Genomic DNA, 72089 nt, shown 5'->3' with positions numbered 1-72089 from the left:
TGTGTGTGTGTTTCTTTTAATTCTCTCTTGATTTTGTAACACCTTACTGGGTCCCACATTAAGTAATGAGTTAAGTAAAATCACTGGCATGTGCTCATTTCATATTTGTATGATTTGTGTATCACAATTTTACTTTTTTTTAAAAAAATTATCTTTTAACATCCTAAAAAAGGGGAGTCTTCTTGAATGACAGATTAAGGACCTTCAAAAATCAGCTCCTTCATAGAAGCAATAAAAGCAGTGGCAAAAATTGTCCAAATCAACTTTTTCCGGAAGTCTGGAAATTAACTAAAGGATTGCAAGATTCCAAGGAGTGTTTATCAAGAAAAATCGTTGAATTTTGGTAAGAACAGCTAGCTGCTTTGTGGCATTTTAACTTGACCTAATCCCATCTTCCTCTCCCCATCTCCATGGTAACCTTGAAAACAAAAGGCATCACAACTATGGTAGTTGTGCAAACTAGCAGTCTAGCAACCACTGGAGAGGGTAGAACAGATTTAGAACTTCCCAAAAGCCCTGTAGTTGTTAAGATTTGACCAGTGCAGCAGCTCATTGAAAATCCCCATTCTCAGGGCTTATATTTATTTGACCTGACTCAGGACATGCTCTGTGCCAACAGCCCCATCTCTAGGGAATTTGCTGGAAAAAAACAATCAGTGACAATTGTTTAATATTGCATCTGCCTGGGATGATGCTACTGGGCAGAGTTAACCAAAACATTTAAAAAGAACAACTGGGGAATGAGAGGTCCATGCAGGACTTTTAAAAGCTCACGCATATTCTTAGGAATCTAGAAGACCATCATAGGGCTGTGTGTTTGCACAGGAAAGACCAAAGAAAGTTCTAAACTCTCATTGTTAGCTTGCATTGATGCTCTGCACAAGCAGAAAGTAAAGGCTAAGGTAGAGTTGTAAACTGCCTGCAGGATCACTGAACATATACCCCAACACACACATATAGCCAATCAACAAAAGCTGGGAGAGTTACTGGTTCAAAGCATTTATGAGAATCTCTTCTAATCATTAGCTGAGACTTCAATGGCCACACATGACAAAGGATAAAGACTTTATAGAATTAGTCCAGGAAAGTCACAAAAAATGAATTAAAAAACAGCAACAATAATAACAAAAACAAAAATAGAAACAGCAACAAATCCTGGGGACGAGACAGTGTCTGATTGTCAGAGTCACAGCAATACATTATTTTAAATGTCCAGTTTTCAACAACAACAAAAAAAATGAGATACACAAAGAAATACAAATGCATAGCCCATCCAAAAAAATAAATAAATAATCAGTCAATTCTCCCTGACAAAGTCCAGATTTGGACTTACTAACCAAAGACTTTAAGATGAATTTTTTAGTTCATCTAGTGAACTAAAGGAAACCATGTCTAAAGAATTAAATGAAAGTATAATAATTCAAAAATACAATTAAGAAGACAATTCCATTTAAAAGAATATAAAAAATAAAGTATTTAGGAATAAGTTTTCTTAAAGCATAAAACTTGTACTGAAAAGCTGTAAAACATCATTGAAATAAATTAATATCTAAATAAATGCAAAAATATCCCATATTCATGGATCAGAAAACTCTATCCTTAGGATGGCAATATTCCACTAATTGATATATAAATTCAACTCAATCCCTATCAAAATCCCATCTTCTCTTTTTTGCAGAAATTGACAAGCTGATTCTAAAATTTACATGGAAATTCATGGAAACTGAAATACACAAAGCAATCTTGAAAAAGATGAAGAAATCTGTAAGATTTAGACTTCCCAGTTTCAAAACTTACTACAACATTACAGTAATTTAGACAATGTGGTGCTGGTGTAAGGATAGACATATAGATTAATGGAACAAAACTGAGTTCAGAAATAAACCCTTACATTGATGGTCAATTGGTTTTCAGCAAGACAATTCAATTGATAAACAATAATCCTTTCAACAAATGATGCTGAAACAATTGGATGCAAAAGAATAAAACTGAACCCCTACCTAAACACCATATATAAAAATTAACATAAATTTGACCATGACATTGGGTTAGGCAATGTTTCTTTAGATATGACACTAAAAGCACAAGCAACAAAAGAAAAAATAGATTAATTCAATTTCATAAAAAGTAAAACCTTTTTGTGGTTTTATTTTACAGTAAAGAAAGTGAAAAGACAGCCCACAGAATTATAGAAAATATCTGTTAATCATATTATATATCTGATAAAGGGCTTATATCTGGAATAAAAACAAAACAAAACTCTCACAACTCAACAATAAAAAGAACCCAATGAAAAAAGGAGGAAGAATTTCCTCCTTGTAAATGATACTCATGAAAAGATACTCACTATTAGTCATTAGGAAAATGCAAATCAAAATCACAAGTCGATACCACTTCATACCCACTAGATGGCTGTAATCAAAAAGACCAGTAAGAACTATTGAAAAGGATGTGGAAAAGTTGAAACTGTCAGACATTGCTGGAGGGAATGTAAAATGATGCAGCCACGTTGGAAAGCAGTTTGGTAGTTCCTCAAAAAGTTAAACATAAAGTTGTCCTAGGTATATACCAATTCCTACTCCTACCCAAGAGAACTGAAAACATAGGCTCCCCCCAAAATTTATAAATTAATATCCATAACAGCATTTTCATAATAGCTAAAGAGTAGAAACAACTCAAATGTCCATCAACTGTTGAATAGATAAAATGTGGTATATCCATGTAATGGAATATTATTCAGCATGAAGTACTGATACATGCAACAACATGGAGGAAACAATATTTTTCTAAGTGAAAAAATCAGACTCAAAAGACCACATATTATATGATTCATTTTATATGAAATGCCCAGAATGAGCAAATCCATGGAAACAGGAAGTAGATTAGTGGTTGCCAAGGGTTGAAAAAGGGGGAGTAACAGCTAATGAGTACCAGGTTTCTTTTGGGGGGTAGTAAAAACATTTTGAAATTGAATAGTGGTGATAGTTGCACGACTCTGTGAATATACTGAAAATCACTGAATCGTACACCTTATTTTTTCCAGGTTTATTGAGATATAATTAACATATAGGATTGTTTAAATTCAGGGTGTACAGTGTCATGATTTGATACAACTGTGTACTGTGAAATGATCACCACAGTAGGCTTAGTTAACACCTCCATCACCTCATATAATTATCATTTCTTTTTGGTGATGAGAACACTTAGATATACTCTCTTAGCAACTTACAAGCATAAAATATGATCTGTTAACTATAATCACCATATGGTACATTAGATTCCCCAAAACTTATTCATTTTATAACTGAAAGTTTGTGCCCTTTGACCAAAATCTCCCCATTCCCCCACCCCCTGCCCCTGACAACCATTCTACTCTCTGTTTCTATGAGTTTGATTTTTTTTTTAGATTCCACATATAAGTGAGATCATACATATTTCAAGGTCCATCCATGTGGTCACAAATGGCAAGATTTCCTTCCTTCTCTGGATAAATAATACTATATATTACAGCTTCTTTATACATTTATCTGTTGACAAACACTTGTTTCCATATCTTGGCTATTATGAAAAATGCTGCAATGAACGTGGAAGTGCATATATCTCTTCAAGATCCTGATTTCATTTCCTTTGGCTATATGCCCACAAGTGGGATAGATGGATCATATGATAGTTCTATTTTTAATTTTTGGGCGAACCTCCATACTATTTCCCATAGTAACTGCACCAATTTACATTCCCCCTAACAGTGCAGAGGGATTCCCTTTTCTCCACATCCTTGCTAATATCTTGTGTCTTTTGATAATAGCCACTCTAACTTGTGTGAAGTGATACCTCATGGTGGTTTTGAGTTGTATTTCCCTGATGATTAGTGATGTTGAGCGTCTTTTCATGACACTCTTTGGAAAAATGTCTATTCTGTTCCTCTGCCCATTTTTTTTTTTTTTTGCTATTGAGTTGTATGAATTCCTTATATATTTTTAAATGAACCCCTTATCAGATATATGGTTTGCAAATATTTTCTCCTATTCTATAGGTTGCCTTTTTATTTTGCAGAACATGTCCCTGTTAACCAAACTGGAACACTGAATGTATCTTCCCCACAAAAATAATACTACATGTACTTCAGCCACTTGGCAGTAGGATATGCTTGGTGGGCAAACCCAGGAGTCCTCCTAACAATCTTAGAGGATATGTAAGAAACAGAAACTGCATTCCCACTTCCAAACAACCAGTTTATAAATAAACATTTAGATCAAACTCATTCTTCTGTTCTTCAGCCAAAGATTTTTTATGTCTGTCCTTCTTTCTGTTTGTAAGCAAACTGATGCTGCAGTTCTACAGGAAACTCCTGAATATATGTTCTGAAAACTTACCTCCTGTGACCCAGGACCTTGGCCAGAGAGAGCACAAGAGGAAGATGGAGCAGGGGTTTTCCTGAGGGTGTGGCAATAGTAATGACTCATGCTACTTCCTTATTCTAACATTTTCCTTCAGTGGGGTGGAGAAAGCCCAGTCAGGCCTGGGGGAAGCCATCCTTATTTAGAGGGTGCCCTTTGTATCACGACTGCTTTTTGTTTTCCTTTTGTGGCAAGGCAAAGCAGGGAAATTAAAATGCAGAACAAGATAGAGTTTAAGATGACAAGAAGAGTCATCTGTTAAATAAATGCAACATACCCTAAAATTAATTCCCTAGTGTATGCAAAAAAGAAAGACAAACTCAGCATATTTGTTTTTTGTGTGTAGTCAGGTACTAAATGACTCTTGAATCATACAAAGCCAATAAAGAGAAAAGAGACCAAGGGGAAAAAAGATGAGAGAGGAGCGCAAAGAAGAGGGTAAGTGTGAACATAAATTAGCTTTCCAATGTGGGTAGTCTAGATAGTATCTCAGTTCCCCAAACGATGTTTGTTTTGTAATTTCACTGCATTACTCTTTGAGATGTTTTCTCTCTGGATGGCTAGAGGTCCACAGTTCCAGCCTCTAAATCTGTCTGTTAAAGTAAAGCACTCATGTCCTTTCTAGGCCTCTCCACTCATAAAAAGAGGAATAATTGAAGTTTTTATACCTTGAGAGATTTCTCAAAGTATTGCACAGAGATTAAACATCAGCAATTATATAATGCTATCCATAGCCTAAAACTGAGGGGAAAGAAGCCAAGTTGTTGAAGAAACCAGAGCCAAGAAAGGATTGCTATTTGGTTCATTGAACCATACTTGTTTTGAAATACTATAACTCAGATCATTCAGTGAAAGAAATATGTTTGCTTAAAATTTTTTCTTCTTTATTAAAAAGAGAGACAGAGTAAGGAAGGCATGAATTGCTGTTCCACAAAATGGGTATAATTATACCCACTGTATGTGATGTTATAAAAATTAAATTTTAAAAATTATAGGCAAAAAACTACAGATAAAACACAGTGTCTGGCACATGTATCGGTAAGACTTGTCTGTCATAGTTTTTCCTTTTATTGTTCTTACTCATTGTTATTATTATAGAAGTGGATCTGAGAGTGACAGAGTGCCTGCAGTAAATGGATGACTGATCCAAATCATTCAGAATGCTTGTGTTGTATCTCATGGACCATGTACAGAAAATAGAATGATATTTTAGTTTGTATTTGAAAGTATAATTAGTTGATACCAGACACTCAAAAGAATCCTTAATTTTCATGTTATTATCCAAAATGAATTTCAGTGCCAAATTCCTGTATGTGAATCTTTGACCGCCCCAATAATGAATTGTATTCACTAGCTAATTTCTGAATCTTGAATTATTTATAAATACAAATATGTAACATGCACCAAAAAGCACCTTTTAAAGAAAAAATATGAGAAAAAAATGTGAAAGATTTTGAACTTTACTAAGTGTCCTGTCCAACTCATACATCCGTGTTATCTAGGCCTTTGTTTGTCTCTAACTAGGCTATTTCACAAACTTTTAGATACAGAAGTTAACTTAGAGAAAATTAATTGTCGTGCAAGTAATGCCTGTCCATAGAAATGCAAATTGTGTTCCTGTGGATATTGACCAGTTTTACCAATTTTGCATCTATTTATAAATTCACATTCTTTATCTGACTATAAATGGGTGCTTCTCTTTTGCACTGGTTGCAGAAGCTGTTGGTCTCTCATTAATTCCTGAATTAAATATTTGATACATGTACATTTTTTATTGTATGAAAGTCATGATCTTACCCTCATTGAAAATTTATCCTTTAATAAGTATAAGCTTCAAATTTATATGACTCTGAGGAACACATCTGAAATTCAAACAAGTTATCTCCCTTGCAAACTGTCTAGCCAAGGCCAGAATTATCTTCTTGTGGTTCCTGAACAGTCATTGTTAGAAAATCAGTAAGTCAAACATGGTTCTCTGAGCTTACTAAGTAAAGAGCAGTGCTCTGGGCATTTTGGGATAGCCTCTTCTACACACACACACACACACACACACACACACACACCTGCAGAGTTTCTAAGGCAACATACAAATAGTTTAACAAAATGAGTTAAGATCTGTCTAAAGGACTTCCTGAAGAGATGTGGAAGCCACATGTAAGTTAAAACAGGACAGCAATATTTGCCCATCTCACAAGAGTTTATTTAAGGTTACTACTCTTTGACGTTTTAAATTAAATTTTACTTAATGTCTTTTGAGATAGAAAAGCATTGAAAACATTTTGTTCTCATATTTTATTATTATAGTTGTATTTTTTTAAATATAAGAATAGAATTCTTCAGCCTTTCTCTAGGAAATAGGCTGCTAAAACTTCAGACCTTTCTTTTTACTTATTTTAATCTTACATAATTACAGAATTGAATATTTTACAACTATAATACCATTCCAGTTAAGTAACATTTTATATAATTGAAATAATTATATGGGAGGAAGTTGGTCAACCCAACTATATAACTATTCCTGTAGGTTATAGAATTGTAAAGACATTTAAAACATATTTCTATGGGAAGGTGTAGTGTTTCTAACAAAAGTGGTATCAAACTATAATCATATGAGTAGCTGAAGATTATAAATAATGACCTTTTAATGATTATGACTAATGATATTAGTGGGTGTTTAATAGAAAAAGGGAGAAAGTATGAGAATTTAATTGTGTGTCATCGATGTGGAGCACTTAATAAAAGATGACAGAAACCTAGAGAGAGCTTTTTAGAATGAACTGCAATATCTGTTTTCAAAATTATTAATACTTCTTTCCCTTGTGAGTATTCTTCATGCATTGCCTGTTATTAAACTTATTAGAAGGTGAAATAATTTTGTCAGTCACTACTCAGGCATCACTTCCCCTGCAAAATAATCCTTGATGTCTACAAGACAGAAATGTTCTTTCCTTTCTGCTCACACAGTGTATATGCCATAAGTGCTCAGTAATTGCTATTTATACATGGATCTATATCTATAAGCGTGGTATAACGGAAACAACATAGAAGTTGAAGTCAAATCAGAATGAATTCCAAAATAATTGCTCGTTGAGTGATCATAGATGAGCAAATAAACATTATGAACCTGAGCAAGATGTGCATAACAATTGTTATAGTATTATTATTATTATTATTATTATTATTATTATTATTATTATTATTTTGCGGTATGCGGGCCTCTCACTGCTGTGGCCTCTCCTGTTGTGGAGCACAGGCTCTGGACGCACAGGCTCAGCGGCCATGGCTCATGGTCCCAGCCACTCCGTGGCATGTGGGATCCTCCCGGACCGGGGCACGAACCCATGTCCCCTGCATCGGCAGGCAGACTCTCAACCACTGCGCCATCAGGGAAGCCCTGTTATAGTATTATATATATATAATATAATATATATAATAATATATATAATATAGTATTATTATAGTATTATATATATATACACACACTAGTATATGTGTATATATATATATATATATATATATATATATATATTTACACACACACAATAGTGTTATAGTATTATCATCAAGATTAAGGGAAATTACATATGTTGTTACCTGGAGCATAGTGAATGCTCAATAAGATTATGTAAGTATTTCCACCTCTTTCCTATATCATAAATAAGCTATTTTTGTCTGTTTCATTATATATTTGCCATAGAGTGTATTACCATATTTACTATAAAATGCTAAATAGATATTATAATAAAAAATTGGAAAAACCTAACATTACAAGTTCCTTTAACGTTGTTAGTATCGTTAGTATTTCTCACACCATCCCTCTTGTTTTGATAAGTCATCATTAGTATTCATTTTTTTCCTCGCCTTCACTAGAAATGGTGTTTTGACACCAGTGTTTGAAACAAATGAAAATGGTTGAGAAATTCATGATCCTTGCAAAATGCTCCTGGTGTTTCTTCTTCATTATTTACAGAGAGAGATTAATGCCCAAACTTGCTGAGCTGTGTAAGGATGAAACTTTCACCCAGGCTCCATCCTGCCTGTTCACAAACTTTGGCCTAGGTGAAGGGGGCAGGGGTGGTCAGAGGAGTGAGACTCTGACATGTGAGGAGTCATCCAGCCTGACTCAGCCATCTAGCTGCGTGTCTCACCACCCAGCTCACACATTTTCACACTGGCCAAACCAGATTCCAGCCAGTCCTGAACCTGCCACTGTCTTTTCCCCTGAGATGTCGTCTACCTGAACTCCATTTCCTAACATTTTGGCCTGTGTCCTTTGCAGCTCAACTTACTTCCCATCTTTTCTGAATTATCTCCCTTTCTCTAATAACCCCCTTGCACTCCCCACCCCACCACAAGAAACAAAAATAATCTCTTGTAGGCCATATTCCTTTCTCGTAGGTTTGACAGAGTACAGGAAGTCCAGGCAAATCTTAATTTTAATAAACAATTAAAATCTTTTAGTATTAGTATGTCCCAAATATTCCATGAGATGTATATATACTATCTGTTATTTATCTTGAATTCAATTTTAATCGGGCACCCTGTATATTTGTTTAGTAAATTGTGCACCCCTACTCTCCTGTCTTGCACTGTAGTATGGTACTATGTCACTTGCCTTGTATCACACCATGAGTCATAGGTGTTATCCAGGCTGCAGGCTCTTGAAGGCCAGGAACAGTGTCCAATTCCTTTGTGTCACCACCACTTCTACCTCACCCTTCCTGATGCTCCACACCAGTGTCTTAAATGCCACTGAGAGAGCTGGACTACAGTCCTTATTCATTCTTTCATTCCTTCCTTCAGTTAACAAATATCCATTAAATACCTACCAGCTGCCAAGCACTGAAGTATATTCTGCAGATACAACTTTAAACAAGATACAACTACTGTCCTCAAGGAGCTCCCAGCTCATGCAGGAAGACAGGCATGTCAGGAAGCCATTTCAATCAGTACGATAAATTCTAAAATAGGGTAAGATGTCATGAAGAACCTAGGGGTAAAACAAGAATAAAGACACAGACCTACTTGAGAATGGACTTGAGGATATGGGGAGGGGGAAGGGTAAGCTGTGACAAAGTGAGAGAGAGGCATGGACATATATACAGTACCAAACGTAAGGTAGATAGATAGTGGGAAGCAGCCGCATAGCACAGGGAGATCAGCTCGGTGCTTTGTGACCGCCTGGAGGGGTGGGATAGGGAGGGTGGGAGGGAGACACAAGAGGGAGGGGTTATGGGAACATATGTATATGTATAACTGATTCACTTTGTTATGAAGCAGATACTAATAAAAAAATAAAATAAAATAAAATAGGGTAAGATGTGAACACAGGGGAAAGGCACCAAACCCAGTCTTCAGGGGTCCAAGGAGACGCCTGAGAGGAAACAGCAGTGGGGCGGAGACCTAATCATTAATAAGAGTTAACCAGGGGATGGCAAAGAAGGCATTCCAGACAGAGAGCGTGGCATGAACAAAAGCTGAAAGTAAGAAAGAACATGGCATCAATGTTTAATCACTTAATTAAATCTTCCTTTTAGTTCAAGATTTTTCTGACCCATGGATGCCACTGTCTTTTGAGGACTCAAGCCTCTTAACAGGTTTTCTCAAGAAATTCAATGATGACAGCTCTTCTCTCTCTCTTACCTCATCACCTCTAGGCTGGTTTCTTTTCTCCTTGTAATCTAAGCATTTTGTTCAATAACGTAGAGCTAAAAGTGACCAACTGTCTTGGCTTCCTCACCTTCCTTTCATCAGTCTCACTCTCCCTGCTCCATCCAAGGTTCTTCCTTATTTTTCCCTCTGTTTACTCCTTCCAACTCTTGTTCTCCCATGGAGACTGACGCCTCTAACCATAGCTACTTTCTAATCCTCTTCAGGTGATTCCACTCACCCATCATTCTCTCTTTCCTACGTAACCCAACCATACTCCATATAGTAGTGATGAGACATTTGTAGGGTTCCAACACTAAAAGTGCAATCACAAGAGAAAAGAAAATCACATCCCTGGTGAGAGGGATAAAAAAAATGAAGAAAGGAAGTTCGCAGGTGAAACCCATTGAAGTAAAGCTGCTTCTTTACAATGCCTTTTGGATTAATCAGCTGTTCTTAGTCATTTCCACAACCCTAGCTTGTAGCACAAAGCAAGCACTCAGTAAACTGTTGACGTAAGAATTTACCTTTTTCTGGGCTTCCCTGGTGGTGCAGTGGTTGAGAGTCCGCCTGCCGATGCAGGGGACACCCGTTCGTGCCTCGGTCCGGGAAGATCCCACGTGCCACAGAGCACCTGGGCCCGTGAGCCATGGCCGCTAAGCCTGTGCATGCAGAGCCTGTGCTCCTCAATGGGAGAGGCCACAACAGTGAGAGGACCGCATACCGCAAAAAAAATAAAAATAAAAAATTTACCTTTTTCTAATTTTCTAATTTACCTTGTTCTAATTAAATCTTCAGTTATGGCAAGTGGTAGAATTGAAAAAATATGATGAACAGTAGCTAGCTGTCTGTATAAGTGTGAAGCTAGGAATTTGAATATAGAATTTGTGATGACACGGTATTTGTGATGGTTAATTTTATGTGTCCAGTTGACTGGGTCGCAGGATGCCCTGATATTTGGTGAAACATTATTGTGGGTGCTTCTATGGGGGTGTTTGGGGATGAGAGTAACATTTAAATTGATAGACTGAGTAAAAGAGATTGCTCTCCCTAATTGGGTGGGCCTCGCTCAATCATTTGAAGGCCTGAATAAAGCAAAAAGGCTTACCCTCCCCCAAGTACGAGATTCTTCCTGCCTGAAAGTTGTAAAATTGGGACATCAGCCCCTCCTAGGTCTCAAATGTGCTGGCCTTGGACAAGAACTACACCACTGGCTCTCCTGGTTCTCAGGCCTTCAGATTCAGACTGGGATGTACACTATCAACTCTCCTGAGTCTCCAGCTTAGAGATTCACCCTGAAGATCTCAGAAGTTACCTGTCTTCATAATTGCATGAGTATATATATATATATATATATATATATATATATATATATATATATATATATATACACACACACACCCCATATATATATATATATACACATACACATATATGTATATATATATATTTATATATATGCTATTGGCCCTGTTTCTCTGGAGGGTCCTAATACAGTATCACAGGAAAAAATTTGATTATAATACCTGCCTCTAATTTGTCTTATAAATTTTTCATGATCCAGGTACATCCTTTCTCCCTGGGTAATTAGATCACTCTTTACTACATGTGGGTGATTTGATTCTTATAGGCCATTTTTCCATATTAAATGTCAAGGTCCTTTGAAGAATATTCCTAGTTTATTTGGTAGGAACCGATCCCCTACAAACAGCTCCACAATGTTTGCCACTTGCGTATCCATGACAATAAAGCTGCCTCAGGCACCACATCATATTAAGGGTGGTCAGAAGACAGGAAAATGTCTGTGAGCTCTGATATTCAGGAATAAAAGGTAAAAAACTAGGTTAAAACCAAGTAATGCTTTCTTATCAGACACTCTTCTGTCCCATACTGTTATGCAAAAGTAAAGATTGCAGAAGTAATAGAAGATGCAAGGACATGGGATGAGGGGATGAGGTGAGAGTTTAGTGAGGACTTCAAGGACATCAAAGTGCTAAACGTGTAACACTAAGCAGGGCCAACATCACAGATGTGCCGTCTGCACAGCTGCTCAGAAGGGCCCTGCACTGACTTTAGCAGTCTACTGTCACCATCTTGAGACTCTTAATAAGTTTTGAAACAAGGGGTCCCAAATTTTCATTTTGCACTTGGCCTTGCAAATTACAAAATTGGTCCTGATGCTAAGTAAATCTTCTTTTAAGTTTGGTAACCAGTTATAGGTTAAAAATAAATGTTTATTCAACTTTCCACCTACCGATTATTCTAATGGTCTTATGTTAGGATCCAAGAATAATAGCAAACCAAACTGAAATCCCATCATCCCATGCTCTTCCCACAGATGGAAAGAACAGTAAGCAAGAAAAGACCTTGAGCAACAACCTTCAGGAACTACGTAACAACCGGTCCTCGTGCAGAGCTTGAGAAGAGATGCAAGCTAATTAGTAGTATTTACAAGAGCTTGGATAACTGCTTCTAAAATCAAGGACTGAACCTCTAATAATGGGATGACATTGACCCCCCACCAGTGAAATGGCTTCAAAATGCCCAGTCGAGGAAATGAGTAAAATAATTTGGCACCATTGTCAAAACCTTCTTTCTCCATCCTTCACTCTTGACAAACTTCCCTTGGTGTAAGAAAAAAAACTGCCTACAATCTGCAAGTGTATTACTTTCTATATAAAAATAATCACTCTGACTTCCATTCAGGCATTAAAAGAGACCAAATATCGTATTTCCAGGTTTTAGACAACACATTCATATAAACACAAATGTGCATCAGAGCTTTCCATTTGTCGAAGCATTTGTATTTAACATACTCTGGATAGGCATTAAAAGTGAAGGAATTTGAATATGATTAATATCTTCCAAGAACTCTCATCTGGTGGGACAGAGGAAGGCACTGCCACCCAATTTGATAAATGGAGAACTTGGCCTGCTGATTTGGCAATACTTCTGACCAGCTACCAAAATAAAAGACTGCACCAACATCACTGCTGACTCACAGCTGTCCTGAAGGTTTGGGTTTCCCTCCTGTGGCAGAATAGCCTACTTGTACCCTACATGTTTCACCCCTATACTTCTCTCCTTCAATGCTAAGTTCCAGGCAATAAGATTGTATTAGTCAGAGTTTGCAGAGAAACAAAACCAATAGACATACATATATAGAAAGATTTATTATAAGAAAATGATTCAAGTGATTATGAAGACTGATAAATCACAAATCTGCCATCTGCAAGCTGAAGACCTAGGAAAGCCAATGGTGTAGCTCCCATATGAAGGCCAGCAGGCTTAAGACTCAGAAGGAGCCAATGTTTCTGTTCTATTCTAAAGGCAAGAAAGAACCGATATCCCAGCTCAATGCAGGCAGGCAAGAAGAGTTCTCATAGAAAAGTCAGCCTTTTTGCTCCATTCAGCCCTTCAACTGATTGAGTGAGGCCCACCAACATTAGGGAGGGCAATCTGCTTTATTCAGTCTTCCAATTTAAATATAAATCTCATGCAAAAGCACCCTCACAGACACACACAGAATAATGTTTGCCCAAACATCTGAGCACGCTGTGGCCCAGTCAAGTTGACACATAAAATTAACCATCTCAGGAAGGTCATTGGAAGCATATTGTGGCAGCTCCCAGGATAATCAGTCCACACCTAAGCTGCTCCCCTTCTTTGTCTCTTCCTCCTCCAGCTGCCACCATCTTGGACCATGACAACAGGGACATACCTAAATAATGGCAGAAAAATTTGGGGCCCTGAAGATTTTATGGAGCAGAAACACCATATCAGCCCAGGACTCTATATCCCCAGTCTTCTACATCAGAGAAGAAAGAAACTTGCACCTCGTTTAATCTGCTGTTATTTGGTGATGATGGTTTGTGGAAAAGGAGGGGATCTGTGAAAGCTGATGCTAATCCTAACTGATATGTCTCCCTTTTTCTCCCATTTCACACTACAGGAGAGAATGATGGATTGGGCAACAAATTAGCTAAAGTACCTATGTCTAGGAAGAGAGAAAACCCTAAGGCCTGTGTAGCCCTCAACTCTACAGGGAAGGTAACAATCGAACTTTATACAGCACAGTAAAGCTTTTGTGCAGCCTTTCATGACATTACTTTATATCTTTCCAAAAATAATCTTGTGAGGCAGAGAAGACTTATGTTATTTTTCTGTTGTTGTTTTTTGGATTTTTGTGGGGTTTTTTGTGGTACACGGGCCTCTCACTCTTGTGGCCTTTCCCATTGTGGAGCACAGGCTCCGGACGCGCAGGCTCAGCGGCCATGGCTCACGGGCCCAGCCGCTCCGCGGCATGTGGGATCTTCCCGGACCGGGGCAGGAACCCGTGTCCCCTGCATCGGCAGGTGGACTCTCAACCACTGCGCCACCAGGGAAGCCCAAGCCTTATGTTTTAATCCTCATTTTTCTCTCTGAAAAACCTAGGATTGTCATTGCTTAGATGATAATTTGGTTTTGATTCTTCATATTAAGCTAAGCAAAACCATGTAGTATCAAGTGGGCAACAATATCTTATTCAATAGAATTCTATCCCTTTACAAACACTTATGGGGAGCTTTAAAACTTCTTTATAAATGCAAATTAAGTCTTAAAGCAAGATTATAACAGTGAAATTCTGTTTTAACCTGATGGACACCAAAATGACCTTGCTAAATTTAAACTGCATTTCAGTGGAAACCCATGGTCACTGTGGAACCAAAGGATATGGAGCCTGTTGTTTGTTTGCTGTGATCGTTTGCAGATAAAGCAAGAAAACACTATTATTTGTGTCACAGTGCATGTTAGCATTAAATGCTAGGAGAAATCCTAAAGCTGCAAGAACTCTTTAATTTAGCCCAGAGTTTCTCAAACTTGTGTGACCATAAATCAAGAAAGTCTTGCTTTGGGGGTTTTCACACCAACAATAAAGAGGTTCCCTTTTTCTTATTTCTGGACCAGCTAGCTATAGGTCAATGCATGCCACTCAGTAGGCTTAATATAAGCTATTGCAATCTCTACAACTATTATTCTTATTAGCACCCTAAATATCTGTATTGACAATATTGCAATGGTTGTGTAATGGTTTGGGGGTGGGGGGTCAGTGTACTCCAATGCCATCAACACTCATCTCTCTCTACTTTAGAGAAAAGGAGAACAGATCACCAAATAGAGATTTGCACACAGACCACAATGACCCCGTGGTAAGTCTTGGATCTTCTTTATTGCCTGGGATCTGGGAACTGACTGCTGTGTTCACCATGTTCATTTCCAGATATCATAAAACCCCAAAATTTGATTGACTGACCAGATGTTCTAAGAATACTTAGGGCTGGACACAGTAACAAGTTAAATTTAATTTTTTTTTAATCTTAAAAAAAGAAAGCACCCCAACTTACCCATAATCGATTTCTTGCTTTTTTTCCCAGCTATTTTTAAATAATCAAATCACCATAGTCTCTATAGCATTCTGGAGATTACAGGGCTTGTGAGTCATATCCTTATTTACAGGAATGATGGGGGAAAGTCAGCACTTCAGCATTTACTCCATCTTTGAGAAATGAACAGGCAATTAAAAAGCTCAGGGTGGCGGGAGGAAAGCTGTTTAATACATAATTTTACCTTGTCCTACTATTTCTTTATCTTTCCCTTTTCAAGACTCAGACCTGAGAGAACCATCACTGCCCAGACACGTCCAGTGACAGATACAATACGTTAGTGTAGCAGATGGCAGATGCATATTCTTCCTTGTTTGGCTGTTAAAAAACTTGATTCCTCCTTTTTTTTCACACTGGCTCAGTCCTTCTGCTCAGAATTTCTTGTCTTAAACTTCTTAGTCCAAAAGAATGAAAAGTTTTTAAAAGAGAAACTCCTTGGGGAAAACTTTGTTTTCCAGCTTATGTGACTCAGACCATCACCTCATGGCCGTTACAGTAGCCTCAATAATCTACTCTCATAAAAGCCTCTTCTTTTATCTCCCTGCCCCAGACTTGTCTGAGAAATGTGCCAATAGGAGGACTGATTAGGAACATTTTCAAAGTTTCAGGGAGCAAATTGAAATCGATATGATTTTAATACTAGAACTTAAAACACCCCTGAGTATGTAAGACACTTTTCTTTCAGGGAACATTTGTTTCTAGCCATGGGAAATAATATATTCCCCATTAATTAAAACATAGAAGGTTAGAACTGGAAGGGTGTTCAAAGAAGCTAAAGGTTAAGGCTATCAGCTTTGTGGGTGATTTCATCTCTGCCTTGACATTTCACATGTGTGACGTGATCTGCACATCCATCTTTGATTATTACCATTCTTTAAAAATAACATGGACAGGTGGAAAATATTGTCTCAAAAGTTCTAACTGCTTAAGAATATTCTCTTACGAGCTGTGAGTTTGGCAACTTTGAAACATGAAATAAACATTAAAAAACAGATCATAGAAATCTTCATTAAAAAGCAGGATTATTAGTGTCACTCAATTAAATATATTAATGGTGACAGCGGAGGTAAATTCTGTCTTCTATTCTAAGCCAGGCCACATGATACGATTAGGGTTTACCTTCTCTCTCTAAGGAGAAAAATAGTCACTAAAATGACTTCTCAAGTAAAATGTATATAATAACCCTATACAAATAACCCTATCAACTGTATAGCTAGCTAAATCTGTATAGTATAAATAACTCGATACAGTATAGCACTCTAAGCAACCTAAAATGAAGTAACTTAACAAAGAAAACTCTTGAAACATGTTACCCTAGAAGATAATGTGTTAACATGTTGTCCCTGTACTTGAAAGTCTTCAGTGGCTTCCTACTGTTTTTAGGATTAAGGCCAAAATTCTTAATGTGATCTTCAAGGTCCTGCCTTATCCTGCAACCTCATCTTGTACCACACTCTCCATACCTCTTCATGCTCAGCCACATGGGCCTCCCTCCAAGTCTTTGAACATGCCCCAGGGCCTTTGCACATGTTTCACTCTGTCTAGACACCTTCCTCCTCCTGCCTTCTTTACCTCTTTAGCTCTTACTCATCCATCAGATCTCAGCTCAGTAGTCACCACCTTGAGGAAACCATCCCAGATTCCTCATCTCAGTTAGATTCTCTTTTGTATATGAACTCATAGACTATATTTCTTTTCTGTTTGGCACTTACCTCATTTATTTGTTGTATTTTTTTATCTATTGCTGCATAACAAATCACCCCAAAATTTAGTGGCTTAAAACAGCATTTATTATCTCAAAGTTCCTGAGACTCAGGAACAGGAGCAGCTTGGTAAGTGGCTTTGGTTCAGAGTCTCTCACGAGGCTGCAGCCATTTGCAGCCTCACCTGGGATTGGAGGGCTTGCTTCACAGTTCACTCATGTGGCCTCAGGTCCTTACCATGTGGGCCTCTCCATAGGCCTGCTGGAGCCTCTTCAGAACACAGCAGCCAGCTCATCCAGAGCAAGTGATCCAAGAGAGAATGGAGGAGAAGGAAGCTCTGTGTCTTTATGACCTGGGCGTAGAAGCCACATACTGCCACTTCTGCTTTATTCTGTTTGTCACAAACAAGTTAAGTCCACCCCACACTAAAGGGGAGGAGAAATAAGCTCTACCTTTTGAGGGGATTTTTGGATATATTTAAAATTACCCCAGGTAGGTACTTAAGTAAATGTTTACCTTCCCTACTAGACTAAGGATTCCTTGACTACTGGACCCACATTTCTGTTGTGCACTGTTGTGTCCCTGACAACTTCCAGAATGCCTGGCAAAGTACAAGCATTCAGAGAAAGAAAGAGAGAGAGAGAGAGAGAGAGAGAGAGAGAGAGAGAGAGAGAGAGAGAGAAGGAAGGAAGGAAAGAAAGAAAGAGAAGAAAGGAAGGAAGGAAAGAAGGAAGGAAGGGAGAGAGAGAGAAAGAAAGAAAGGGAGAGAGAGAGGGAGGGAGGGAGGGAGGAAGGAAGGAAGGAAGGAAAGAGGAAAGAGGAGGGAGAGAGTGAAGGAAGGAAAGAGGAAGAAGGAGAGAAGGAAGGGAGGCAGGGAGGGAAGGTAAAAAGTCAATTTGCATTTGATTCCCAGCCCGGCGAAACACTGTACAAATTATGTAACCTTACTTTCTGGCTTTGGGGAATGGGGATAATTATAGCTACCTCTTAGGCTGTTCTGAGAATTAAATAATACAGCCTATATGACGAACCTGGATTTTTCTGGCACAGAAAGGGCTCATTAAACGTTACTTTTATTCATCTTTTTGCTTCAATGACACCTGCCATCCATCCCAAGGCACGTGGATTCTCCTTCTCACTTTGTCTCTCCCAGCCCTACTAGTCTGCTCCTCCAATCCAGCTGCTGCCACTCTCCCTTGTTGCACACTCCTTCCTATTAGCCTCCGGACAATTTCTGGTATCCATCCATCCTGCACACCGCAACCCTATTCATTGTCTTCAAGACCGGCCCTGACCATTCACTCCTCTTTTCAAAATGTTTATTTTGTCCAAACTCTCCCACAACCAGGGCCCAGTGGAACTTCTCAACTTAATTTGTCACTATCCCCCTACATATACCCTCTGGGAAGACTATCTACTGCCTCCCAAAGTGTGGAACACTGGGATTGTGTCATTCATTTTTGCTGTTATTCTGCCTTGCACTTGGTAAGTAAATAGTAAACTTCTGTGGAATTGAATTTGTATTCCAGATCCCTTTTAGTTCCTTGTTTGTACTGAGTTACTGATACATCCAAGCCCAGGTACCAGAATGACGTCAAGATACCAACACCAATGAGTAGAGACTGGGATTTTAGTCACCTATAACCACATTCTTTTATATCTATATAAACAAAATGGCCCACAAATAGCAAATTCTTTAGCAGAGCAATTACACAGTATAATGTGGGTTACATTTTTCTTAAATTCTAGCTCTAAAGCCAGCACTTCATCTTAATACTAATAGAACCTCTGTGCTCATTTTTAATGCTCTATAAATTTTTCATTATTGCTAATAGCAAGATCATTGTAAATATATTTGAAGATATAAAATTCTTAAATGATTCTGTGTTATACAGACGATAGGCAGCGGTAAATAAGATTGGAGGAAATTTGTCAAATGAATGAAAAGATGAAACTGACTATAAGAAATTTTGCCTTTAGGTTTCTCTGACAATGCTACAAAAGTAGATGTTTTTATATTTTTAATGAATAAAAGTCTGCTTAAAACTCACACTCCTATGTTGAATCACTATGTTGTACACCTGAAACTAATATAACACTGTAAATCAGCTATACTTCAATTAAAAAATATTAAAACACACACACACACCTATAGAAATGCTTACTTTGGAGTCATGAATAGGTATCTTTTGGAAACATAGTAAAACTCCAGGCTGAAGCTAGAACAGATATGAAAACTATTTACTCAGTGTCTCCTTAACATAATAACAGTGTGTTCAAATATTTTGACCTTGTAAAGTTATTTTCATTCTAGTAGAGCAGAGAGATTTTGGAACTATATTTCCATGCCCTCCCCTCCCATTTTCTATAAGGTGCCATGACTGCTTGAATTCTGTAAAAACGTGTAACCCTCTTCAGATGGGCAGTGATCAACAACTAATCGTTGTGTTTAAAGCTAGGTAACTTACCTTTCATCCTTCCATTCCATTAACCTTGGGTTTATATAAATTTAATCAACAAGTCCTCCTTTATATTAGTATATATAAGCCTTGGGGTTATTTTAAAAAGAAGGCTCTACCAGGATAATATGGACTTTCACCTTTAGTTAAATGTTAAAGCAGCTGAAAGGTGAATACGCTCACATAACATTCAAACTTTGAGAGCTATCGAAAAGCTTCATTTTACAGATGAGGAGACTGAGGGTGAAGATGCTAAGGACCTTATGGAAACACACCATATGACAAGAAACCCATGGCCCTGCATCATGTTTCCACTTGGCATTTGCCCAGCTGCCCAGTGATTAGTCTAACCCAAGGTTCATCAACCTCTGTGCCATTGGCATATTGGGCCAAACAATTCTTCATTGTTGTGATGTTGTCCTGTGTATTGCAGGATGTCTAGCAGCATCCCTAGCCTCTACTCTCCAGATGCCAGTAGCACCCACCCCCTCATCCTTGTCATGACAACAAAAATATCTCTAGACTTTGCCAAATGTCCCTTGAGGGTAAAATCACCCCCAGTTGATAACAACAAGTCTATCCCAGGCCATCTTATTGCTTTAATCAGCTATTCTCTTGTATGTTTTCTAGGCAAATACTTTAAGACACTAATGAATCTATTCAGTATAGAGCTCTGAGTTATTTATATGAGAAACCACAGTCTCACAAGAAAAGGGACTTGACCGCTTTTTTGGCACTTCCAAATACAACTAAGAGCAAATTCTGACTCGGGTTAACCCATCCCAACTTGTAGCATAAATTGAGGTTAAGAAAGAGACAAAATACAGACTGAGAGTTTTGATCTATGTTTAATGAAAAAGAAGTTACAGGAATAGAAATGGACATAAAACAAAGAGATCAATTTGGCAAAATATGGTGATAGATAGAACAAGGGAAAAATCATTTTAATCTTAAATTTACTCATATATTCTTATTAGTTATCATTGATCCAAAACATCTCCTTAAATCCAAAACAGAGTAATAGTTAGAATTTTACTGTCCAAATTACTGGGCTGTTTTCATGGGAACTCACCAAAGTAATGTCCAAACAATACTTTTCCATTTCTCCCAGAACACACACAAGCAAAGGCAGAGATGTTTATCACGAGGCAACGTGGCATGGAGAAAATGCAGCCTTATCAGTTTTTTATTACAACAGCAAGTTAGCACTGGCAAATGTGCTTCTGGCACAAACATGCTTTCTGCTAATATTTTCATGAGAAAGCTTTTATGATATGCAACCATTTATTCTTAGTACAATCAATCATTTGGGGATTAAACCTAACTCTGGTGAACATAAATATATTTGGAGAAGTTTCTGACAGTTCAGGTTAGAGCACCGTAGAAATATTAAAGATGTGAAATTTTAAAATACACAGATATGAAACTGCAGTGAGCATCTTACTAGTTTGTTTCATGGCTGAATTCTGTTCATGATTCTTAGTAGAATCAGTCAATGTTCTATTTCTATCATTTTCTACCTGGATCTACAGTATGATCATATCTTGTTAAATAAGAAAAAAAATATCTTTGGAAACGAATTATGATCTCTGAAAACATCTGGTAATAGGTTTGTTTTAATTACCTTATGTAAAATAAAATAACCCTTCTCTCAAACTATATCAGGCAAGCATTAAACTCATTAGTATAGACGTCGGCCATGTGGGTAATAAGGAGAAGCAATAGATTTTACTCACTATCCCTTTAAAATAAAAATCTTTTGGCCAGTGCATAGCAGCCACCAACCTCTTATGCTCACATTGAATAATTTCAAGTTAGGACGAGCCCTGTCTCTTCTGATACTGTATTCTAAGTTTCTCCAGTTGTTCTATACATTGCGTCTGGGCCAGCTTCAATGTCCGATTCTCCTCCGTCAATGCCTCAAATTCCCGAGCCAGCTGAGCGGCATCCAGCTTCTCCTTTTCTGCCTGATCCAGCTTGGCAATGAGCTCCTTTCTGAAGATTCAGGGGGGCAGGTGAGGAAGAAGCATAAAATGTAATGCAAACAAATTAAATTATACAGCAACAGCATAATGGATGTCGAATATGTCATTTTACTTTTCTAAATTTTACCCATCTCTGCTTGCCTCCAATGAATTACTTTTATTTTTCCAACTTCACAAATGTTAGATGCCTTTATTTTATTCCAGTACCTCGTCTGGATATATCCAAAATATTAAACATATACCAACGCAGATATAGAGAACAAATGTACGGATACCAAGGGGGAAGGGGGGAATCAGATGAATAGGGAGATGGGGATTGACATATATCCACTATTGATACTATGTAGAAAATAGATAACTAAAGAGAACCTACTGTACAGCACAGGAAACTCTACTCAATGCTCTGTGGTGACCTAAATGGGGAGGAAATCTAAAAAAGAGGGGATATAAATACACATAAAGCTGATTCACTTTGCTGTACAGTGGAAATTAACACAGCATTGTAAAGCAAATATACTCCAATTAAAAATAAATAAATAAATAGAAATAAAATAAACATATACCAGAAAAAGCTCAATAAGTCCTTTGACAGTCAAAAGGGGTGATCTTTTAAAGAGTACAACAAATTATAAAAAATATGACTACTTTGTAGGAAAAAAACAGAAAAATTTGTGTATAATTTAAGATGCTATTGTCTTATGGGTAGGTGAATCATAGTTTGTCCCTTACCTAAGTTTTGTCCTTCAAATACAGTTATTATCTTCTTTTGTTTTCTATTTCTGAGTTTAACAAATCTTTACTAGGCAAAGTAACAAATCTTTAGGAAGAAATTACAGTTGCCTCCTGCAGATATTATTGTCCATGTCTTTCCCTAGCCCTTATATATATCTTGTCGCCCTAACTAACAAAGCAATATCTCTACATTTGGTGCTGACCTGACTCCTGAATTTAGGAAGCAAGCTAAGGTTATTGGAGGGAACTTGTAGTGATAACGCCTAAAACAATAAATATTTTTAAATAATTCATTGATGTAAATACACATAATAAGGGGCTAAAGATTTGCAGTCTATATTTAGATTTAATAAACATGACAACCCGAAAGAGGTCCACTCCCCTTATATGTGTCAGTTAATCCTAAACTAGACTTAACTGAATTTTCCTTTGCCTCAACATAAGGGTATGTCATATTTCTTTCTCCTCTGTATGTGAAAGTGCAGAGACCTGGAAGACCACTTGAACCAAATGATTAAACTTGACATCATTAGTAATGAGACCAATAGACGCCCCATGCATCACAAAAGACACAACATCTTTTCTGTGGTATTCCTGCCAAAAAAATGCACACATCAGACAACCTCAAATTGAGGGAAACGTTACAAAAACATTTGAAGCCTGTATGCTTCAAAATGTTAAAACTGCTTCACATTTAGAAAAACTAAAGAGAAATGGCAATGAAATGCAATGTGCAATTCTGGATTGGAAAAAAAAAAGCTGTGAAGGACATTATTGGGAAAGCAATGCAATTTAAATATGGCCTGTGAATTAGATAATACTACTGTATCAATGCTAAATTTCTTAATTTTAATTATTGTATTGATGTCAAGTGAGAGAATGTCCTTGTTCTTAGAAAATACTCACTGAAGTATTTAGGGCAATGGAGCATTATATATATATATATATATATATATATATATATATATATACATATATATAATTGTATATGTGCATGTGATATAGATAGATGGATAGACACCCCATCTCTCTAAGAGAGAAAGAGAGAGAGAGTCCCAGTAGTATGTAGTTTTGGGAGAGGGAGAATAAAACATAACTGGGGAAATTCTTAATAATTAATGAATGAAGTAAAGGAAGTATGGGGGTTCTTTTTACCATTTCTGTAACTTTTCTGTAAATTTGAAACTATCACACAGTTGCCCCAGGAAAAGGATAAAAAGCAAATCAGAATAGAAGTTCTAGTATTTTCTTCCTGCATTCAACAGACTGCTTTGTGTACCCAATTTGGTGACCACTGAGCAAAACCAGGCACTGGAAAGAAAGTGCCTAACAGGGACAAAGGGGAGATAATCTGGAACATTCATATGCATATACACAAGGTTCCTTTGGGCTCTATTGATCTTTGAATCTTCCATAGCATTTGGAATATAAAGGCTCCCAGAGATAAATTAGAAGTTTGGGATTAACATATACACACTACCATATATAAAATAGATAAGCAACAAGGACCTACTATATGGCATAGGGAACTATACTCAATATCTTGTAATAACCTATAATAGAAAAGAATCTGAAAAAGAATTTATATATATATATATATATATATATATATATATATATATATATATGTTTGTATAAAACTGGATCACTTTGCCATACACCTGAAACTAACACAACCTTGTAAATTAACTATACTTCAATTTTTAAAAATGGTTTAAAAAAAGAATATAGGGAATTCCCTGGTGGTCCAGTGTTTAGGACTCCACTCTTCCACTGCAGGGGGAATGGGTTTGATCCCTGGTCAGATTCAGTGCGGCCAAAGGGGAAAAAAAAAGAATATAAAGTCTCTCAATAAATACTTATTGAATAAATATAATTGAAGAGTAAGGTACCTCAGAGACAACGTATATTTTAAAGATGAGGAAACAGAAACTCAAAGTGCTTAATATAAATGGAAAAAGTCACACACCTAATAAGAAACAGCCATGAATCGAACCTATCCTTCGGATTAAATGCTTAAGGTTCTTTGCCTCTAAACATAGTTTAAGCAATAAATGTCAATAATTAAATATTAGTAAAGTTTCTTACATAACTATCTTAAAGAAATTGATTAGTAAAACTTATGTAAGTAAAAAGAGACATGCCTCTAAATCCCTCATCCATCAGATCATCTACTCCTGTTCTTTTCTCCCTTTCAAATGAACTGTGTCACACAAATAATAGCTACTGTCCAGGCTCCATATCTGACCACAGTTAAAATTCCTGAGGATATCTGTTATTAGTTTTGACTAGCAGGGAAAATAAATCACAGATTTTACAACTAAAAGGAAGGGTCATGATTGTCTAATCCAATTTTCTTGCATTGGAGAAAGTCAATAATAATTTCTTCCTTACTGGAATCAAGAAGACTCAATTGATAGGTTTCTAAATTAATTTCATGTATTTGATAAGCAGTTACACATCTATTTAATGAATACTGTCAAAACGTCCTTTGCCTCCTGTCCAAGACCTATTTATATAGACAAATTGATGCTCATTCATTAGCAATTCATAATGAAACCCCAGAACATCAACCTACAAAGATAATCTTGTAAATAGATGATCTGGGGAGCAAGTCAATATGTATAATTGGCTAGAATGTGGTCCTGCCTTTGATTTCTTGTTTATCATTTCCCTTCAGTGTAATATGATAAAGGTGTAGAAGACCATCATTACAGGAATCTTATTTATACCATAGTTTTCCAGATGATGTACCTCAACAGTAAAAAGGTCATAACCTTGGGTCTGCCATAGATCATCTGCTGGCCCCATCCTAAGCCACATGCCTGGAAAAGTTTTTATTTGCTAAAACAAATGGGGGAAGGGGAAATCCAAGTGAGTCGGTAAAGAGAACTTTAAAACTTTCTGCAAACTAATTTCAAAATTAAGGAGATTCTTTATGTTGTAGGAGGTTGGGAAATTGATTCATCATTAGTACAAGTATTTCTCTGTTTCTGGAAAGACCAGAACTCTTGGAACTTTCTAAGTTAACTAAAGACTTTTATTTGGAAAAGACAAAATCCTAGGCAGTTTAGCCCCCAGGAGCTAAAGTGTTTTGAATAATAATGTAACAAAGGGTCTTCCCTGGTGGCGCAGTGGTTAAAAATCCACCTGCCAATGCAGGGGACATGAGTTCGAGCCCTGGTCCAGGAAGATCCCACATGCCGCAGAGCAACTAAGCCCGTGCGCCACAACTACTGAGCCTGTGCTTTAGAGCCCCGAGCCACTACTACTGAAGCCCACGCACCTACAGCCTGTTCTTCTCAACAAGAGAAGCCACCGCAATGAGAAGCCCACACACCACAACGAAGAGTAGCCCCCACTCGCCACAACTACAGAACACCTGCATGCAGCAACGAAGACCCAATGCAGCCAAAAATTAATAAAATAAAATTAATTTAAAAAATAATAGTGTAATAAAATACTATCTTCATCATAGGGAGAATTTTAGCTTAAATAGTGATTTAGATTGTACTGTTAGTGGTTCTTGAAAGATGTGTGTTCTAGCACCAACATTTATACCCAGGAGAGGAGTAGATGCTTCAAGATGACAAAAAGGATGTGAAAGTCCACCTTCATCTTATGCAGGTGGAGGAACAATAAATGGTATTGAAATGGAATTTCCAAAACACAGTCTAGACTTTGGTATTGAAGCCCTACAAATGAATGATGCAGGAAAAATAAATTTACCATATCCTCTGGGAGCCAAAGGGCAACACCTTACCTTTGCAGGAAGAAGTAAGATTTGCTCTAGAGTTTCTCGGCCTTGGCACAATTGATCTTTTGGGCCAACTCTTTGTTGTTGGTGGCTGTCCCAGACATTGGCCTTATAGAAGGTTTAGCAGTATCCTTGGCCTCTACTCTCTAGATGTCAGTAGCACCTCCCCTCACCCCACATCATCACAACCAAAAATGTCTCTAGACATCACCAATGTCCTGGGGGTAGGAGGTTGAGGAATCAGCCTAGTTAAGAACCCCTACTCTATAGGAAATGGAGATTTCTACCATCAATCACCCAAAAAAGAGTTAAATTCTGGGTTAGGAATAAGGGGAAAGGCAAAAGGTTTTCCTTGTTCTGTTTTTTGTTTGTTTCCTTATTTTAATTAATTAAGTAATTTTATTAAAGTATAGTTGCTGTACAATATTATATAAGTTACAGGTGTACAATACAGTGATTCACAAATTTTAAAGGTTATACTCCGTTTATAGTTATTATAAAATATTGGCTATATTCCCTGTGTTGTACAATATATCCTTGTAGCTTATTTTATACCTAATAGTTTGTAGCTCTTACGCGCCTACCTCTACACTGCCCCTCCCCTTTCCCACTCTTCACTAGTAACCACTAGTTTATTCTCTATATCTGCTAGTCTGCTTCTTTTTTGTTATATTCTCTAGTTTGTTGTATCTTTTAAATTTCACATATAAGTGATATCATCAGTATTTATCTTTCTCTTAGACATAGACTTTTAAATAACTATGATTAATATATTCAAGAAATAGAAGAACAGATGATATATTTCAATAGAAGACTGGAGTCTACAAAAAAAATCAACAGAATACATTAATGGAAAAATTAGATGAATTCCAAGTAGAATCTAGAGTTTGTTAATAGTAATATATCAATGTCAGTTTCTTAGTTTCGACAAATGTACCATGGTAATGTAACATGCTAACGACGGGGGAAACTGGCTGAGGGAAAAATGTTTCTTCATTCTGCTCCCCTAAAGATTGGAGTTTCTTTCCTTAGCAAGGGAGACAAAATTAAAGGCACTCTCACTGAAGAGAGGTAAATATTCTGTCCCTTTGAATGTGGTTCCAGGCAGAGAGGATTAGGTGGAGAGATACCTGGGAATGAGATTCCAGTTAAAAGACTGGACTGCCTATAATTAGGTATAAAAGGCCCAAATCATTATGACTGGGGCATAAATGGAAAGTGTAATCTCACAGTCTAATGAAATCTGGTATATTGGGATTCCACATAAAACTAAATCCTGAAACAAAAGAATCCCCTTGTCCACACGGGGAGGGGGAAGGGTAAACTGGGATGAAGTGAGAGAGTGGCATGGATATAGATACACTATCAAATGTAAAATAGATAGCTAGTGGGAAGCAGCTGCATAGCACAGGGAGATCAGCTCCGTGCTTTGTGACCACCTAGAGGGGTGGAATAGGGAGGGTGGGAGGGAGACGCAAGAGGGAGGAGATATGGGGATATATGTATATGTATAGCTGATCCACCTTGCTATAAAGCAGAAACTAACACATGATTGTAAAGCAATTATACTCCAATAAAGATGTTAAAAAAAAAATCCCCTTGTCCACACCTCTGCCTCTGAGTGAAGAGCCAAGACAGTTCTTCGGTCCTTCTACTCATTCACTTGACAAGTATTTGTTGAAATCCTATTGCAAACTAAGCCCTGTCCTCAATTCTCGATAGACTAGTTAGTCTCGGGGAGTGTATCTCCACTGTTGGAAAATGAACTCAAAACCTATAAATTACACAAAAGGCATCTTATCCATATTCGACATCTTAGGAAAGAGGATAGAACTTTCCACACATTACTACATACCCTGCAAACACTTGTGGAGAAATAACTCAATTTACTGTTTCTTTATGACAGTGGAAACCTGCTTTCTGAGGGCTGTGTAAAGATTTAAGAAAAAATGTGCCTAGAATAAAAAAGTGAGGTTTGGTTTTCAATGTTTTCTAACTGTGGTATCGTTTTACAAAGAAAATTGTACCCTGAAGTGAATCAAATAGAATACATAAAATTGAACTTCCCCTGTTTGGCCCTTGTACAGGACCCCGCCCCCCATCACCCTCACCACCTCCAATCTCTGAGAGGTTTCCTAGAACACAGTTTAAAAGCTTCTGCCTTCAGGAATGCCCATAAAGAAATAAATGTTTCTGATTAATAATAAAAACCTCTTGTTGGAAATTTCAGGATAAAGTAAATACCATGACTAAAAACAAATCAGAATAGGGCTATCTCTAGACTATGCCTTTACAAATTAATTATGCTCCCTTTTCCCCCATCCTGATATGTTCCCCTCAATGAGATGTTGCTCCCTCAATCATCATTTTATGTATCTTAAAAAAGGCATGAAAACACAGGTCTTATACTGATTGTGGTACTCTCATATGAAAACACTTTTCTAATGTTTTGCAACTAAAATTATATACAACATTTTTTAACTCAATAATAAAAAGACAAATAACTCAATTTAAAATTGGGCAAAGGATCTGAATGGACATTTCTCTAAGAGTCATAGAAATGCCAAATAGCACATGAAAAGATGTTCAACATTTTTAGCTATCAGGGAAGTGTAAATGAAAACTACAAAGAAACATCATTTTCCACCCACTAGCATAGCCATAATCAAAAAGACATAATAGGTATTGGCAAAATGTGGAGAAATTGGAAACTTCATACATTTCTGATGGAAATATAAAATGGTGCAGCCACTTTAGGAACAGTCTGGCAGCTCCTCAGAAGGTTACACATTGGGTTACCATATGACTCAGTAATTCTACTCTTAGGTACACACCCAAGTGAATCAAAAAGATACCTCCACACAAACACTTATACATAAATGTTTGTAGCAGCATTATTCATAATAGCCAAAAGTACAGACAACCCAAATGTCTATCAACTGACAAATGGATAAATAAAATGTGGTATAACCATATAATGGAACATTATTTGACAATAAAAAGGAATGAAGCACAGTCATACCTCATTTTATTGCACTTTGCTTTATTGTGCTGCGCAGATATTGTGTTTTTTTACAAATTGAAGATTTTTGGCAACCCTGCATTGAGCAAGTCTGTTGGCACAATTTTTCCATGTCTCTGTGTCACATTTTGGTAATTCTTACAATATTTCAAACTTCTTCATTATTATTATATTTGTAATGGTGATCTGTGATCAGTGATCTTTGATGTTATTGTTGGGAAAAGACCACAATTCGCTGAAGGCTCAAATGATGATTAGCATTTTTTAGCAATAAAGTGTTTTTTAATTAAAGTATATATGTTTTTTTAGACATAATGCTATTGCACACTTAATAGATTACAGTATAGTGTAAACATAACTTTTGTATTCACTGGGAAACCAAAAAATTTGTGTGACTCTCTGTTGTAATACTCGCTTTATTGTAGTGGTCTGGAACCGAACCTGCAGTACCTCTGAGGTCTGCCTGCACTGATGCATGCCATAGCAAGGATGAACCTGGAAAATATTATGCTAAGTGAAAGAAGCCAGTCACAAAAGACCACATACCGCATGATTCCATTTATCTCAAGTATCCAGAATAGGCAAATACATAGAGACAGAAAGTAGGCTAGTGGTTGCCAGTAGCCAGTGGGAGGGAATGGGGAGTGACCACTCAGGGGTACAAGGTTTGTTTCTGGGGAGATGAAAATGTTCTAAAATCGTGATGGTGGTTTCACAGCTCTGTGAGTCCACTGAAAACCACTGAATTATTTTTTAAGCCACTGAATTATTTCTTTTAAGTTATATAACATTTTTCAACCTGACTTTTCTAAGATTTTATCTTTTTCTGACAGTCTAAGTCAATCTTTTACACACCAGAGCACCTCGCACAATTTTTCATATATAGAGCAGAAGAGTGGTCTCTCCTCTGAACAAGATAAAACACAAAGCAAGTTTTACTAATTGTAAATCTATTTGTAGAACTAATTATAGTTTAACCATATATTTTTAAAACTGCCAAACAATTCAGTGATAAATAGCAAATGCCATAAAATATCTGGATCTCACTTCCATTTCATTGGAAGTTTCCATTACATACACAAAACCTATATGTGATCTATAAATATGCTTATAATATTTATTGAAAAAAGTATGTATACATTTTATGTTACTATATTAGCAATTATATAAAAATACCTATTCACACCCAAAAGGCCTAGAAAAAATAGGCAAAAATTACAGCAGGAGTTCTGTAAATATGTCAGAATTCTTGGTAAATTTTTAAAGCTTTCAATAAAATTGTCATTGTTTTCAGTTGAGAAGAGAAAAATTTCCAATGAAAGTAAGAACAAGCTTTTTGTATATCACTCGTCAATAAGCCAGAAGCTATTCTTTAAATTAACTTCATCCCATGCTGAATTTGTAATCCCAGAAAATGTTTGACTCTCTTTATCCACCCAACAGACATGATTTAAAAATTTAAAACAATAGTTATAATCAACTCTTCTCCTCTCCCCTTTGAGAAGTCTCCCAAACTAGGTCCAGGGAGACCCCCTCTGGAGATGAGAGAGAAGTTCAGCTTAACCTGTGCCCACATGGCTCCAATATTCAAAAACTCTCTTTTAAAATACCTGATTTAGTGACTCTCTGTGTGTCCAGAGTATGCTAGCCAATCACTGGAAGCAACATAATCAGCCACACTTTATTAAATGATGAGGAAGAAATTCTCATCCAAATCATCAAAAAAATGGAGAGTGAATTTATTTGGGTCAAATCCATTTGGCCGAATTTATCTTGCTTGAACACAAAGACTGTTCAGGAAAATACCTGTTGTAAAATGAATTTCTGCTTCAGTAAAGTGTTAATGAAAACACGGATCACCCATAACCCTTGGAGGACTAAGTTCATTTATTTATAGATATAAAATATAACCCTACTTTGAATTTTAACAATTTATCTTAGCAATTCTTTATTGCTGATATTGACTCCATATTTTAAATACAGACCATACAAATTACAAATTTTAAAAATGCATACATGGAGGATATAACAGTTTCCTATCATCAGCTACTGTAAATCACCCCTATTCGTATTTTACCCTATGTGCAGCTCCTTATTCAGTGATTAGAATCCAAAGAGATGTTAAAGGGTATCCAGGTCTGCAGAGAACTATACATAGTCAGAAAGGACAGAAACTTCAGTGGGTAACTATTGATAATGCCCACAAAAAGTGTCCAAAGAATCATTCCAGTGAATTTTCCTTCACCCAGGAAAAGCACTGATCACTGTGGGATGGTTGGGCTAGGGACACAGGCTAAACTCTTTTCAAGGATAGCATTTGGACAGGTGAAGAGGAAGGAGGGAGACTCTATACTGAGAGCCTGGTGTGAGCAAGGGCACCGAAGTGGGAAAAGTGAATAGGTCAACGTAGCTGAAGACGAAGGATGAGCTAGAACATTCTGCAGAGGTGCTAAGGCCTGAGGTAGATCTTTCAATCCAGGCCAAGCACTGGGTGCCCTTCTCTAGCAATAGGAAACCATAGGCAGGGAAAGCAATTACAGTATTACATTGATCAAGATTTGAAGTAACAAGTCCTGATCCCAAATGGCAGAAGTGGGAATGAAGAAAAGGAATTTGAGAGACTTTATAAAAAAGAAAGGAAAAAAAATCAAAGAATTTGGTCTTTGTCTCACATCTAGTCACTTATGAGGAAGAAAAGAAAAAAAAAAAAGACAACATCATGGTTTCAAGAAAACTCCAAAGTTCAAAGAGTTTTAAGGAGGAAGTAAGATTAGTTTTGCAGAAACAGCAGGGATATATTTTAATAAAAGAGCAGATGAATCACTCTCATATTGTTATCCTATTGTATTTTTTAATGCAATCTACAAAAATATGAACTTACAAAATATATAATTTAGTGGGTAAGTCTTGCATTGCCCCCACCCAAAAAAGCTACATATGGGGCTAATTTAAATAACACTGTACTTCCAGTCTAAAGTGTTTACAAATAAATATATAATCACCTGGGGCTTTTTTTCCTGTCACAACACCACAGTTCACATACACACATGCACACACACACACACGTACACTCACTGGAAGATACCTTTATAGGCTATTGATTATACAAGCCCTCCTTTAACTTAACCACTGGTCACATTATTAGTAAGCTTCCTCTGTTCCTTTATGAAACTGTTTTTAGGGCTCATATTGTGTGTAAATGGACAATCTAAGCATTCTGACCAATTTATGAAAACTCTTAGACCAAAAAGAAAGTCTCAGACATGCAAAGGAAAAGTTGTATTTCTGATCTCCTCATAAGCATCCTTCAATGCCCTATAACCAAAAGTCCAGGTAAGACTTTATGTTTGAAGCAAGGAAGTAAGAAAATAACATGCTAACTGTGATCTTACAGTGAATGTAGAAGTCTGACCTGAAAACCCATGCTGCTCGCTAGCATATTATACTGTGCAACCATTATTCTGGGGAGTCTCCAAAGGGCCCCACGAATTTCATAAATCTCTCAAAACAAAATATATTTCATTTATATTCAGTTAAAAATTAAGTTTTGTATAAATATAAATACAAAGTATAAATATTGATATAAATATGGAGTGATACCATGTATCACTCCAGTAAGAAGAAGGAAAGAAGCAGAAACTTACAGGCTCACAGTATGTTTGGATTATGTGTCACTCAGTCAACAAAAATTTATTCAGTATCTACATGCCATGCACTGTGCTAGCCTTCAGGAATATGATGGTGAGAGACACCTGACTATCCTCCCTTTTATGACACTTACCACTTAGCAGGAGATGCAAATATTCATCAAAAGATCTCCCTAATAAATGTGTACATACAAACCGACCAGTGCTATGATGCTTTGAAAGTATGAAAGAATGGGGATCACTGGGTAGACATCAGCAGAATTTACTGCAATCAAAAGGAGGAGAATTGGGCTTCCCTGGTGGTGCAGTGGTTGAGAGTCCGCCTGCCAATGCAGTGGACACGGGTTCGTGCACCGGTCCGGGAAGATCCCACATGCCGCGGAAGCGGCTGGGCCCGTGAGCCATGGCCACTGAGCCTGCGTGTCCGGAGCCTGTGCTCCGCAACAGGAGAGGCCACAACAGTGAGAAGACCACGTACAGCAAAAAAAAAAAAAAAAAAAAAAAAGAGGAGAATTCGGAAGCATAAAGTTATGAGTAAGTCAAGTGATAGTGCTTTAATTAATAGAACTGCCTAATTCCCTAGAGCAGAACTGTAATGGTAATAGAAGCTATCAAGATGAAAACTTCCTGGACTATTGGGCTATAAAATGTAGTTAGGCAACTAAGCCATTTACATTTTTCCAAAGAGCCATCACAGTGACTTCTTTACTTGATGTGGGTACTCCATTCAAGCATTAATTAAAATTCACCCCAAGACAAAGTGCTCTGGGGCCTTTGGGCACATTCACGTGGAACATAATGTGGCTCTAGGTGGTATTTTTGGCATCTTTAATTTCCTGAACTAAAGAATGCTTATTAAAAAATTAAATTTGAGTAGGAAGCACTCCTGTGGTTCCTCTCACTACTCTGTAAAGCATTTCATCTATCACAGTTCCATTTGGATCATTTCTAGAATCAAACATGACATGCGTGTAACCTCTGAACCACAGAATGTCAGTTCTCCTCCCTGTGTGTCTCCCTCCCTCTTGCTCCCATGCTCAGCCTTTTCCTCCCCTGCCGCTCCCAATCCATGGCCCCTGGTCCATGACCAGCAATCAGGATTCAGGGCTGAGGGTGCTCAGGGGGACAGTACTTACTTTCTTTCCTCAAGCAGGGCGATTTCCTTTTTAACCTCACGGTATTCTTCTGCTATCTGGCAGTGCTGTTTGAACACCTGCATGGATTCCATGGAGTCATGACAAGGTGGCAGAGGCTTCACAAACAACAAGAAGAAGAAATCAGTCCATTTCCTTGTAGCAGAATAAATTACCAACCATCGTGCTCTACTGATGTTCTTTAGAAGGAGAGTTTTTGCATGAGAATAGCACTGTCAATCCACATTGGACCAAGTTCAGCTGATTCTACTTGACTACAAATAGAGAAGTGGTCTGATTCTCCCCACATGTGTCTTCCAGTGTTATTCCAGGGCATTCTCAGGCCCAAGCCAGAGCCACGAGACCCATTACAGATCAGTTACCTGCCATGCGCTGGAGGAAAAATAAGTCCCCTAATAATTCTGTACTTCTCCCCAGAAATCTTAGACTCTGCTTTAGAGAATTAGTGATGGGGAAATAGTTCAGTTGGCTGTTTCAATCCCCCCTTGTTTTCTGTTCCTGTAGCTCTATCACATCTTGTAGAGTGGAGGAGCCCTACAAGAAAGGAATCCAATGAACTTATTTATAAAACAAAAATAGTCACAGATATAGAAAACAAACTTATGGTTATGAGGGGAGAATGGGGGGGTGGGTAAATTGGGAGATTAGGATTGAGATCTACACACTATTATATATAAAATAGATAACGAATAAGGACCTACTGTATAGCACAGGGAGCTCTACTTAATACTCTGTAATGACCTACATGGGAAAAGAATCTAAAAAAGAGTGGATATATTTGTATATGTATAACTGATTCACTTTGCTGGACACCTGAAACTAACACAACATTGTAAATCAACTATACTCCAATAAAAATTATTTAAGAAAAAAGAAAAATGAAAGGAATCCAAACTGAAAAAATGATGCTGGCCTGGAAATAATGCTTGCAAGAATTAACAAAGCATATGAAAGACCAAACCCCAAATAAAACAATGCTTATAAAGCGTGTGGCCAAAGAGAACAAGGCTCCCTGTCTTTGCTTCTCTCCCATCCATGAGGGAAACAAAGGCCAGGATGCAAGCCTTTCTAACCGAAACATGTTGAAAATCTTCTTTCCAGAAATTATTTTTAAAGAACTAGCTTTCCCTGAGTTTGTAATCCTTAGTTCGAATTAGTGGCACATTACTTTATTTATTTCTTTTTTTAAAACATCTTTATTGGAGTATAATTGCTTTACAATGGTGTGTTAGTTTCTGCTTTATAGTGGCACATTATTAAAAGCATTACTTGGAGAAATACTAGCTAATAGTCTTTTAAAGAGTTTTTTAATCACCCTTTTCAATTATTTATAGAAAAATGTTATATAATATCTGAGAAATATGACTTAATTGTTAAACAGGCTCTTCTGTCTAATCCTCTCTTCACAATAGTCTTTATATGTAAACTATGTGTCTGACTAGGTCATAGTCTCACTAATTTTGTATTAATGAATTTATACTAATGAATTTCTTACTACTTGCTCCTCTCACTATATATTCTTCAAGGACACAGATTTCTTTGGGTATCATATTTAGTGACCTCACCCAGGATGCAAAAGAAATTCTAGAAAGTTCTACAAAATTCTATAAAATCTGATTGATAAATAAGATGACCCTTTCTATTTATCATGAAGCCTCTGAGTAGAGATCTTCTAAAGGAAATAAAATTTGAAATAGACTTGGATGAAATTAACCTTTATGTGGAACATCTGTTGTGTTCTAATCCATGGAAATTCATCTAATAATTATATTATGTAGCATCTTTCCCTGCTGCCCCATGAACACATTCACAGCATAAACTCAGCCTGTTGGAGCCATTATCTCTTTCTATAGTGAAATAAATTAAAAAGTAGTGCCCAGGAGTATTACAGTACAACTCACCCCAGGAGATAAAGCCATTGCCAAAGACATTCAGAACTCCTGGCTCCTCCAATCCTAAAAATCACCACCCCCTCATCAATTTTCACCTGTTGCACTGGCAAATGACCAGGTATAACAGTGAGGGGAATGAAAGCAATTTACTCTGGGCACCCTCACCAAGCTGCTATTAAACCATCTGTGCCCTGTTAAAGGATTTGCATACTGGTAAGCCCCAAGACTCAACGCATCCTATTTCCTGTCCCCATGAACACTCATAAACTACACTCAGTTCAGCCCATAACTTGCCACATGGAGGTACCTGAACCATGAATTCAGCATAGTTACCTATGTGACAGCCAGAAGATTTTAGGAGTCTGTGTTTGCATGCCTAAGAGGATACAGATGAGAGCAGCCATGGAAAGGGAGAAATGCCCTTTGCTGCTATAATTTAAAAGAAAAGCTGAAATTTACAGATAATAATTTTCTTAAGAAGAGAGAGTCCTCTTTTCCCCCTTGGCTTGCCAACCCGCAATGCTTTTTACTAAAGGGGAAATGTTTCCATGACTTCTTTTTTCATTGGCACTATTTCATTGTGGGAAATTTGAAGATGTTTTTATGTACAGGTAACATGATCATGCTAAGGGGACATTAGGATATGAAGTATTTCAGGATATATTCAGTATCCTCATATGTTCTCAGCAGGAAGATCATGCTACACGTCACAATATTTTCAAGATTGCCCACAATTAAGAAGTAGTACCAATTTTTATAAAAGCCAAAAATAGTTAGTGTTCAGTGTTTCAGGGAGTAAAAGGATGCCAGGTGTCACTTCAGTTTCCGGCTCCTAAAAGCTCTGTCTACACCCAGCCTGACATGTAACTCAGCAGCACTACATGTTCTTCCAATTTGTATGAAAGCATTAAAGAACAAAAGTAATTATTTTTTAAGCAAGAAGGGAAGTTATATTGCACAACACACCACAACACTGTAAAATTATCTCATTAGTTGCCAGGGGCTGGGGGTGGAGGGGAGGGGAGTAAATGAGGAATTATCATTTAATGGGTATAGAGTCTCAGTTTTGCAAGATGAAAATATCCTCGAGATTGGTTGCACAACAATACGAATAAGAAAAAAAACAATACAAATATACTTATCACTACTGAACTGTACACTTAAAATTAAGAAGATAACATTTGTGTTATGTGTTTTTACCACAATAAAAAAAAAAGTTTAATGCAAAAAAAAAGTATCATTAGATCTTCTGCTGCCCCCAGCCCATCTTCTAAGCATTGCTACCAGGATTCCCTATCTGAGACTCACTTCATTCACACCCTACCTTTCTCTCCTTCCCAAATTTCTCCCCAGGAAACTTAAAATTTCTCAACCCTTTATAATTCAAAGCCATGTACCACTAAACCCAAACGTTGCTGGACAAAATCAAAGCGTCCTCTGGTCAGCAGGACCCACTGTTCTTAGAAAGCCATTTGACATCATTGGATGTTTACTCCAGTTCAGGAAACTCATCAAAGAATTTTTAAAACACATATTGTTCTCATCCCAACAGGAATTTACCTGATATAAAAAGTAGAACTACAGAGTAATGAAATGTATTGTCCTGCATGACATAGCACACTCTCATTGTTTCATGATATAATGTGGGTTTGTGTGTATGTGTGTTGTATCATAAGGTCCTCACTGAGAGTGACTCTCTCTTACCTTCTTATAAGCCCTGAAAACAGGAGAAAATATATGACCAACAGGGTTCACTGAATAAAGTGTTTACCCGAGGAAATAGATTCCTAAAATTCAAGCACAAGAATCAGGTTTCCAATTTAAAAATGGAGCTACTAGTAGGCTTACATCATGTGACATTTAAAACACTGGCACCCATGAATTAATCAACTGTACATGGATTTAAGATACTATTTAACATGTGTTCACATTTAAAAATAAATAAATAAATAACGTAAAAGAATGCCTGTGATAACGCAGATGAAAACAACTATTAACATCTTGGAATAAAAATTAACACAGCTTTAAAAAAAATTTTTAATATAGTTGATTTAAAATATTTTATTAGTTTCAGATATGTACAGCAAAGTGGTTTGGTTGTGTGTATATATATATATATATATATATATATATATATATATTATTTTTTAGATTCTTTTCCATTATAGGTTATTACAAGATATTGAATATATTTCCCTGTGCTATACAGTAAATCCTTGTTTATCTATAAAACTTTTTATTTCAGTTCTCATTTCTTGATTTTGACTATTTCATCCAAGAGATTTTCATACTTATAATCCTGTGCTGGGAATGGGCAAGCAATAAATAAACTCCATGTTGATAGTGAATTTCTTTTCTCTTCAGGAAGAGAAAGTTTCCTTGTTATTTTCTCCACAATTACCCTACATCCTCCCATGGTTTGGATGCATTTATCAAACGCTCTTGCTTAAAGAATGGAATATTGAATTTCAAAGAAAAGGAAGCCAAAGATATTTCATATGAAAATGAAAAGGTAAAAGTATTCTTCAGGCACTCGGGGACAAACTCTGTAGGGTCACAGAAACAATTTTTCCGGTCCACTCGATGCCATGGTATCTGGTCTACTCACAACCCAGCCAGTTCTAAGAAGGTTAAATTAAGACCTTCCCTTAACAGTGTCTCAAGCCAACTTTGAAACACGTTTTCCCAAGACACAGATTGGGGTTTGAATGAGGTCAGAGCCCAGGAGGAGGCACTTCCTCCACACCCCCTTTCCTCTATCCCCCCTCATCCTGCTACTGCCTGAGGATGGAGCTTGCAAGGGCTTTAAATTACATGGCAGTGTGAGAGAGCCGCTACTATCTCTGGTATCCACCCCAGTCATCTGGACCAATTTAACAAGATGAAGTAAGAGAGAAACCACAGGCTCCTGTTCCAAGAATGCGGGCTTGAGCCACACCATCCCATCCATCGGTTTATAGCAAGCTCCTCCCGAAATGGACTCTGTCCTCTGGAAGGAGCCCCGTGGGAAAAGACCCAGCCAAGCATCTCTCCGCAAGAGGCAAAGCCAGCTTAAGCGTTTCCGTTTTCTACTTGGCTTCTTCAAATACTACTGGCCCCATCCACTTCAAAAATGTAAGAATTTAATTTTCCTCTCCCAGCTTCCCACACAGAAGATATATTTAGGAAGCTAAATATTCTACAGTTGCTGAGCAGACTGTATTTGTATTTATTCCTTGATTCTCAGTGTTATCTTTATTTTGGGGGCAGAATGGGGGTGTCTGGCTTAAATTCATGTTGCATTTTAATGTCCCCAAATTAAAAAGCATAATTTGTTAAAACTAAATGGAAAAACACAGACAGGACTAATTGCAATATTTGAAAACTCTGTTATCAAGAACTGTAAATATTTTTAAAATATTTTAAGAATTGACATTTCTATAGTATCTACATTATGGTCAAAGTCAGCACTAGTAATAATTATACTACACATCTTATACATTATATAATATTGGAATGAAGGATATTTAAGTCATTTCTGTCGATGTAGGCAATATTAAAGGGAGCGAGGACTCGAGTGGCCCAAATGCTTCTAACAATGCATATCCTAATGAACTGGGCTTCTCAAAAAAAAAAAAAAAATTAAAGGGATCAAATTAAGCTCCAAGATATCTATATATGTTTTCTGTGTGGCCCCAGCAGCCAAAAAAACGACTGTAAGATACTTTTCAACATGTGCGTGAGAGAGAAAGTGGCAGACATTTTTTCAGTGTTTTCTCTGGATGTTCAAGACTAGTGCAGTAGAATCTTAGAATGCTAAGACTCCTCCATTTTCTACCACTTTTGTTTCCCAGATAGCAAGTGATACACTGATGCAAGACCTAAAAGAAGTTTCTGGAGTGATTGCTCAGACAACAAGATACTATAGTACACAACCAAAGCTGTGAAATTGTTTATTTGTGGAGGTGACATCAGTTTCTGGACTTACCAAACTCTGTCTGAGAAAAAAGCAAGTTCAATGTGTACCACGGAGACACCTGTTACTGTCTTCTCAGATTAGATGGGAGGACTTTAGGAGGGATTGAAGCTATTGCTCAATTTGGTTTGAAAAAATAGTCATACTGTTTTCCAAGTACCTTAGCTTAAAGAAGAGGGCTTCAGCATCTCTGTTCCTAACTCAAAAACCCAAAGAGATGCTTCTCTCATTTCATTTTACACATATAAAGATACTAGTGCTTAAATATTTCATTCAATAAACAACTTCAGGGCTTCCCTGGTGGCTCAGTGGTTGAGAGTCCGCCTGCCGATGCAGGGGACACGGGTTCGTGCCCTGGTCCTGGAAGATCCCACATGCCGCAGAGCGGCTGGGCCTGTAAGCCATGGCCGCTGAGCCTGCATGTCCGGAGCCTGTGCTCCGCAACGGGAGAGGCCACAACAATGAGAGGCCTGCGTACCGAAAAAAATTAATTAATTAATTAATTAAACAATTTCACTAGGGAAGGAAATTGACATTAATTGAGCAATTATTTTGCCAAGCACCGTGCTCGATCTGTTCATTATCACATTTAAGTCACACAACGATGTGAGATATTATGTCCACTCTGCAGGTCAGAAAAGTGAGGTTTACAGAAAGTAAATAACATGCCCAAATCACAAAACTAGTAGGTGTGGAGCTGAGGCCCAAATTCATGCCAGCCTAATGCCAGTGCCTATGCCCCAGTCACTGTCACTCCCATTACCAAGTTTATTACAATCTAGTTATCAGCATGTCCTCCACCTGATTACAAATAAAACATATTCCTCTTTCTGGGGCAACAAAGACCACAAAGCTTAGCTTTGGATCATCTATAGGTCAAACCACAATCTCCAAAACATAACAATGTGGTTAAATTTTAAGCCAAATTTGGTTCTGACCCAGACCTTGGGACTATTAAAGGATTGTGCCATCCTTCAGAAAACGGAGGGAGGTCAATCATTACCTCTTCTTCAAATAGAAGGAACCTGAGGCCTAAAGAAAAGTAGTGATTTTTCATTCATTCTTACAAATGGACATAGAATTGAACCTCCTTTCTTTTGACTGTATGTTCTAAACTAGCTCTACCCAAACATTGCCCCTAATGGACATGAAGAATTTAGAAACCAAATTCCAGGAAAGGAATCCACACAAAATAGAACCAACCTACCACCTGCCCCTGGGCTGAGGCCTATAAAGAGATGTTCATTTTAACACCTACCTTATCCCAAGGTCTCTTGCCCAACATTTTGCATTAATAGAGACATCGAGAAAAATGTTTGTCACTGCTATTCTTGCCCAAGGCTTTTTTTGGCTTCTGTGAAAATAGAAGCCCCATGAATTACATGCTTAAACATGTCCACATTCTTGGCAAAGCAACCGAAAAATCTTGGGGGTCAAATTGGTGATAGCGTATCTACCAGATACTTTATAGCTGCATTTTATAAACTATGAAAGAACGTGTAATGGATATCAGAAAGCCAGAATAGATTTTACTAGGTTGTTCTACAACCACATTATGGCAACTTCACAAGCCAGAAATGAAAAACTCTCCACCTATCAACATAATTTAAGCAGGCCATAGGTTCCACCAAAGCTGTAAATAAAGGAAGGCTACCTAGATTCAGAATCAGAGATCTAGTCTGAATTAGCAAATTTATGTAGACCAAAATTTGACCTCATATTTCTCATCCCTAAAGTGGAGACATAATAGTTAGCTTACACAATTGTTGCAGGGATCAAATGAGGTCATTTGTGGGGAAACCCCCCCTTGCCTAGCAGTACTCAATATGCATGGGTAGGATTTAAATCTGAGGGTATTCAGAGAGTAGGGCCGGCAATAATCAGCTGGCATCAATTATTTTTCACTGGGCACATTTATAAGGCTCTAGCAGAGAGAAGTAAGAGTCAGTTCATCCTTAAGCAAATAGTGACAACCACAAGGCACTTCATATGCCTTTGTAACCTAACTTTTATTTTTCTGTAGAGGATTATGATGGTTGGTTAAACCCCAAGAGCCATTATTATGTGATAAGAGCACAATGAATTGACTGTAAAGATAGCCTCCTCCATGGAATGGATTGCTCCTTTCATACATAAAGCATTTTCATTGCTTTCAATAGAGACTTCCTGCTGCAGAATGTCTTAAATTTATATGCTTATGCTAAGCATGGAAACAAGAGTCTGCTTTTAGATGTAGCTTTCTGTGTTATCTTTCCCCTCTTAATCCCTTCCATCTTATATTTTAGTTACTCACACCCTCGAGTGTAGAATAAAGGTAACTGACAACAGCCCTAGACAGAGGCAACCCTAACCAAATGGCTTGACCACTGGTAAACATTTATAACAAACTCAATCACATCGTTCAACCAAAAAACAAGCCCTTACTTAAATGCTTTTAGTTGTAGTGCTGGGAACGTCCTCTCTGTTCATGAAGAGGCAAAGCAATACCATATTTTAGGGTGGGGGAGTTGGTATCATAACCCCTGAGTCTGAAATCAGCTTCTCAACTGACTAATTCATGAAGGATCAATGAAGATGAAATAGTCTCATTAGATTAAAATAATTAAGTAGACTTAATTTCTAATACATGTCAAATGGAATTAAAGCTATAAAATTCAAAGGGATCTTGTGATGCTTTAACAGAAAAATTATCTGGATAATTGCCAGGGGTGCTATGAATCCTGGGAAGAATGATCCACGAGCCAGGGAAAACCATTAATGTTCCCAAAGGAAAAAAACTGTCAGCACAAGAAAGTAGAATTAATGATCCATAATAATGGTGGGGGAATATGAATCTAAACATGCTTTCCCTCTTTTATTTTCAAAACGCATTAACTCCTTATTTTCAGCTGACTCCTAAGATAATAAAATAGCTTTGCAGTGACAGTAAAATAAAGGAGAAATCTGTGACTGGGAAAAAAATATAGTTATTATTTTGCAATCCCAACTACACCATGAGCAGCACACATACAGCCCATCGGTGAGGACAGAACCCAAGCAAGGAAGCTTGTACGTCACGTAAGCACGCCAGACAGAAAAGCAGAGGAACAGCTGAGTTGTCCTCCATGGTGAGAAGAAGAGAGATTGGGGGATATGTTTAGACAGCAGGAACCAGAGAGCTGGGATGACGACCCTGCATGGGGGACGGGAGAGGAAGGAGATACGGTGGCTGATAGCTGCAGAGGAAATTTTAGAGGAGAACAGAGCTGTCTTTGGACAGCTTGCAAGGTCATTAGTATAACCTCCTGAACAGTCTTCAGTCATCTCTACATTACTGATATTGCTCTGTTGGCAGGCTTTCTGTCAGAGGGCTGTGATGATGCCCAGGACTGTGCAGAGATGAGATAAGAGCTCCTCCAAGAGGTATGGTCACACCTGAGTTGTGTTGGATAGATCTTCAGGGGACCACCCCAGCAGTGGAGCACCAGCTCTTCAGACCCAACCTAGTTGCTTCCAGGTTTTAATTCAGTGCACTGGGCACAGAGACAAGAACTGGAGCCAAAAAAAAAGGATTCTATCTTGGGTTGTATAAGGGCTCATTCTTGGTTCTTCCCACCTCTGTCAAGGGCTGTTCTGGTCCAGGGGTCCCAAACTCAAATGACTTCAGGACACCAAGTGCACCCACAAATGGGAAATGCTACCAAGTGTAAGACAAGAGGAAACATCAGGTGGGAACTGGAGGTGGTAGACCCCTCATAAAGGCTTTCAGAATCAGTATTTAGAGAAAAAAGTGGTGACTAAGCAAATATCTGTGCACAGGATTCAAAACCCCTATTAGACTGGTCTGAATGTGACAGCAAAGTGAAGTACTCAGGTGAACATTTGACCCAAGGCCAGTATCCAGGTATTTTAGGCAGAGCCTCTTCCTAAAGCCATCTTTCTGGAATCACCATATATCACCTAAAGAAAATTAAAGTGTCATAAATTAGCTTCTTTCAAATAATTCTGGTGTATTAAAATTAGATATCTTTGATAGGTCATCCATAGACTACACACACAAAATACTGTTCTCATAGGTCAAACCAGACCATATTCAGAAGGCTTAACTTAAAATAATTACATTCTATTACAAATTGTCAGAGAACCGGGGAGAGGGTGAGCGTGGAGTAGAGAAAGGAAGATTATTATGAAGTCTCGCCACACATGACGTGTCCCTTGTAGTTTATCACTAAATCACTAATCCAAAATGGGCCAAAACTGCAATAGCCCAGAAACATCCATAGCCAAGGAGAGCAGGGACCAGCCCTGTCCCCAGGCTCCAAAACTCCTTAAAAGTAGGAGCTTACACCCTAAGTTCTTTTTTTAAATAATTAATTAATTAATTTAATATTGGCTGCATTGGGTCTTCGTTGCTGCATAAGGGCTTTTCTCTCTAGTTGTGGTGAGCGGGGGCTACTCTTCGTTGCAGTGCGCAGGCTTCTCATTGCGGTGGCTTCTCTTGTTGCAGAGCATGGGCTCTAGACGTGCAGGCTTCAGTAGTTGTGGCACGTGGGCTCAGTAGTTGTGGCTCGTAGGTTCTAGAGTGCAGGCTCAGTAGTTGTGGCACACGGGCTTGGTTGCTCTGCGGCATGTGGGATCTTCCCAGACCAGGGCTTGAACCCGTGTCCCCTGCATTGGTAGGTAGATTCTTAACCACTGTGCCACCAGGGAAGTCCCCTAAGTTCTTGCTATTCTCGGGCTATAGCCACATAAACAGACAGGGGCACTACCTGAGGGCTTCATGACCTTGAAACCCTAGAAATGCAAACCTTGATGACGTGAAATGTCCCCCACTCTGTCTTCAGGTTAGTCTTTCTCAATTAGGCCACTTTTCCACTCACTGTATTTTGTGAAACTAAGGAGAAAAGAGGAAGGACTGCAGAAAAGTCCTTACCTGTAGCTGCTGGTCTAATTCTGGAAAGACCAGAGGAATGGCGTCTTCAGGAGGTGTATCATCTAAAACATGAAAATAAAATGATTCTTCATTATTAGAGCCCTTTCTCTCAGGAGAGTTTTCTTGCTGTTACCATCTTTAGACTTACACCATCAGTATACATCAGTTAGGGACAGAAAGAATGCAGAAGGCAATTTTGCTCATTTTTTGGTACAAACAGAAGCACAGAAGGCGTAGTTGGTTTGACCAAAATTTTGCAAACAAGTATCAGAATCCTCAAATGTTCAGTCTAGTAGTTCTCCACTTAAGAAGCACTGCTTATCTTTCAATACTCCTACATTAGCCAAAACCAAAAAATACGATATTCAGGAAAGTGCTTTATTTAACAAGGTAATAATGAGGTGACCAGAGCAACCTCACTGGGACAGAGGAACGTGTTAGTGAAAAACAGTGTTTGTTCTGCTCTGAAAGACTCCAAGGGTGGCAAGCTTGGATGGGTTTGCCCTCTGCTCTTACCACAAACCACCACTGACAGGCAGTTGACCAGAGCTTCCTCTGGGTGACAGTGGGTGACAGGCAGTGACCCGATCAGGGCATTTCTTCCCAACGCACCAGGCAGCAATCCCAACCCAAGGCCCATACACTGTCCTGATGCGGGAGAGCCCGCAACCCTGTCCTCAGCTGCCTTCATCTGGCTGACTGGCAACAGGCAGGTGTTGCTGGATCCAAAGAGGTGGTTCACAGAAGCATCAGAGGAAACCTGAGAGAAGTTTATCCAAATCTCTTCAAGAACATACTTCTGTGATCCTTGCCATAGCCATAAGGCTGACCTCCTTAGACTAAAAAGATGATGAGAATTGTACCATTCAATTATTTGGCAAGGAGGAGAGTTTTTCTACTGCAGAATTTCTAATGGAATTCATGCCAATTGAATTCATGTGGTAAGAAAAGGTAAGAACCTAGCTTAAGAAATAAGGTGAGTGGAGACAACTCTATTCCCCTTCTAACCCTTCATATTCAGAAGTAACCACTATCCTGATTTTAGAGGTTATCATGCAGATGTATGTATTTATATTTTTATTAGGTATGTATACACCCACAAACAATATACGTAATATAGTATTACTATGCATGGATGATTTTAAACTATAAATTGAGTCACATTGTAGACATCCTTCTAAAATGTGTTCTTTTTTTTTGGTTAACATTATGTGTTTGAGATTGAACTAAATAAACTTAGTTTTAGTTGGTTCATTTAACTGATATACAGTATTCACTCATTCATTTATTATTTGAATGTATTTGTCCATTTTCCGATTGGTGAATATTGAGTTCCAATTCTTTATAATAATAAATAATGCTGCAATTAAAAAAAAAGAAAAGGAAGAAAAGCTGTGCATACAGTGAGAATAAAGCGCTTCTCAAGAATAATACGGTCTTGAAGTAGAGCATTTTGACCCTCACTAGGAAGTTTAAAGAATTATGGGATCTAGAGCAATGAGTAGCTATTGGTGTTTATTCCATTATTTTCTACAGATAAAGACAGAAGTATAGCGGTTCAGGTTGGGTTTTAACTAAGTAATTTTAGCACTAATAAAGACTGTCCTTAGAAGTTTAAAAGAAAAAAAAAAAGAACATACTGCTGACCTAGCTCTGGTACTAGAGGACAGCCCTCTTGTCAGCAGAACCTCTGTATCTGGCTCTGTGGGTCCACTGGCCATAGATTTCCAGTCCTCTCTTTGTTGACATCTACCACAGGTATGACTATGAGACTACAATGAAATACAGGCTACAGGAATAATTTCAATACCAAATCTATTTTAAATGATAAGAAAGAGGGCTTCCCTGGTGGCACAGTGGTTGAGAGTCCGCCTGCCGATGCAGGGGACATGGGTCCGTGCCCCCATCCGGGAGGGTCCCACATGCTGTGGAGCGGCTGGGCCCGTGAGCCATGGCCGCTGAGCCTGCACGTCCGGAGCCTGTGCTCCTCAACGGGAGAGGCCACAACAGTGAGAGGCCCACGTACCGCAAAAAATAAAATAAAATAAAAATTAAAAAAATTATAAGAAAGAAAGATCATGATTTTATGTTCTCACTACCATAAACAAATTTATTTATAAAAACTGTTGAAGTTCTCTTTGAACCAGAAGAAGTTATACGGGCCACACACAGCACAGAAGCAAGCATCCTTTCCCTACTCACTGACAGTACTATCCGGAATAAAACGCAGCACACAAGGAGCTCCTGGCTCCTAAGAGATTACGTTTCTTCAAAGGCACCGAAGATAATCACCAGAAATATCATTCAAACAAGGACAGTATTCACCTCTTCCAAACACCTTAAGGGCCTCTGCTATATTTTAGTCAAAAGTAGTGTAATAATACTCCCACTTGCGTGGCTTCAGACAATGGCAATGGGGCACCAACTGTGAATCCATTTGTTCCTGTACCTGCCAGACAATGGATGCCCCCAGGTTCACCGACGCTATGTAGCTGCACAGAGCAAGTAGAAACAGGGAAATCTTCCCAAGACTCTCGCTGCAGGCTGGAGTGCCATCTCACAAGGAAACAAGGAGAGTCAATCCCTTGGCCCTTGGAATGCTTTCTTCTACTCGGAGGTGACAACTTCTGCCAAATACTGTGGCTTTTTCAATCCACCCCATCATTTGCAAAGAATTGCACAAAAAAACAATTTTTTTTTTTAAAAAGACAGAAATAATCATTTGTTTCTACTGACCCTTTGGAGATAACCTTTATTATAAAACCTATAGTTTGTATATAAAATGGACTTTGGTCTAAGGTGCATTTCAATTTATTTCAATAAAATATCAATAATCCAAACATCATGATTATCTCCGCTCATTGAGTTGAAGGCTGGAACAACTTGGTACTGGTAAATGGGAACATATTATACTTTGACACCGCAACCTTAATAGTCACAGATGAGCAGCCACGTTTTAGAAGGAGAAACCACTTCTACAAAGTACAGAGCAGATAGTACATTCTAGAATTCTAAAAGACAGCCAGGAATGGAACGCAAGGCTTCCTGGGACTTAATCCACCTTGTTCCCTGTGAAGTCACGCTCCTTCCTGCTTAATTATAAAAAAAAAAAAGGAAAACAGATATTCATTTGCATTACTATAGTAAATAGCAAATATCTGGTATGACCCAGAATTAATAAAGCCCATTATAAAAATCCGTCATTATTGATAGTCACGCCATGTAAAGGCATATATATATGGGACCAAGCTGATAATTTTGCAGATAAATAAAGGCTTAAGATTAGATTCCCTGAGTCAGAAAAAAAAAAAAGTCTAATTGATTGACATAGAAATAAACATATAATAAATATTTTAGAAAGACAAAAGAAAAGCAAGAGTTTTGTTAAAGTTGATTTAATCCAAGCAGGAAATGGCATTGGAAACAAGAAAACCAAAGACAGATGTAAGGAGATGACTGAGTCTGAAAGCCAGTCCTGTATTTCACTGCTTGATGCCATCTGGTTTAGCTGGCATCCCTGCCAGCCAGAAATGTCAGTGCTTGCAAAGCTGCTTACAAAGCTGCTCCAAGTTGATGTGTGGTGTGTTTACTTTTAAACAGTGGCTGCCTTCTTTGACTGGTTTTAAAAATAGGCAAATATTCTAAAAGCAGAAGGATGAATCACAGGATTGGGCCAAAAAGAAAGAAGGAAAATGACTTAGGCAGACTAGTAGCACAGCTGTTCCACAAACATTTGGCCAAATCGTTGTAAAACATTTTGACAGTGATATCAGATCGGAGTTCCTAAGAGCAGTTAAGTTTGTTTTGACAATTCCAGAAGCACAAAGTAAATTGTACAGTAGCTATGCAAGACACCCCCTTGGAAAATTTGGCTTTTTTAAAAAAAGGAGAGTAGTTGCTAGATATGTTTATAATGTGATAAAAATCAGAATGCAAGTACTTTTTTGTTAAAATTTATTTATCAATCAAATATTTATTAAATGCCTATTACATTCAAGGCAGGGACTGAGGTTCTATGCCAAACTGGCAAATCACTTTACCACATTTTTTAATGCATTAAGAAAATAATTCATAGGCTTCCTTTCCAAAATGGCACTGTGGGCTTGACGGACCAAGAAAAATGTATCCTCAGGAATTTGTTAAAGGATGAAAGATAAAGGAAAGAATGAAAGAGGAATTTTTTTTTAATAAGCAGATGTTCACTGCTTGTTTTGCAAACACAATGTGACTAAGTCAATGGTACTTAATATAGAACTTTCTGATTGGTATCCCAACCATTATGACATACCATAGTACATTTTATGATGGGCTTGTCTCAGTGTCTATTTAGCAGCTGTTGGGTTGCTTTGGTGGTTATTCTGCTTCAGGTTTCCTTAAATTGTCTGCTTTGTGCTTCTCCATGAATCAGATAAGGGAGGCCCATTGGGTCTGTAATCCAAATCCTCACTGTTATTTGGTAATTATGCAGCCAGAGCTCTCAGATAACACTACAGCTGGAAGGAACTGGTGGTCATCTGGTCCCAGACTCTCAGAGCAGAGCTGAGGACAAGGGCCCCATGAAAGGAAGAGTCTCGTAAGACTAAGGGGTGTCTCCCCCCCAAGGGCTCTTCTCATGCTGCCCTGTGCTTCTTCACCTTCTGCTTCATGGGTTCTCATACACTTGTATTTCATGACCCAGTAAAAATTTCCCCAAAACATTGGGAATCATGCCCTTAGACTGTCCAAATTTTTATTCAGCTAGTGAAGATTCTAAAACAACGACCATGTATCTTTAACATCTCTTTATGACAGAGGACATTTGAACACCAAAATTATAAGACAAATATAATCTTAGAATGCAAGTGTATCCATCATAATGGATAAATTTAGCTTTATAGACAAACACACACACAGAACCTCACTGTGCTGTCCTTATTTCTTTTTTCTTTTTTTTTTTTTTTTTTGGCGGTACGCGGGTCTCTCACTGTTGTGGCCTCTCCCGTTGTGGAGCACAGGCTCCGGACGCCCAGGCTCAGCGGCCATGGCTCACGGGCCCAGCTGCTCCACGGCATGCGGGGTCTTCCTGGACCGGGACACGAACCCATGTCCCCTGCATCGGCAGGCGGACTCTCAACCACTGTGCCACCAGGGAAGCCCTGTCCTTATTTCTTTTGTTTTACATCAGAGAGGAAAACTTCATCAGAACCAGACCAGGTCTGCAAACCAGTATTTGAGAACAACTGCTCTAGACAACATCTTGACTGGACTTTGGAGTCAACTCTCTCCCCATCCCACTGGGCCCTCCATCCTAAATATTGTACAACTGGGTCTATGCTGGGAAACTCTAAATCCTTGGTAGAATGAGTGTCGGTTTCCACATAGAGAAGAAGACCTCAGGAGAGGGAGAACTCACGCTCAGAGAACATCCTCAAACCTCACTCCACTCCCCAACCTGGAACTTTGAGGGGCAGCTGGCCCAGAATCCGTTCAACCCGTCTACGCTTCCGGCAGTCGAAGCCGGCTTCGTGGGAATGCACCTGCACTGTTGCAGGAGCTCTTCGCCGAGGTGGGCCCGTGCTTGGTTTAATGATCTGGATACACTGTCCTGAAATTCTTAATAATTTTTGAAGAGCCCCAGAATGTTTGCACTGTGCCTCTACACATTATGGTCCTGCCTCCAGGACAACCCCTGAGTGCTGGTCTCCTGGAGACTGTCCTTCAGGGAACCAGGTGCAAACTGACACTTACAGGCAAGTGAGTTGGGGGAGTGGCTGCACTGCAGAGGCTCATGAAAAACCTTTCCTCCGGACACAGCAGGTTGGTGCCATTTGGTAGGATGGATAAACCTGCCTTTGAATCTCTGGGTTGACCACTTTTTTTTTTTTTTTTTTTTGCGGTACGCGGGCCTCTCACTGTTGTGGCCTCTCCCATTGCAGAGCACAGGCTCTGGACGCGCAGGCTCAGTGGCCATGGCTCACAGGCCCAGCCGCTCCACGGCACGTGGGATCTTCCCAGACCGGGGCACGAACCCGTGTCCCCTGCATCGGCAGGCGGGCTCCCAACCACTGCGCCACCAGGGAAGCACTGGGATGACCACTTTTTAATTGGTGAATATGGACAATCAACATAATATCTTTGAGACTCAGTTTTCTCCTCTGCAAAATGGACATCATATTCCCTGTCTTAGAAACTTATTAGTAAAGGAATGCATATGTCAACCATTTTGCCTAAAGTCTGGCACCTAGGAAATAATCAGTAGTAATATTGAATGCTTAATAAAATAGAGTTTAAATTCCTTTTCACCATAAACTCAATCAAGTGGTAATGGGGAGGCAAGGCACACATGTGTGTGTCTGTGTGTCCGTGTGTGTGTGTGCCCGCATGTGCAAATGTGAGTATGTGTTTAATGATGGGGGTTAAGGGTATTTTCATCATCCGAATAATCCAAAGAGAACAGGTAGGGTCAAGATTACTGACTCTAATTACTGAGTTCTTCCCAGGCCAAGTTAAGGGAGATTTCCCTGGTGTGACCATAACCTCAGCTCTCTTCATTTAAGTCTGAATTTTAGAAGCATTTCTCTTTTACTTCCTTATCAAGGCACTTTTTATATAAAATATTGTAAAGAAATTTTTTTAACTTACACATGAAAGGTCTTTGAGTACTTTCCCTTTAAATCTAAATCAAGATTCACATTTTATTTTTAGAACAAATAAGTGACATAAGTTTGCAAATCACATTACCAATACATCAAAAAACAATTTTAAACTTTCTGGATACCTTGGTTCTTGTTAGAACATCATATCATTTTGAAACACATCAAAAGCTTTTTTAACCTTTGCTTTCTGTTTGTTAAACATTAGAGATGTGAATCTAATACACATTGAATTTTCAGGGCCCATAAAATTAAAACTATAGATATGGATATGGATAAAGGTAGAGCTTTTGTATGATACCTAGCAGATTGTCAATTGTTTATAATTAATAAAAATCACCATGTTACCTTAACCAGTACCTAAACCTATCAGGCAAACAAGATCATACATCAAATAGACTGAATGATATTTCTCTGCATGGAGAGACCTGATTCAGTTTAAAGACAGATTTTATGTTTCTTTGAAACGCTCATCTAGTCACTATTATTGTAGCTATCATTTAGTGAATCTTATTGATTTATCCTTTTGTAAGAATATTTTGACTTATTTAGCTTAAAAACAAACTCCCTCACCCAGAAACATCTGCTTCAAGATGAACTCGTTGGAAGTATATTTATTTGTCAGACACCACTAAATAAAATTTACCTCTCCCTTTCTTCTTTCCTACTCTATGAAAACATATCAGAACTAACTTTCCTCCATCATTTCCCAGGTCCACTGGGGAAGCTATTTGCTGACAGAAACAATCATTCTTTTCTCTTATTACTTGGATCCTATCTCTAAATGGGCAATAAAGTAAAAACAGCCCCAATGGCCTGGCTTTGAAGCCCTTCCCACTATTTATTAACTGCTTGGTTAGAGGCAAGTTATTTAACCTCCCTTAGCCAATGTTTCCACATCTGTAAAATGGGTATAACATCTTCCTGCAGAGTTGTCGCCTATACTAAATTGATGAGATAGTACAAGTAAAAGCACCTAGGGACTCCATAAGCATTCATTTCCTTTTTGACCTTTCTTTACAGCCTTAAGCAACAGATTCCAACCAATAAATCCAGTTGTACCTCAAAGAAATCTTCAGCCGATATCAGAATAACAAATTCAAAGGGGTTATAGATACTGTATTATTGATTTTATAGTATTTGATAATTAAGTTCTACTGTGGTTCTCAACTCTGTGCTCTGTAAAGGATGTAAATATAGCAGACCCCCCGCCCACTCCCACCCCACTCTTGAGTGGTTTTCAATTTATTGTTATCAGTACATGCTGAGGCAGCCCTAAAGGTAGGGTCAGAGTTGGGACAGAATGTCACCTGGGAGAGTTCAAAGAGGCTCTCCCAGCCCATGTCCCCAAATGCCATCCTTACCAAGTTGGCTGGTAGAATTCCAGTGGGAACTTTATCCCTAGACCTCCTACCGATACACAAAAATACACCCTGAAAGAGATAAAAAGGTGAACCTTGACACTTATTGCTTAGTGTGAATGAGGTTTTCCAGAGTCTTTCCCAAAAGCAAGGATTGAGACAGTGAAGAGAAGAGAGTACGGAAACATTGGGGCCCTGAAGAGGGAGAGAGAAATAACACCAAAAGGTACCAGAGGGAGAAAAAAGTTGAAGGAAGGGGACAATGACAAAAGACATTTCACCTGCATCACAATTTTGCTGAGAGCCAGTTTTGCAAATGTATGCAAAAAGACATTCACACAATACCCAGTTAAACTAGATTCAAGGATAGCTATTTCAGCTACTCCACATAATTCCCACTGCCACACAAAACACCAGATGTGTGAGGACAAAATAGTATTACTTAAGCAGAGTGGGTCTTTAGTTTTTTTTAACTAAAGGTCTTATGATTAATTCATGCCCAGATATGAAAAATTCTAATAGCTTGAAAAAAAATTTTTTTAACAAGTTGTTGAAAGCTACCAGCTAGGGCTGATACCAGTATCCTTGATTCTAAATAACAACCAAAAAAAAAATTTTTTTAAAGCCAAGGTCTAGATTTACACAAGAATGTGCCAGATTTTGGCTCTACTGAAGATAAAGAAAATTCTCAAGTAATTAACATCAAATCCTCATGTCTGTCTAACTCTAAATTCTCTCTAATTGGAGAAGGACTAGTGAGTCTCTAATAACCCAAGAAGTGGGATTCCTATTTCTCTTCTGCACATTTTCTATTGAGAAAAGTAACTTCATGATGGTCCCAATTTAGAAAGTCAACTCTTTGGAATTCCCAGTTTGGAGGTAATACCAGTCATATCATAGTTTATTAAAGACAAGCATTGCTGGGAATTTCCTGGCGGTCCAGTGATTAGGGACTCCATGCTTTCACTGCCGAGAACCCGGGTTTGATCCCTCATTGGGGAACAAAGATCCCAAGATATCGTAAGCCTCTCGATGCAGCCAAAAAAAAAATTAATAAAATAATATATATTCTTAAAAAAAAAAAAGACAAGACAGGTGTTGCTGCCTCTGGGAGTTATGGCTAGCTAAGTGTTACTTAAGGACGGGTTCTAATGGTATGCTAGAAATGGTGATTGTATTTTAGAAGGCTTTTTTTTCCCCCTAACAACTTGCTTCCTTCATTTAAGCCCCTAGAGGTCCCTAGTCTTTTTTGAAAACTTGTGGCTCATTCTGCAATCAATGATCAATGATCAATTCCCATCTCCCAGGTCAGTCTGTCACCAAGTCCTTTCAACCGTTCCTTCCAAATGTACTCTGAATTCAATCATCCCATTCCATTCTCTAATCCAGGCTTTCATCACTTTGTCTGTGTACGATGATAAAAAGCCCCTTGCATTCTCTCATCTCCCCACATTCTAGACTATCTCAATTGAACGCTCACCATTTTCATCATATTAATCCCTTGCTCAAGAACTCTTGAAACTCTATTGCTTCTGATCAAATCCAAACTCTTTCACTGAACTTTTAAGATTGACTTGGTAACTCTAGTCTACTGCTATCTAAAAGAGACATTCTACCTAAGACTCCAGCACAATGCCCAGCTCAGAGAGGGCCCAGTAAATGGCAGGAACTCTTCCACAGTTCAGACCTCTGTTCCAGCTGAAGAGAGTTTTAGTATTTCCTGAACAAATTGTGCTCTTCCTGACTTAGGTTTTCCTCACACTTTCTGTTTGAAAGAAAAAGGAAGAAGAATTGTTAGAAGATGTGTAGCTTCCTTTTCTTATACCTGGTATCCAGAAATGGCTCCTTTCCTACACTACCTTTCTATACACTACCTGCCTTCAAGCCCAGGATGACTATCACATCTTCCAAGAAGCTGTTCCCATCTGCTCTGGGTGACAGATTTTTCCCCACAGGAGAGATCATATTGCACTTCTGCCTTATAAAACCCATAGGAGAGATCATATTGTACTTCTCTTTGCACATATCACCAGCCTTTGGCAGAATGCTAGAAATATAGAAACTAAGTAAAGCTCAGCTAACTGCTAAGAGCAGAAGCAGAGGTACCCACAATCCACCAACTGGATAATTACTCCCTAAATAATTACAGCTCAGTTATACTATAAACCCTACCTTGACAAGAAGTAGAAGTGTGAGATGTAGGTGAAACACAAAGCTGCTTCATGGTTTATACTTTCCTTCATGTTCTAGAATCAATCATCATAAACACAGGGGCTAGCTGAGTCCTTAATTTATGTCAAGTGCTATGTTACATGTTTTATCTATATAGTGTCATTTAATTCTCACAACAACTCTGTGACTTATTACTATACACATCTTATGAGAAACTGAAGTTCAGCAAAGTTGAGTGACTTACCCAAGATCATACAAACAGTGATGGAAATGGTTCTAGAAACCACAGCTCACTGATTTCAAAGCCATATTCCCTTAACCTCTACACTAAATTGTCTCAGATAAATACGCAAAAAAAGAAAAAGAAAAGAAAAGAAACGGTCCTAACATGACCAGAGAAATAAGCACTGTATTAGGCTCGTAAGAAATGAACAAGTCAACATTCACAGGCAAAGACATCTCCTTTTCTCATGGACTCTGCTTACTCCTCAAGAACAAATTCAATAATAAGGAATTACTCCCTAAAAGTTTACCTTAGTTTTCCCATTTATTGTAAAAGTCTAGGATTTTTCCATTGTTTTCCCCCTAAGTGTGTGGTCTATGGACCACAGGCACTGGAATTCAAAAGGCATGCATAGTGTGTATGATGACAAGTGTTGTTTGGTGTGACACTCCACACACTCCTTATTCGAGAATTCAGAGGGAGTGTCCCCAGATATCTGCAAGGCATCTTTCTGTGCACTTGTAATCTCAGGTGCATGGGAAAATACAGATTTCTGGGCTTCAGTCCGAGCCTACTGCAGGAGAAGTGGGGCCATGGAACATATATATTTGATGAGTGCTCTCGGGTGATTATTTTAAGAAAGATGGAGAAACACAGAACCCCAGCTCCTGTCTTGGATTCTCTAGTTAGGTGCCCTTTCGAGAGAAATGGGGACACATTGGTCATTTTACAAAATTTAATTTTCGAAGGTTCTTCATAAGGCTTCATGAGCATCTTTCTGTAGAACTGGAAGTCAGGAGTCAGGAATTAACTTGAAATAAATGACAACCCTTATTTGAAGCTACTGTATCAAAAACTGTGCATTTCAGAAGTGGGCATTCTTGGGACATTTGAAAGAGACTGGAACAAACCAATCTAAAATGACTGATGCAAAGCATGCAGGAATTCCCAGTCAGGGGCCAAGAGGGTTCAAAGGATGGTGGCAAATTAATTACAAGTTGTACATCTTGTACTTCAAGGAAGAGTCCATTCATGTAGCCCAAAGAGCAAGATCCACCTCTCCATAGTTCTTTTCTGTACATAAATTAAATTTTGTTAAAATGAATATGAGGGACCAATATGTTTGTGTTGTCCAAAATTATGATATAATAATATTGTTTGAAATAAACAAGTTTATATACTGAACTTTCTCTGTAACATTGTTGATTGCAACAGGACTTGTCCTGCTCATGTGGAACACGAACACAAGGAAGAAAATTGTACATCTTCTTTCTCCCTTGGGATTTTGGGTTTACATGTGTCTGTCTTGGGAGCTAGCCACTCAAGCACCGATTATTACTCAAAATCTTGCATTTATGAAATGCATAAAAACAGAAGGAGCTTTTCTTTTTTGTTTTATTTTTAATTATAGACTTTATTTTTTAGTGCCGTTTTAGGTTTACAGATAAATTGAGCAGAAAGTACAGAGAGTTCTTACATACTCTCTTTCCCTACAAACATAGCTTCCTTTTATTCCTAGAGATGCATGATGGGATAAGGAAGAGTTCAGACAGTCCAGTCTAGGGACCTGAGTTTAAATCATAACTCTGTTACTCACTAACAGGGGAGTCTCTGGACCGTGATCTCTATCTCTGCAAATTGGAAATACTAATGCCTACATTGCATGGTTATTTTAAAGATCAGAAATAATATGTGAAGATCTAATGCAAAGACAAATGCAATTAACGGTAGCTGTCATTTCTTAGTTGAGACGGATTGGTTTGCCTTTTGGGAGGTTTCCCCTTCACCATTGTCTTGCAAGGCAACCTTGATTGGGAATATAATATAACAGCAGCCATGGGAAGAGTGTTGGAAGAACAGATGATGAAGAGTCAAGGCTTCACCTCTTCCTACTCTAGAACGAATTCTCCACTGGGGGCTGCATAGTCCAGGAACCCCAGGGCAGAGGTGTCACCACCATAATCACTTGGTATAGTAAAGTCTAAATGGGTTGTGTAGTGTCAGACTTCACAGAGCCCAGATCCTTACTTTGCATTATTTTGGGAAGGAACCTGTCCCTTTTCAATCATTACTTTTTAAAGCATTCCTTCGTACAGGAGCATTGTAAGAGGGAGGGAAGGAAGGAAAGAAAGAAGGGAGGGAGGGAGGGAAGGAGGGAAGGAGGGAAGGAAGGAAGGAGGGAATCAATGCTCAGAAGATGTAAGGTTTAAATGATGTTGTTTAAGTATATGACTATGTGATTTTAACAGATGACATTAGACTGAAAGCAAAAGATGACACCAGTGGAAGAGATCCAAGCCTTCCCTTCCTCACTGCTGTGACCTCACACAACCTGTGGTCCCCTGTCAAAGACGGTGGAACTGAGTATGTGTGTTAAGAGGTCATTGAAGGAAGCCATGACAAAGGGCTCTAAGTATGGCAGCCTCACCTCAGACCATACTATTTCAAGAAGGTCCGCCTCACCTGTCCCATTCATCACTCCCGCTGAAGTCTGTTTATTAGCCGGAAGTGTGGGAGCACCAGTGAGAAACCAGCATTTGGAACTTAGGCTTCAGGAAATGCTGCTGGAACCGGGACAGTGATATTTTTATATTACCTAGCCAACTGCCAGCTCTTAATAAACATTTCCTCATGCAGTTTTAACAATGACATAATTTGTTCTCATTAGAAATTGTTATAGCTCCATGAATTTTATAATAAAAGAAAACTAAAATGGAAAAAGTAAAAAAATAAGAAGAGGGACTTCCCTGGTGGTCCAGTGGGTAAGACTGTGCTCCCGACTCAGGGGCCCCGGGTTTGATCCCTGGTTGGGGACCTAGATCCCGCATGCATGCTGCAACTAAGAAGTCCACATGCTGCAACTAAAAATCCTCATGCAGCAAAGAAGGTCCCGAGTGCTGCAACTAAGACCCGGCACAGCCTAAATAAATAAATAAATAAATACTTTTTTTGCAAAGAAGAAGAAGAAATGTGCTCAAACGATCAAAGGTTTGGAGATGGAAGCATCACCAGAGGCATTTCTGGAAGCCACTCTCCAACGATGCATGATGAAGAATCACGCTCCCCATCATTGGCTCATGCCAGGCATGCATTTTTCTTTTTGGCTGCACAGCCTGTAGGATCTTAGTTTCCCGACCAGGGATCAAACCCGCGCCCCCTGCAGTGGAAGCTCGGACTCCTAACCACTGGACCTCCAGGGAAGCCCCCAGGCATGCCTTTTTAAATGCCCTTTGTGGAACTAGAAAAAATGATGGTAAGAAGGCGGCAGGCTGGGGAGGCAACACTTTCCTTCAAAGCAGAGCATACCTGAGGCATTATCAAGGCTGAAGGCAATGCGTACTGGCTTATCCGCAGGTACCCTGGCTGTGCTGATCATGTGGGCACCTGAGCCTTGGCCTTCCTCCTGGTCTTCCAGCTGCAATGACAAGAGAGAGCCATTGTCACTTTACCCAACATTATCTCTCGAATTCTCAGAGGCCTTTGGAACTTAGAGGGGAAAGTTAGTAAGCACTGCTTTCTTATTTTAAAGATATTCCTAGCTCCTAGCTTTCTTTCCCTACACCTGTCCCATTTATAATTCTTTTTCTGGCTTATAAAAGCATTTGCTTTGGAAATACATCTAGAACAAAATATAAAAGATGGGGCAAAATCTCCACCCACCTCACTTTTTTAGTATCCCTTACACTGACTAGTCCAACCCTGGCCCTTTGAGGTCTTACATAGTATTTTATTTTTAATTGAGGGGGATAAAGAAGTCTTAATAAGGCATCAGACATCTTTTCACACTCAAAAGCTTAAATTGGATCTGAATTATTGATCTGGGAGTGGTAACAAATAACTATCATGGAATAATTTCAAGAATACCAAAGACTATTTTAAAATATCCCCCAGTTATATTATGAATAGTATGTGCTTTAAATATTTGATTAACTACCTGTTAATCTAGCAAACATTTCTAAGGTTGTGTGATATGAGCAAAAGACACATCTTAAAAACATCTATTGATGATCTACATCACCTACTAAATTATCATTTAATAAACTAAGATAGAATGAATGGAAAAGCATGCTACAGATAATATGGGTTGGGGTGGGTGGAAATACATGAATATTTCTTTGTATAATAATTTAACCAAGATATTTGATAATTTTTGTTCAATGGGACTAGGAAAAGATATTATTATAAACACAAGATATCTTTGCCATTTAAATCCATATATTTAACTTTTCTATTTTTAGTCCTGCTTCCCCCTAAGCCCTCTACTTTCCTTCTCATGGAGACAGTAAACCAAAAACTCTGAATGATATTTTAAAGAAAATGTCTCTAAAAATGGCAAAATATAAATCATCTCTTTAACCATCCTTAGCGAGATTCTGGGAACTGCTTTAGCAGGACATTTTCTCACAGCAAGGTTTCTGATTCTTTCCCATAACTTTTCTCTATCTAAAAATAGTGTGTAGAACACTGAATTTTGTTTTTACAATTATTTATAGAGCCAAAGCGAATGCATATATATTTAATATATATATTTAGACATACATACATATGGAATCATCTTATCACCAGTATATGGAAAAAGAACATGCTTATATTAAACACCTAGTATAGCTTTGGAGAAAAACCAGCAACTTTTCATCACCCAGTTAGAATCATATTTGGCCCATTCATTGAACACTACAAGTAGCAATGAACCATAAAGCACTCCAAGTCATGTCATTCTAAGTTAGAAAAGAAGTATTAATGTGAAACATTCGACTCAAGAAAAGGGTAATATAAAATCACTGTTACTTGACTCAAAATGTGTTTTATCTTAGCTCTGACATACATTTCTGTGTAGTCTCGTCTGCTTAGAATCAACCATCTTGTTAGCCACCTGTTCCTAGGGAATAGAACAGACTGTCTCAAATTTAACAAAACAGACAATAAAAAACCCCTTAAAGTTGTAGCCAAAAGAAAAAAAATCTTATTGTTACACCCTGTACCATCACCAAACCATTTATTGTAACATCTGAGGATGAAAAGCTTCACTCCTCTTTTGGCTAAATCTCCCAATGCTCTCCTGCACCAAGAAATAAACCACAAGAGGTAGAAATTTGCCTCCTGGGATTTTGTAAATAGATCTCTGGCAGGGTTTCCAGCCACGGGAAATGGAATTGATCAACGCAGCTAATTAAAGTCCCTCCCCTCCACACAACAGAGAACATCTGTCTGCCTCCCAAAGGATGGCCGCGGCAAAGTTGGGTGGATTTTGAGTTCCACACGGTGTCAGCCACAAGAGCCCCTGAACCAACTTGCCTTTTCATCACACCGCCTGGGGAAATGGGCCACTGATTCCTCCTCTCGGCGGTAGCAGAGCTTTGGTTAAGTTGCTGGTGCTCTGAGCGTTTAGTTGGGTTTTCACACCTGTCGCCTTACCTCACTTAGTTGAGTGTCTGCACTTGTGTAATCCAGGGCCAGCCACTGCCTTGGCCGGTCGTTGCCTTTGTGGAGTACAGACCTAGTGGCAGAGCAGGCTGCACCTGCCACATAGCAGCCGCTGACAATCTGAGGAGCAGTGACAGCTGGGAGGGCGGCTCGCTGCTACCTGCTGTCCCCCAGACCCCGGCGTCCCACGGGGCCTCCCTGTTGCACTTCCCTCCACGACCCCTCTCTCCTTTCCTTGTCTCTCCAACAGCCAGGATGTTGTCATGCTTCTAGAAAAAGCAAGAGCAAAAGAAACCCCTCCTCCTGTCAGAGGCATTGATAAACAGCAAGTCGTGGAGAGTCCAAATGTTTTAATTCATTAGTCCTGGCAAACCTAAAATACAAACAGACTTGCTTCACAAGACAGGAATGTCTTCAGCGTGACCCAATCGGTGTCTGTGTCTATTCCAGCAAACTGGCAAAGATAGCATGACTCCAGTCAGCAAAAATGTCGGCCGCTCCAGTCAGCTCCGCAGGACCCAGCCAACTTGGACAGGCCACAAGCCTTCTCTCAGATGATGGCAGCGATGATTCGGCTTAAGAACGTGAGGTCTGAGGTTGAGCTGCTGTTGGGCTTGATGACTTGATCCCATCTACGATGCAACTGACCGCAAACCGAGTCAATGGTAAACAGGAAGGGAAAAGTTCAAACTATTCAAATTTTTTAATAGCTATCAACCTGAAGATGGGTAGTACTTTAAAAGAGTTGGATGGTGATGTTGAGGTTAAATAATTAAAGATAAACAAGTAGCCAGAGAATGCACAGACTGGGAGAAAATCTTTGCAAAATACATACCAGGTAAAGGATGGGTATCCAAGATATAAAAAGAACTCTTAAAACTCAACAGTAGGAAAACAACCCAATTTAAAAATGGGCAAGGCTTCCCTGGTGGCGCAGTGGTTGGGAGTCCGCCCGCCGATGCAGGGGACACAGGTTCGTGCCTCGGTCCGGGAGGATCCCACGTGCCGCGGAGCGGCTGGGCCCGTAAGCCATGGTCGCTGAGCCTGCGCATCTGGAGCCTGTGCTCCGCAACGGGAGAGGCCACAACAGTGAGAGGCCCGCATACCGCAAAAAAAAAAAAAAAAAAAAAAATGGGCAAAAGATATGAACAGACACCTCACAAAAGAAGATATAGAGATGGCAAATAATCATATGAAAAGATGCTGAACACCATACATCATTAGGAAATTACAAATTAAAACAACATTGAGATTCCACTACACCCTGCTTAGAATGGCCAAAATCCAAAACACTAACAACACCAAATACTGGTGAGAGTGAAAAATGGTGTGGCCACTTTGGAAGACAGTTTGGCAGCTTCCTACAAAACTAAACATGTACTTACCATTATGATCCAGCCATCACACTCCTTGGTATTTACCCAAAGGAACTAAAAACTATGTCCACACAAAGACTTACACACAGATGTTTATAGCAGCTTTATTCATGATTGCCAGAACTTGGAGGCAAAGAAGAGGTCCTTTCATAGATGAATGGGTAAACAAACTGTGGTACATCCAGACAATGAAATATTATTCAATAATAAAAAGAAATGAGCTATCAAGCCACAAAATACATGGGGGAAACTTACATGTATGTTATTAAGTGAAAGAAGCCAATCTGAAAAGGCTACATGTTGTATGATTCCAACTATACAACATTCTGGAAAAGGCACAATTATGGAGACAGGAAAAAGATCAGTAGTTGCCAGGGGTTTAAAGAGAGGGAGAGAGATGAACAGGGAGCATAGGATTTTTAGGGCAGTGAAACTATTCTGTGTGACACTATAATGGTGAATATATGTCATAGGTTTGTCAAAACCCATAAAACGTACAACACCAAGAGTTATAAACTACAGACTTTAGTTAATAAGACTGTGTTTATATTGACTCATCAATTGTAACAAATGTACCACGCTAATACAAGGTGTTAATAATTGGGGAAATAGGGGAGGAGAAGTGGTGGGGAGGGGATAGAAGGGAACTCATTGCTTTTCACTCATTTTTTTTTCCTGTAAACCTTCAACTGCTCAAAAAATGTTAAATAAGTAAAAGGATTTAGCAGGTTTCCTTGGTCTAATGAATAAAAGGCTAATTTGTTATTCTATCCACAGTAATAAGGGGCATAGATTCAGGTGATTAAAAACATTCACATATAAACCTATTTGCATTTGTAACTGCAAATCTTTCCAGGAATTATTATTACTGTTTGATGGTATTTTATGGATAATGATATCGTCTTACGTAGTGCATTAAAATTGATCAAAAAGACTCTTTTTTTAATAAATTTATTTATTTTTATTTATTTATTTTGGGCTGTGTTGGGTCTTCGTTGCTGAGCACAGGCTTTCTGTAGTTGTGGCAAGCGGGGTCTACTCTTCGTTGGGGTGCATGGGCTTCTCATTGTGGTGGCTTCTCTTGTTGTGGAGCACAGGCTCTAGGTGCGCGGGCTTCATTAGTTGTGGCTTGTGGGCTCACTTGGTCCGTGGCATGTGAAATCTTCCTGGACCAGGGCTCAAACCTGTGTCTGCTGCATTGGCAGGAGGATTCCTAACTACTGCGCCACCAGGGAAGCCCCAGAAAGAGTCTTATTCAAAAAAGTTTATCTTCATCTTCCCAATAATCCTATGAAATAAACATGGCCAATACTGTCATCCCTATTTAACAGATGAGCAAACTGAGACTCAAACAATTTAAGTAAAATGTTCAAGGACAAATGATCATTATGGAATAATGACCCAGATAAGATCCAGGTTTTCCAGTTTTTAGTTCGTGCTATTTCCACTATACCAGGATGCACTGTGTATGAAATATCAAATTGAGTTGTTTCATTATCGATGTCTGACACTCAACTTTTGGAGTGAAGGAGACAAATGTATAACTTTCTTCAGGATCTATTACCATCCAGGTTCATCCGACACCAGCCATCTTTACTGTGACAGCTAAATTCAACCTCAAGGAAACCGAAGTTGTGGATCTTGTGTGTGCTGATGGGGAAGTGGATACCAATTCTGCACTGGCTCCCAAATCAGCCCATGGGTGTGTCTTCAGAAAAGCTGGTGGTGACAAGGACATTACCAAGGAAATCAGTAACTGGAAGCATCTGGATTCCAGTGAAACTGACCCTTCAGAATGGAAAGGCCCAGAATGAGGTACCATCTTCCTCCTCTGCCCTGATCATCAAAGACCTTGGTGAACCAACCAGAGATAGAACAGGGCAGTTATACATTAAATACAATGGAAATATCACCTCTTATGATATTGTCAAAAGCACCTGACAGGGCTTCCCTGGTGGCGCGGTGGTTGAGAGTTCGCCTGCCGATGCAAGGGACGCGGGTTTGTGCCCCGGTCCGGGAGGATCCCACATGCCGTGGAGCGGCTGGGTGGGTGAGCCATGGCCGCTGAGCCTGCGTGTCCGGAGCCTGTACTCTGCAACGGGAGAGGCCACAACAGTGAGAGGCCTGCGTACCGCAAAAAAAAAAAAAAAAAAAAAAAAAAAAGCACCTGACAGATGCAGCATAGATCTTTATCCAGAGAATTCTCCAGCACCTTTACAGCAATCCTGGGGACCACCCATTGTGTGGGCTGCAATGTCAATGGCTGCATCCTCATGACATCAACAGTGGTGTGGTGATGCCAGTTGGTAAAGAGATACAAGGGAAAAGATGTCATTAAAGGATAATATGACAACAACAACAAGAAAAAAACAAAAAGAACACATCTAAATAGTCTAAATGTGCTCTATCCAAGCCTGATCACATAAATTCAAAGCTTTAATAATAATATTCACCAGTTCTTCTGTTCCCATGGGAGCAGTGATGTATTTCTTGGCTCTTTATCTAAACACTTCCAAGAGGGTAACAAATCTGAAACTCAAGTGAAATCCCTTCCCACAAATGTAACCCAAAATAACTACATGGTATTTTAAGAATTCAATAGAATTATATTAATTCAATCCAGAAAGGATAGTGTGTGTACATCAAAATATTAACAGATTAACAGTATGTCTCTGGCTAGAAGTAATATGTAAAATTTTTATTTTCTCCTTTTCAACAGAAAATGGATTTTTACTGCTACATGGAAAGTTATTTTTAATGGCATTCAAGGAGATTTTCAAAGGATGAACCCTTGACTTGCTTCTGAATTATGGTCTATAATACACACAGTAGCTCATGGTACAGACCGTTATCACAATTAATGTGATCTCAATTTCTTGGTACAATTCAATAAGCATCTTGGGAAGACTTGGTATGTGCCAGTCTAGCATTTCCCAAATTTGCCTCATCGTGGGTTCATGCTTTTTAAAAATACCTATTCCCAGACTCTGCCATGGGGGTGACTCAGTAGGGCTGGTGTAGATCTAGGGTTTTATAAATTTAAACAAGAAGTGCTAATATTTGTGTACAGCATTTAGAGAATGGTTTAAAAGACATTCTCATCAATACTTTAAAGTTAGCTCTCCACTGCTGTGTGACTATATGCAGCCTATAATCTCCAAAAGAAATGTTTCACGATGGTGAAGTAATGAGTCTTCCCTTATAACTGTCAGTCAGCAGTTTTTTTCTGTAAAGGATCAGGTACTAAATGTTTTACACTGAATGAGCTCTCTTACAATCTCTGTCAGAACTACTCATCTTTGCCATTGTAGCACAAAAGCAGCCACAGACAAGATGTATTTTAATGGAGGTTCTCCAACTATATTTACAAAAATGGGAAAAAAATGGACATGTCTGTGTTCCAATAAAACTTTATTTACAGAAACAGACAGGAGTCTGGATTTGGCCCGCAGCCATAGTTTACCAGCTCCTATCTCACCTCACCACAGTCTGAAGCTCCAGTGGACATAGCTCTCCCAGAGGGGCAGGGCAGAGTCTCCTTGGAGAAAATTAACTCTTCACTTTTTGCCACTCTCAGTTGCCTCTCTTCTATTCATCCCTCCCAACTCCATCCCCACGGAAAAACTCTTATATGTCAGACTTTTCTTCACAACAGCCCCAGAGTTCTTCCTTTCTTTCTTTTAACATCTTTATTGGAGTATAATTGCTTTACAATGGTGTGTTAGTTTCTGCTGTATAACAAAGTGAATCAGTTATACATATACATATATCCCCATATCTCCTCCCTCTTGCATCTCCCTCCCACCCTCCCTATCCCACCCCTCTAGGTGGTCACAAAGCACTGAGCTGATCTCCCTGTGCTATGTGGCTGCTTCCCACTAGCTAGCTATTTTACATTTGGTAGTGTATATATGTCCATGCCACTCTCTCACTTCCTCCCAGCTTCCCATTCCCCCACTGTGTCCTCAAGTCCATTCTCTACATCTGTGTCTTTATTCCTGTCCTGCCCCTAGGTTCTTCATAACCTTTTTTTTTTTTGATTCCATGTATATGTGTTAGCATATGGTATTTGTTTTTCTCTTTCTGACTTACTTCACTCTGCATGACAGACTCTAGGTCCATCCACTTCACTACAAATAACTCAATTTCGTTTCTTTTTATGGCTGAGTAATATTCCATTGTATATATGTGCCACATCTTCTTTATCGATTCATCTGTCGATGGACACTTCGGCTGCTTCCAGGGCCTGGCTATTGTAAATAGAGCTGCAATGAACATTGTGGTACATGTCTCTTTTTGAATTGTGGTTTTCCCAAAGTTCTTTCTTAACCCTGCTGTTCTATAAAGCACTGATACATCTGTTTGAAACAAACACAGGGGAATGAATACTTAAATAAGCAAGTAAGTACCAGGATTTACCATGTTTCCTTGGTCTAATGAGGGGAAGGCAAATTTTTATGAGATGCACCACAATAAAGCTGTATAGATTCAGGCGATGAGATTCTTCCCTTGGTTCACGGGACTGCAAGTGAAGGGCAGGAGAGCATTGTGAGGACCTGTTGTGTGATGGTCCTTCTTTGGGACCTGCTGTGAGATGGTCTCATGCCACTGTTCTTTTGGGTGGTCTCTTCCTCTCCTCCTGACCCCAGTCAGGCCTCAGCTAAGGTTTCCCACGGTCCCAAAGAAGTCTCTTTGCAATCCTTACTTCCAGTGCTGTTGCCATTCCTTCCCAAACCTCCTTGTCAGGGTAATACAGTGAAAGATCACAAAGCGAGGATTGACGCTCCAAAGCAAAAACAAGGTAGCCCTCCTCCGAGAACTTCTGATCATACACTACCACAGCCTTTCATTTTAAAGGTGACTGGGAGCCACTTTCATACTCCAAGTTTGCTTCAGCCTTAAGATAGCACAGTGACCAACTTTCTATCATTTTTGCCCTAAAGCTCAAGAGAGGTGTAAGTAGGATTAGAAGCTTTAAACCACTCAAAGAGTACTATTTCCTGGGCTTGGTGTTTTTCTTGTTGAAAGAGAAAGAAGCATTTAAGGTATTTAAGAGCCAGGCTCACTTCCGGGTAAGATGGCGGAAGAGTAAGACGCGGAGATCACCTTCCTCCCCACGGATACACCAGAAATACAGCTACACGTGGAACAACTCCTACAGAACACCTACTGAACGCTGGCAGAAGACCCCAGACCTCCCAAAAGGCAAGAAACTCCCCACATACCTGGGTAGGGCAAAGCGGAGAGATCCCCACACAGAGGATCGGTGCCGAGCGGCACTCACCAGCCCGAGAGGCTTGTCTGCTCGCCCGCCGGGGCGCGCAGCGCTGGAAGCTGAGGCTCGGGCTTCGGTCAGAGCGCAGGGAGAGGACTGGGGCTGGCGGCGAGAACTCAGCCTGAAGGGGGCTAATGTGCCACAGCTAGCCGGGAGGGAGTCCGGGAAAACTCTGGAGCTGCCGAAGAGGCAAGAGACTTTTTCTTCCCTCTTGGTTTCCTGGTGCGCGAGGAGAGGGGATTAAGAGCGCTGCTTAAAGGGGCTCCACAGACGGGCGCGAGTCGCGACTGAAAGTGCGGAGCCCAGTGACGGGCGTGGGACGCTGGGGCTGCTGCTGCCGCCGCCAAGAAGCCTGTGTGCGAGCGCAGGTCACTGCCCACACAGCCCTTCCGGGAGCCTGTGCAGCCCGCCACTGCCGGGGTCCCGGGATCCAGGGGCGGCTTCCCTGGGAGAACGCACGGCGCGCCTCGGGCTGGTGCAACGTCACGCCGACCTCTGCCGCTGCAGGCTCGCCCCGCACTCCGTGCCCCTCCCTCCCGCCCGGCCTGAGTGAGCCAGAGTCCCCGAAGAGGCTGCTCCTTTAACCCTGTCCTGTCTGAGCGAAGAACAGACGCCCTCCGGTGACCTACACGCAGAGGCGGGGCCAAATCCAAAGCTGAGACCCAGGAGCTGTGAGAACAAAGAAGAGAAAGGGAAACCTCTCCCAGCAGCCTCAGAAGCAGTGGATTAAAGCTCCACAATCAACTTGATGTACCCTGCATCTGTGGAATACATGAATAGACAACACATAATCCCAAATTGAGGAGCCCGGAGTCAGTGCTGTGCCTCTGAGGTGGGAGAGCCAACTTCAGGACACTGGTCCACAAGAGACCTCCCAGCTCCACATAATATCAAACGGCAAAAATCTTCCAGAGATCTCCATCTCAACACCAGCACCCAGCTTCACTCAACGACCAGCAAGCTACAGTGCTGGACACCCTAAGCCAAACAACTAGCAAGACAGGAACACAATGCCACCCATTAGCAGAGAGGTGGCCTAAAATCATAAAAAGTCCACAGACACCCCAAAACACACCACCAGACGTGGACCTGCCCACCAGAAAGACAAGATCCAGCCTCATCCACCAGAACACAGGCACTAGTCCCCTCCACCAGGAAGCCTACACAACCCACTAAACCAACCTTAGCCACTGGGGACAGACACCAAAAACAACGGGAACTACGAACCTGCAGCCTGCAAAAAGGAGACCCCAAACACAGTAACATAAGCAAAATGAGAAGACAGAAAAACACACAGCAGGAGAAGGAGCAAGATAAAAACCCACCAGATCTAACAAATGAAGAGGTAATAGGCAGTCTACCTGAAAAAGAATTCAGAATAATGACGGTAAAGATGATCCAAGATTCTATTTCCCAGATCCAAAATCTTGGAAATAGAATAGACAAAATGCAAGAAACAGTTAACAAGGACCTAGAAGAACTAAAGATGAATCAAGCATTGATTAAAAACACAATAAATGAAATAAAAAATACTCTAGATGGGATCAGTAGCAGAATAACTGAGGCAGAAGAACGGATAAGTGAGGTGGAAGATAAAATAGTGGAAATAACTGCTGCAGAGCAAAATAAAGAAAAAAGAATGAAAAGAACAGAGGACAGTCTCAGAGACCTCTGGGACAACATTAAACACACCAACATTCGAATTATAGGGGTTCCAGAAGAAGAAGAGAAAAAGAAAGGGACTGAGAAAATATTTGAAGAGATTATAGTTGAAAACTTCCCTAATATGGGAAAGGAAATAGTTAATCAAGTCCAGGAGGCACAGAGAGTCCCATACAGAATAAATCCAAGGAGAAATATGCCAAGACACATATTAATCAAACTGTCAAAAATTAAACACAAAGAAATCATATTAAAAGCAGCAAGGCAAAAACAACAAATAACACACAAGGGAATCCCCATCAGGATAACAGCTGATCTCTCAGCAGAAACTCTACAAGCCAGAAGGGAGTGGCAGGACATAATTAAAGTGATGAAGGAGAAAAACCTGCAACCAAGATTACTCTACCCAGCAAGGATCTCATTCAGATTTGATGGAGAAATTAAAACGTTTACAGACAAGCAAAAGCTGAGAGAGTTCAGCACCACCAAACCAGCTTTACAACAAATGCTAAAGGAACTTCTCTAGGCAAGAAACACAACAGAAGTAAAAGACCTACAATAACGAACCCAAAACAATTAAGAAAATGGGAATAGGAACATACATATCAATAATTACCTTAAATGTAAATGGACTAAATGCTCCCACCAAAAGACACAGATTGGCTGAATGGATACAAAAACAAGACCCATCTATATGCTGTCTACAAGAGACCCACTTCAGACCTGGGAACACATACAGACTGAAAGTGAGGGGATGGAAAAAGATATTCCATGCAAACGGAAACCGAAAGTAAGCTGGAGTAGCAATTCTCATATCAGACAAAATAGACTTTAAAATAAAGACTACTAGAAGAGACAAAGAAGGACACTACATAATGATCAAGGGATCGATCCAAGAAGAAGATATAAAAATTGTAAATATTTATGCACCCAACATAGGAGCACCTCAATACATAAGGCAAATACTAACAGCCATAAAAGGAGAAATCGACAGTAAGACAATCATAGTAGGGGACTTTAACACCCCACTTTCACCAATGGACAGATCATCCAAAATGAAAATAAATAAGGAAACACAAGCTTTAAATGATACATTAAACAAGATGGACTTAATTGATATTTATAGGACATTGCATCCAAAAACAACAGAATACACATTTTTCTCAAGTGCTCATGGAACATTCTCCAGGATAGATCATATCTTGGGTCACAAATCAAGCCTTGGTAAATCTAAGAAAATTGAAATTGTATCAAGTAGCTTTTCTGACCACAATGCTATGAGACTAGATATCAATTACAGGAAAAGAGCTGTAAAAAATACAAACACATGGAGGCTAAACAATACACTACTGAATAACGAAGTGATCACTGAAGAAATCAAAGAGGAAATTAAAAAATACCTAGAAACAAATGACAATGGAGACACGACGACCCAAAACCTATGGGATGCAGCAAAAGCAGTTCTAAGAGGGAAGTTTATAGCAATACAATCCCACCTTAAGAAACAGGAAACATCTCGAATAAACAACCTAACCTTGCACCTAAAGCAATTAGAGAAAGAAGAACAAAAACATCCCAAAGTTAGCAGAAGGAAAGAAATCATAAAAATCAGATCAGAAATAAATGAAAAAGAAATGAAGGAAACGATAGCAAAGATCAATAAAAGTAAAAGCTGCTTCTTTGAGAAGATAAACAAAATTGATAAACCATTAGCCAGACTCATCAAGAAAAAAAGGGAGAAGATTCAAATCAATAGAATTAGAAATGAAAAAGGAGAAGTAACAACTGACATTGCAGAAATACAAAAGATCATGAGAGATTACTATAAGCAACTCTATGCCAATAAAATGGACAACCTGGAAGAAATGGACAAATTCTTAGAAATGCACAACCTCCTGAGACTGAATCAGGAAGAAATAGAAAATAGGAACAGACCAATCACAAGCACTGAAATTGAAACTGTGATAAAAAATCTTCCAACAAACAAAAGCCCAGGACCAGATGGCTTCACAGGCGAATTCTATCAAGCATTTAGAGAAGAGCTAACACCTATCCTTCTCAAAGTCTTCCAAAATATAGCAGAGGGAGGAACACTCCCAAACTCATTCTACGAGGCCACCATCACCTTGATATCAAAACCAGGCAAGGATGTCACAAAGAAAGAAAACTACAGGCCAATATCACTGAAGAACATAGATGCAAAAATCCTCAACAAAATACTAGCAAACAGAATCCAACAGCACATTAAAAGGATCATACACCATGATCAAGTGGGGTTTATTCCAGGAATGCAAGGATTCTTCAATATACGCAAATCAATCAACGTGATACACCATATTAACAAATTGAAGGAGAAAAACCATATGATCATCTCAATAGATGCAGAGAAAGCTTTTGACAAAATTCAACACCCATTTATGATAAAAACCCTGCAGAAAGTAGGCATAGAGGGAACTTTCCTCAACATAATAAAGGCCATATATGACAAACCCACAGCCAGCATCGTCCTCAATGGTGAAAAAATGAAACCATTTCCACTAAGATCAGGAACAAGACAAGGTTACCCACTCTCACCACTCTTATTCAACCTAGTTTTGGAAGTTTTAGCCACAGCAATCAGAGAAGAAAAGGAAATAAAAGGAATCCAAATCGGAAAAGAAGAAGTAAAGCTGTCACTGTTTGCAGATGACATGATACTATACATAGAGAATCCTAAAGATGCTACCAGAAAACTACTAGAGTTAATCAATGAATTTCGTCAAGTTGCAGGATACAAAATTAATGCACAGAAATCTCTGGCATTCCTATATACTAATGATGAAAAATCTGAAAGTGAAATCAAGGAAACACTCCCATTTACCATTGCAACAAAAAGAATAAAATATCTAGGAATAAACCTACCTAAGGAGACAAAAGACCTGTATGCAGAAAATTATAAGACACTGATGAAAGAAATTAAAGATGATACAAATAGATGGAGAGATGTACCATGTTCTTGGATTGGAAGAATCAACATTGTGAAAATGACTCTACTACCCAAAGCAATCTACAGATTCAGTGCAATCCCTATCAAACTACCACTGGCATTTTTCACAGAACTAGAACAAAAAATTTCACAATTTGTATGGAAACACAAAAGACCCCGAATAGCCAAAGCAATCTTGAGAACGAAAAATGGAGCTGGAGGAATCAGGCTCCCTGACTTCAGACTATACTACAAAGCTACAGTAATCAAGACAGTATGGTACTGGCACAAAAACAGAAAGATACATCAATG

General features: G+C 38.9%; 1 protein-coding gene across 1 annotated transcript; it reads right to left on the bottom strand.

Moving 5' to 3' along the window:
- Nucleotides 1–21445: 21445 nt before the first annotated feature.
- On the bottom strand, nt 21446–58466 carry MAP3K7CL (MAP3K7 C-terminal like; the record flags this gene model as incomplete). Its single annotated transcript, XM_082625668.1, has 4 exons — nt 58382–58466; nt 44688–44749; nt 33911–34026; nt 21446–21626 (listed from the first exon to the last, which is right to left on the bottom strand). Exons 1-4 carry the CDS (start codon nt 58449–58451, stop codon nt 21446–21448), a joined length of 429 nt encoding a protein of 142 aa, XP_082481794.1. The 5' UTR covers nt 58452–58466.
- Nucleotides 58467–72089: the final 13623 nt, after the last annotated feature.

This window comes from Mesoplodon mirus (genome assembly GCF_964341445.2).
Source record: "Mesoplodon mirus genome assembly, chromosome: 6".
In the NCBI taxonomy this organism is placed as follows: domain Eukaryota; kingdom Metazoa; phylum Chordata; class Mammalia; order Artiodactyla; family Ziphiidae; genus Mesoplodon; species Mesoplodon mirus.
Note: the sequence above shows the minus strand (reverse complement) of the source record. Positions and strands in the feature narration are given on the sequence as shown.